At 43.7% G+C, this 72,089-nt stretch overlaps 1 long non-coding RNA gene across 3 annotated transcripts; it reads right to left on the minus strand.

The window, feature by feature from the left end:
• Window positions 1-23,500: 23,500 nt before the first annotated feature.
• LOC132591874 (uncharacterized) lies at window positions 23,501-36,925 on the minus strand. 3 transcript variants are annotated; one of them, XR_009557284.1, is made up of 4 exons: window positions 36,498-36,925; window positions 34,575-34,719; window positions 29,557-29,884; window positions 23,501-23,902 (listed from the first exon to the last, which is right to left on the minus strand). It is a non-coding gene; the product is annotated as an uncharacterized LOC132591874 (long non-coding RNA). The 3 variants fall into 3 exon arrangements; XR_009557283.1 differs by lacking the exon at window positions 34,575-34,719 and having other exon boundaries at window positions 29,557-29,725; XR_009557282.1 differs by lacking the exon at window positions 34,575-34,719.
• Window positions 36,926-72,089: the final 35,164 nt, after the last annotated feature.

The following is a 72,089-nucleotide window of genomic DNA, read 5'->3' on the forward strand; positions in this document are numbered from 1 at the left end:
ATTATACTTTTAAATTGCATTATTTTAAGATTTATTAGTACAAGAAAAACCCCTAAAGTTCTGAAGAAGCATTACCATACCATGCCTGTAACTCAAGTTGTGTTTAATGAGAGGTGCTGTTGCGTCTGCCATGAGGGTTCTTGTCCAATGAGTGATGGCTGCAAAAGAGGTCACATGCATATTCATCAAATTCAGCATGCACTTGTAAACTGGTCTTAATAGGCCATGACAGGAGAAGTTGTGTCAGGCAGATGCACATGGGCTCATTCCCTCAACTGGCATATATAGGTATTAATGCCCTGGTATCCACAGATGAAATATTAGCTTGCTAAAAACCATCAATTGCTGGCGCTTGGTGGCAACTAAACAAGAGCGACGACTCCCTCTGCAAAAGGTGTGCGGCCAGAAGTGACTTATTACGAGAGGAGAATAATATAAAATGATACAGTAAAGTTTCCACTTTGCACTGTTATTTATCGCAAATGAAAAAAATGAAGGAAAAATCAGGTTCGCTGATTCAGGATACATACCCAACCTTACCTGAAGATGACAGGGAGTGAACATGGAATCGTTGGCACGCAAAGCATGCACAGCCACACTCCTCCCCCCTGGGATGCTATCGCCTTTATATCATGTTTGAAAACTTCCCAGAGGCTTCTGGCTGGTCACTGTTAGACCCAGGATGTTCAGCTAGCTAGATTTGGAAAAAAACACAAAAGGTTCTTTTAATAATACCTGCTTAACACTTTAATTGATAAAAGCAGTAGGGTTGGTTCATACCTGATTTACTGATTTACTGATATATCGTAAAAGTGTATAATTATTCAGAAAATGTAAAAGAAAACCTTTCAAAATGCAAAAGGGGATTATGCAGGTGTTACTTGACTGAAAGGGACCCAGGTGGTGCTGTGGGTTAAACCACTGAGCCTAGGGCTTGCTGATCAGAAGGTTCGAATCCCTGTGACAGGGTGAGCTCCCGTTGCTTGGTCCCAGCTCCTGCCAACCTAGCAGTTCGAAAGCACATCAAAATGCAAGTAGATAGATAGGAACCGCTACAGCGGGAAGGTAAACGGCGTTTCCATGTGCTGCTCTGGTTTGCCAGAAGCGGCTTTGTCATGCTGGCCACATGACCTGGAAGCTGTACGCCGGCTCCCTCGGCCAATAATGCAAGAGATGAGCGTGCAACCCCAGAGTCAGTCATGACTGGACCTAATGGTCAGGAGCCCCTTTACCTTACTTGACTGAAAGCCTGCAAGTTATTTTTGACCAATAGGAGATGGGAGTGTTATTAATAAATTATTGTTGTTGTTATTATTAACTTTATTACAGTATTAGCATTTATTACCGGTATTAGCCTCAATCACCCACCCTTCACTTTATGATCCCAGGGCAAGATAAAAACAATTTAAAATACAATGTTAAAAACAAATTAAATATATACATGTCAAGTGTCAAAGGTCAGGGTAAAAAGTTGACTAGGGCATAACTAGAGCAGCAGAATGTTGCCAGGGTCAGATCCTGTCACATGACATGTCTTCTCAAGGGCAAACAGAAGTGTCGTCGTCGTCGTCGTCCCCCCAGCAAAAAAAAGTTAAGGATATTTATGTCAGCTTCTGTAATTTTCAGTAATGTGAGGTTTTCTGTACATAAGAGGATCTGTATTTGGTTCACCTTGCTTTATTGATTTTTTGAAGGGAAGTTGTTTTGTGTTACATGGCTTCAAAGGGGGGAAGAAAAGTCAAATTTACTTAGATGACATTGCGACTTGTTTAGGATTCAGGATTTAGTGATTTCATACTCAGAAAGGGCGCTAACAGCAACAGAATTTCCTATGGTTTAAAATAATATTTCCACATTCTTTCAAAGTTGCAAGAATATGTTCGAAGATGCATAACCACATAAAAACAGTAATTTAGTTTGAAAAGCTGGTAATAACAAAAAAAACCAGAAAACCAGATTGACAAAAATATATCATTTGTTACTTACATATGGTATAGAACAAGAACAAATTAAGGAATACATGGTTAGATGGGCTCAGGCTATCTGAGAAAATATACCAATGGGTGGATGGGAATAATTATGGCTGACAGCAGTATATTCTCTCTAAACTCGTGAGTTAAAGAAAATTGCTACAAAATAATGAGCAGGTTTTATATCACACCCACAAAGGTAAATAATATCAATTTTGAAAATGCTTTGTTCTTACTGGAACTGCCAAAAAGGAAAGGGCAGGTTTTATCCAATGTGGTGGAAATGTTCTATGGCAAAAAAAATACTGGGTGTTGGGGGATGAAAGCAGGTTCAAAGAATTTTGGGTGATGGTCTTCCATTTGTTGACCACTGCAAGAAATTTATATGCAGGGAAGTGGAAATCAACTACAGTACAATACATCAGGGGTCAGCAAACTTTTTCAGCAGGGGGCCAGTCCATTGTACCTCAGACCTTGTGGGGGGGCCAGGCTATATTTTGGGGGAAAAAACATATGAATGAATTCCTATGGCCCACAAATAACCCAGAGATAAATAAAAGCACACATTCTACTCATGTAAAAACACGCTGATTCCTGGACCGTCCGTGGGCCAGATTTAGAAGGCGATTGGCCCAGATCTGGCCCCCGGGGCCTTAGTTTGCCTACCCATGCAATACATCAAAGATTACTCACAAAATCTTCTTGATAAACTACAATTGCTGGGATAGCTCAGTCAGCAGAGCGTGTGACTCTGAATATCAGGGGTTCGAGATTAAGGGGTTCCAATCTCAGGGGTTTGAGATTAATGTGGGGTTCCAGCCCCACATTGGTCAAAAGCTTCCTGTAATGCAATGGGGTTGGGCTAGACGACCCTTGTGGTTCTTTCCAACTCTCTGATTCTAAGGTATGGATCATTGATTCAAATTTCCTCCCTCAGTTAATAGGTACTGATAAGTATGAACACCATAACTTAGAGCTTTCGTTGTTTTGAATCATCTTCCAATTTTCTTCTAGACATTTTGGAAACATTTGTCTTCCTCAAATGTCATATCCAGATCCTAGCTCAGGACAGTGTGTGTGTGTGTGTGTGTGTGTGTGTGTGTGTGTGTGTGTTGTGCAGTTTGCTATGCATTTAGCTCACTTAACAGAAAACATTACAGGGGGGGTCTCAAATGAAGTGTTGACTAGGATCTTAAAGCAGTATGTTTACATTATGTAAAAGAGTCTCCATAGCTTTCAGGCAAAGTGGACCTTATTGTAAAAATTAATCTAGCAAGTGAAAATATTTCTGTCAGAAGGAACAATAATATTTCATGGCGGAGGCAATTATGGGATGGGGAGGGAGGGGCAGCAGGAAAGAAACAAATGAAAGTGTTCTCAACTGTCATGCCTTGCTCCCCAGGAGGGCAAAACCATTGCTTGAAAGAGCCCTCGAGACGCCACCACTTAAAGGTCAAAAAAAGGAGTTCTTTTGAGGTGACATTCAAACCTTTAATAGCTGGCAGCCAGTTTTGACAATAATAATTTTTCCCTCATTGCAGTTTACTGATCAGTTACCTGTCCATGGCAGCCTGGCTGCGGCAGTAACCCAATCTAGTTTATTTTAGGGGTGGGAGTTGAGGGTGTGCCTTTAGCCTTCCATAGCCCTATCTATAATTATGCCAACAGCGCTTCAGGTTGCATGTTAGGCCCTTGCTGAGATTAGTCATTATAATATCAGTTTACTCCCAACAGGGCTAACAGAATGGCTTTGGTAGCAGAGGTGACTCAAAGTTTAGTCATTCTTAGGGGAGGTTTACTGTCCCCTGCTGCTTTCTGTTCCACAAATTTGGCCTCTGAAATAAAGGGCATTGCCCACAAACAGTAGGGAACCCCCATATAATTGCCATGTGCAGAACTTCATTTCTGTCATGCTCTACCCTGTAGAAGGTGGAGCCAGCGAAGGGGATTTCATTCCAGAAGAACTAGATTCGTCAGCTGGACACATTTACTTGGTGACAAATGACATTTTTAGGAGGCCTCTTCGAAGTGCTGAAAAGGGCTGTCCATCTTCACGGGATGATATTAGAAGGTCCTTGGGCTAAGGCTCAGGGATGAAAAGGAAAGGACTGAAGTATGCGACTGAGACTGAGAACTGAGCTGTACCACTTTGGCCTGCCAGTAGGGACATTAAGTGCCATGAAACTCCGTGGAAAAGGAGGAGCAGAAACCAGCTAGCATGCCACGGAGAATGGCAAACTAGTACCCTCCTCCTTGGCATGTTAATTGTCAATGTGGAGTGAGTTCTTTCTATGATCATTCAGTCCTGCGGGTCTCCACATGCAGGTGTTAATGCCAAAGGCCAAATACAGTGGTACCTCGGATTAGGAACTTAATTCGTTCCGGAAGTCCATTCTTAACCTGAAATTGTCCTTAACCTAAGCTACCACTTTAGCTAATGGGGCCTCCCGCTGCCGCCACCGCGCGATTTCTGTTCTCATCCTGAAGCAAAGTTCTTAACCTGAGGTACTATTTCTGGGTTAGCGGAGTTTGTAACCTGAAGCATTTGTAACCTGAGGTACCACTGTATAGGTTTACCAGCACTGCAAGAAGAACCAGCCCATGAACTTAGAGTAAGCACTACAAAAAGGAAGGCAAAGATTTGTCTTCTGCATCCTATATAATAATATGCAAGTGTCTCTGCGTCCAGTATTCCCTGTGTCCCTATGTCCGCGCTACTGCGCATGTGCCCCACGGACACAGGGATTGGACGCAGAGACACTTCGGAGATGGGAGCTTGGCTCGGCAGGGAGACGAGCCAGGCTGAGGCGGTGAGGCAGGCATGAGGACCGCCCCCCCCAAGCCAGCCGCTCCCCTTCAATCCCCTCACAGCCGGAGCGGCCGCCTCAAGCTCCGTGCTCCCTCCTCCTCCTCCTCCAGCAGCAGCAGGAGGAGGAGCGCGACACCTCTGGCCGGGACAATGGCGGGACCCCCTCCTCCCACCTCCCGGCAGCTCCAGCTGCCCCTCGCAGTTCCTCACAGGCGGAGGGTATGGCGATGCCCCGCTCCTCGCCACTGACCTCCCCGGCGGCCCCCTCAGCTTGACGCCTGCCGCCTCGGTCCGCGTCGCCCTCCTCAGCCCGCCGCTTCCTCAGGCGCCTCAGCTGGTGTGTCCCTGCTCGGCCCCACTCGCCATCCCTCCAGCCTCCTCAGGCGGAACTGGGATTGGCGCGCCCCTCTTGGGTGCATATGGGGAGCGGGAAGCAGGGAAGCGGGAAGCAGATCCAATATAGCTGGGCCCTCGCTCGCCAACAGGCCCGCCCCTCGGGCCCGGCCACTGGGAGCCTCCGTCCCTCAGGCACCATCCGCAGCCGCTGCGAGGTAACAACAAACTGCCCCCTTTGGCCAGTTCCCCTCCGGCTGCGGAGAAAAGAAGTTACCCCCCCCTCCTCGCAACCCTGAATCTCCGGCAGCAGCGGTGGCCCACCTGACCTCCTTCCCTCCACCCCACGCGCTGCTCTCGGGTCCCGGCCTCTCTGCTTTGCACACTAAAAATAAATAAAATATGTTCTAGCGCCCGTTTATTTTAACAGGCTGGATGATACTAGTTGGTAATAATTTGTACAGGTTCAAAAACATACAGGCTATTAAGCTGCAGTTCAGCAACCATCAGTCTTCGTCAGTACCCCTTCAGGTAGTCTCTACAAAAATTAAAGAGAGAAATGCTAATGAGCCAGCGAGTTGCACCACATATAGAACAGACAATCCACTTTTCCATTTCCATTTAAAGTTTAAATCAAGGGGTGTGGTATTTGCTTTAACTCTCAGTTTTAGTTGTGTGTCACAGGGTCAGCATGGTGGGGTATACATCTGAAAAATAAATTTTAAAATTTTCCAAGGGGAAAGACCCTGGTTTTGTTCAGTGGAGACTTCAAAAGACACACAACCCAGGCATGTGCACAATCCTCAAGTCAGCCACAGCGCTAAAGACATTTCCTAGACAATGAGTCCTACTGAACACCATGAGGTTTACTTCTGAGTAAACATGCAGAGGACAGTGAAGCTTCACTGGAGGGTTTTAATCCATAAATCTCCCAAGCATCTTGTCATCTGGTGGCCATAACCAAATGAAGAACATTCCAGAATACTGAACCACTGCTGTAGCACAATCGCACAGAAGCCCTCTATCTCCCAGGACCAAACTAGACCTGATGTTAAATGTAAGTAAACACTTAATGGGCTTTAAAGATATTAGAAAAGCCTGCTGGATCAGGCCAGTGGCCCATCTGGTCCAGCCTCTTATTCACACAGTGGCTGACCTATGGGAAACATTCAAGCAGGATTCGAGCACAAGAACCCTCCTGTGGTTTCTAGCAAATGGAAATTCAGAAGCATTGCTGCCTTCAGCTGTGGAGACAGAAGAAGAGGAGGAGTCTGGATTTGATATCCTGCTTTATCACTACCCTAAGGAGTCTCAAAGCGGCTAACATTCTCCTTTCCCTTCCTCCCCCACAACAAACACTCTGTGAGGTGAGTGAGGCTGAGGGACGTCAGAGAAGTTTGACTAGCCCAAGTTCACCCAGCAGCTGCATGTGGAGGAGCGCGGAAGCGAACCCGGTTCACCAGATCACGAGTCCACCACTCATAACCACTACACCACACCGACAGAGCATAGTCATCAAGGTAAGTAGCCATCAGTAGCCCTCTCCTCCTCCATGAATTTGTCTAATCCTCTTTTAAAGCCATCCAGATTGGTGGCCACCGCAGCCTCTTGTGAGACCAAGTTAACTATGTGCTGTAGAAAGAAGGACCTTCTCTTATCTTTCCTGAATTTTCCAGCATTCAGCTTCATTGGATGCCTAGGAGTTCTGAGACAGGAAGAAAAACCTTTCTCTATCCACTTTTCCCATGCCATGCATAATTTTATCAACATCTATCACCTCATCACCTATGTCACCTCATACCTGCATTTTCTCTAAACTCAGAAGTCCAAAATGCTACAACCTTTCCTCCTAGGAGAGCTTCCGTATTCTTTCAATGAGGATCATACAGCACTCGTTGCGGGAGGTGGGAGGTAAGCAGTATCTAGGATAAGAGGAGAATAGTTTTGTTTCTCTTTTCCGTAGGAGGCAGCATTGCATTATTTTGAATTTGCTAGACATGTTGCATTTCTACGGTTTGCATTTGTGCGAGAAAATGAGCATTCTAACACTTGGTGCTGACAGAGTTAATATTAATGTGGAGTTAGGGAAGGATGTGGGATATGCCAGTAGTAACGCTGAGGGCAGCAGAGGTGACTGAAAGTTTAGAAAGCTTTAAAGAGAGTTTACTGTCTCCTGTTGCTTTTGTGTTTCAACAAAACTGCCCAGTGTAAAACCAACATTGGCCAGCAGCAGTGGGAATACATTTCAGTCACTCTTTAGCAACACTTTTATTTCCATCATACTTGACCACAGCAGGCTGCAACCCAGCAAAGAGCATTCCTTTGAGAAAGCAAGCAGACAATTCCGCGGCGGCGGATTTACTGTGTGAAAATCGGTATTTTAAGGGCTTCGAGAAAATGGAGAAGTGAATGCTCTTTCTCCATTCTCTTTCACAGCTTGATTCTCATCTTGTAAAACTGTTAATGCTAAATAATTCAAGAGTTTTCTATGGAACTTGAAATTAGGCTGTTTCAAGTGCAGCTACTTTGTGGTTAGTCTGCATTTGCTTTTGGGTTGCCAAAGATAAGCATAGGCATGAACAAAATGGAGGGTTGTTGCCCTCCCCCAGCCCCCCCAGCCCCAGCGAACAAAGGGAATTTTGTACACATCTTCTTAATGGAAATTTAGACATACTGAAGAGTGGGATGGAAAAAGCACAATGTGGCTGTTCGTTTCTGCAGTGCACCTGTTACACCTCACAGAAGTGGGGACTTCTATTTCAGTGTATCTGAAGAAGTGTGCATGCACATGAAAGCTCATACCAAAATAAAAAAACTTAGTTGGTCTTTAAGGTGCTGCTGGAAGGAATTTTTTTTATTTTGTTTCGACTCACAGAAGTGTGTTTGCTAATTTTAATATCATACTTTCCTGTTCAGCATAGTGGCCAGTCTAGTCCCCTCCACATTTCCAAGGTATAGTCAATAATACTTTCAGTGCAATTACTCAAATAATAGGGCAATTAGATACAAAGCTTTATCAGTGGTGACGCAGAGAGAGATGATGTTCCCTAATGATATTAAGATTGTGCTGCTTGTAGGTCTGCCTATATACCCAAGAACAGAGATTTTAAAAATTATAACACCCAGTAAATAGGATCATAAATGAATAAGTAGATGTCCATATTGGCAGTGTCAAGTCTAATGATGCTTATGCATTTGGTCAGCTCAACACTGTGCTTTCAATGGGGCTGGAGTATTGCCAACGACTATAACCAGGAGCTTATGATTTTTTCAGATTCCCACTGTAAAGTTGTGCTTGCCTCAGTTTGAAGAACACAGACACGTTACTGAACATTTTTCTTTTTCCTTCTTCCTCCAGCTCTTCCCACTGCTAAACAAAAAGCCCACTGTGCAGATTTGAAAGTGGTGTCTGTTCGGCAGTAAAGAAAAATGGAAACACTACTCCAGCTCAGTGTTAGAAACTGAGATGTGAAAGCTAGGAGCTGAATGGCACCTTAAACCGAGGTTATGAGCACAACTGTGGAATGTCTAGGTGCGCTTTTTTTATAACAAGGATACAAAGCTGAAAATGAATGAACTGCAACTAAAATATTATGTTCCTTTTTCACATGGGGTATCCTTCCCCTGCCCACCCACCCCCCATATATTCTTAAGAGGGTCTCTCCTCCAGTCTTCAGAAAGTAGCTGGAAGTGGGGAGGCAGGGAAAGGTCCTCCTTTCCCTCCACTCTGCAGTTTTACGCTGAAATCTTAGGCATAGTACTGTGCACAGAGCTCAGAAACTGCTCGCGCTAATGAAATACCCTGTTGCAAAATGCGCCTAGAACAATGGGAGTTTCAAACACTGCTCCAGCTGCCTACACATGTGTTCTTTAGGACCTGGACATAGTTTCTGCCCAGTTTCTTTTCTCCTAATTTTTATCCAATGTTTTTTCCATATTGTTTCTTTAATTTATTGCATTCTTTCCACAGAAGAGTTTCGTAGGGTCTTACTGGGGCCGGCTTACCCATAGGCGCTAGGGGTGCCTGGGCACCGGGCTCTCAGGGGCGCCAGGCCGAGAGTCCGGGGCTGAGATTTGGAGTCCAGGGATTGGAAGAGCCAGGCCAGCTGATAGCTGCTGCTGAGCTGAGTAGAGCAGAGCCCATTAGGGGCGCTGGGCAGTTATTTGCACCTTGGCGCCGCATATACTAAAGACGGCCCTGGGTCTTACAGCAATAAAATACATGCAAATAGAATTCATAAAATCACAGGATTTAAAACCAATAATAGCATATTCAAAGTGGCCATGCATTAACAGTAATCAATAAAGGAACATACATTTTATGCATGCCACACAGGCATTATTGCCAGAAAAGTCTCTGAAATGAAAGCATGGTATATTTATTCTTGCACCTGTCTTCCATGTTTTTCTCCCCTCATATTCCCTCAGTTTCCATTATTTTGATCCATCCAACATCAAGCTCAAGGAATAACAGACATCCATATCTTTTTTATTTTAAAAAATTGAGTAAAATATATCCTGAGGACTGGAGTACAACTTTCCTGTCATTTGAGCAACATAGTTATCTCTGGAATTTCTTCTACCACATCTTTAATTTACCCCAGTGGTAATTACTGCTTTGCAGAGGAAAACCCGTTGTTTCTACTCTTCTGCCTTATCTTGCAGTAAAGAAGGCAGCAATAAATGTTTTGTCGCTTCCCTGTGACTCAGCAAAAAGTGGGAGTAAACTGACCTTTCGTTTCCTCCTTTCTCCTTCTACAAGCTCAGCTCTTAGTCTTTCATCCAGGAAATGAATGAGGGTTAGTCAGTTATTAAGCTAGTTTTCTGGGACCTCGTGGTTTTAATGGTAATACTCAGGGAGAAAGGCAGAGAATAAAAATATGTAAGGAAGAATGTAATTTTGTACACCTTCATTAGGTGAAAAGACAGCCTTGGGCTGTGCCTTTTTTGTGCAATGTACCAGCTATTTTGCACCCATGTCTTGACTCATACATCAGTCGAGACACTAGCTCAGAAATAAGATGAAGTTCTGGACTCCACCTTTGACTCACAGCTAAGCCCAGTGCCACATAATTACTAAATTATGATGCTATCCACATAATGTCCTGTGATCCACCAGTGGCCTTCACTGCAAGGTCAACCACTTGAAAACTTCCATTGTGGCAGGTCTCCCTGTGTTGAATGCTGACTCTTACAATGTTCCTGTGTCCTACATGTGTTACCCACTTGGCCAAGTCTGCATGTAGAAAAACCCCATGTTGTTTTTAAAGCTATGACTGTGATCAGCTGTTTCCAACCAAGAGACAAGGTGCACCAGATAACCACCACCAGACTGTGAGCTCATGAGATGCAGAGCGAATAGAACTACCATATATGGGATGCAAGAACATGGTGGTGAGTTAGGAAAATGAGTTGAAGAAGGGAGAAATGACATCAAGTAGGATAGTTAGTATACTTGCTGGATCATGTTCTGGATAGTGGCAACAAGGTTTTGCTTTGTTTTGACGAGAGAGAGAGAGAGAGAGGATGAAGATGATGAAGAAGTAGATGAAGATGATGATGATGATGATGATGAAGAAGAAGAAGATGAAGATGAAGACGAAGACGAAGATCAAGAAAGCACAGGATTTAGTATGAATAATTAGGAGTTTACTGTTGGCCATAAACTATTTCACATGCTAAAGAGATTATATCAGAGAGGGACAGGGAGAGATGAAGAACTGGCATGACAGATGGGGGGAGGCTGCCCATGGAAGTCTTCAGAAGGACGTTGTTATAAGTTATCTTCCTATTTGCTCCAGACCAAGCATGAGAGCAGTTGTGCCAATTATATTGCGTGACGAAGCTCCCAGAAATCCCAAAATAACTCACAACTGACACGATATTTTAGGTTTGGGTTTTTGGCATTATTTTGGCCACAACTTTATTCAAAATACATTTTAATTCTGAGTGTTGACTTAGGCTTTGGTTAATCCATCTGTCCACTCTAAGGGACAAGACCATTTCCATCTGACCCACGTTGGGTCAGGACCATACCATCTGCCCGGGTTGGGCAGGACCAAATCCATCTGACCCATTTGGGTCAGGACCATTTCAATCTGACCCCCTTTTGGGTCAGGATCAGCTCCGACTTACCTAATGGTAGGTAAGTCAAGTAAACACCCCAAGGGATTGGAGGTACTGTTCATAGGCACTCTCCTCCCCCAAGGAATGTTCCCCAAGGCTCGGCTCTGTAATGGCTGCAACATCCTTGCCTATGGCAGGATGAATGGACTAGACTCCCTGAGCCGCAGGATTCCTTTAATGGAATACTTCTATAAGGAGCAAGTTAGGGGGGTAGACATTTTTATGCCATGCCCCTCCTATACCAATTTTTAACCAAAGCCTAACGGTCAACCTAATAAGTTGTGACAATTTGCTAAGCAGTAGGCAAAAACCAAATGGCAACAGCCAATCAGCCAAGTGGCAAAATTCCTACTGGGCCCCTGAATACAGGCGACCCCTGAAAAGGCAAAGCAAAGTCAGCTAAAGCCTATAACACGGCGGCGGGCAGGCGGGAGATTCGAAGGCTTGCCGAGAGTGAGCTGAAAACGAAAGGTACCGTGCATTAAATAAAAGGCTGCTGTCAATCAAAGACTGCGGCACGCCCCATGACTCAGCCTAACTATAGCCCACCCCCTCCCAGATTTCTTTTGAGCTCGTCCGCAACCCCTACTACACTTTAGGAGTGTAATGGGCTTTGCCTAGTGTACCGTAATTGGTGCAACTTTCCTGTGTTTGTCGAAGAACAGGACAGGAGTGGCATTATGCTGAAAAGTGAAATTGCGCAAGTGTAATATATCTCTGTTCTTTGAGCAGATACTAATTGAATATGTGTATTAATAGTTATAGGGCTCTTCTTAATACATAAATCATATTTTATGGCACAAATTCATAGCAATGACAACGTGTCATAAATAAAGATTTACAAGTTTAATAATAGCAGTTTGATTGGCATAGGAAAGGAAATACTAAATTAGTTCTGTTCTCCAACAGTGTTTAGTTTTATAGCATGTTCTTCATTAAAAGGTATTTGAGTACATCCGAACTTTGTCAGTGTTTCTCCAAAAGTAGCAACTCCTGAGAACAGAGGTTTATATATTTATATATACCACATTACCTTTAGAGGCCCTTTTCCATGTGCCTGTTGGTGTATATATAAGCAGAGTAGCTATTGCGCAACAAAAAGCAGTTGGAGGAGACTTGCAGAGTATAAACAGGAGTGGATTTAATTAAAGAAAAATAACAACAAAAGTTACACTAATCGTAGTTACATAATTACAGAGACATGACCCCATTCAACAACCAGGGGTTAAGAATATCAGAGGGAGAGAGATGGATACTGAGCAAGGTACGTAGACCTGTATTTTTTTATTTTGCTCTTATACTGTATGCGATTGCTGACACGCCCCAATCAGTACAACTTGACATTAGCTGCTGTGCTGTCCCACAGCTGTGTAACTAGGCCAGTATATCTCTTTCTTTCTTTTAAAGCGATACACAGTTCTGTGTATTCAGAAGTTTCTGAATTGGAACTCATTGCCAAGCTTAAAACCATTGCCAAGCTTAAAACCATGGAGCCACCTGGGATGAACAAAGACATAGGATTCTTATCTCATTATGCATGATCAAGCTTTCTTTAGCGCCTCAGCCCTTGCCTTTTCCCCGCAGGACCTATTGCAGTCATCAGCAGTTGTTAACAGCCATCAACAGGTTTACCACTCCTATCAGCCCATCAACCATTCCCACCCACCCCCACCACCCTCTGAATATACATAAGGGTCTGGGTCTTCTGTTTCAGTGTATCTGAAGAAGTGTGCATGCACACGAAAGCTCATACCAAAATAAAAACTTAGTTGGTCTTTAAGGTGCTACTGAAGGAATTTTTTTATTTTGCTTCGACTCAGACCAACATGGCTACCTACCTGTAAACTGTTCTGTGGAACAATGATGAACCTAGATTGTAAAACGCTCATAAACTGAAGCGAACTTTCCCATTGAAAGTAATGGAAAGTGGATTAATCCGTTCCAGACGGGTCCGCGGAGTACTCAACCTGAAGCGTACTTAACCCGAAGCATGGGTGTAATTGGTTCCGGAAGTCTGTTCATAAACTGAAGTGTTCATAAACTGAAGCGAACTTTCCCATTGAAAGTAATGGAAAGTGAATTAATCCATTCCAGATGGGTCCGCGGCGTTCATAAACCGAAAATTCATAAACCGAGGTGTTCATAAACTGAGGTTCCACTGTACCAATAGGAACTTTTACTACCTTGCAACTAAGCTAAGTTTTGCTGCTTGTGCAACTTTACTGAAGCACATAAACCTGAACTTTGAAGAGTTTGTAAGTAACCCAGTTTTTAATTACCAAATATTCAGTCTTTCCCTTTTGTTGGGGAAGAGGGAAATTTTGGATCTCAATTGGAAGAGCATATTTTAAAGGTCTAACAGCCTATATTTCTATGCTTTACTATCCTGCATATTTTGTGACTTTAAATCTCTGCTGGGTTTCTTGAATCTTGCTATCCAGGAAAATGGCTATATTTCTATCTATGGCTGTCTGCTTAACAATAATTAGTCAGACAGGTCATGAGTCTCTTCAATTATTTTATCTTTCTTTTGCCTTCATTATTTGTAGGCATGCATACCCATCATAAGGATAACAGTGGACTTAGCTGCCACAATGTGCCGATTACTGAAAAGCTGTTCAGGAGCCCTCTATGCATGACCTCTACATATGAAGTCTGCAAAACAGTTTAGAAATATTTAACTGTAGATCCAGGCTGAGGAGGAAGACTGCGGTGGCAATGTGGAATAGGAGTTAGATTCCAGGAGATATGTTAATATTTCATGTTAGAGAGAGTTTCTACTTAATTGTATTTAGAGGAGCAAAGTTTGCTGCGGGGGGGGGGGGGCTCTCTGATTTGTCTCAGTTGGTACGTTTATTAACTTCAATCACCACCAGCAGCATTGTCACTCTTTTTCACAATGGCTCTGCTTGTGTACTTCCACTGGACATTTGGTTGGCCACTGTGAGTGCTGGGTTAGACGGAAAAGGCTCTGTGATTTGTACAAACAGTACAATTACTCAGAAATTAATGGGGATGCTAAAGGAAAAGATCTCAGCACCTGAGGTTTGCACAAACCCCTCTGCTTTCAGAAGAATTGTGTAATTTGAAAGCAGATTATATACACTCAATTAAAACTTAACATCCCCCCTGGCGTATTGGTTTAGAGAGTGTTGTAATGTTATTCCTCCGGTTTTCGAATTTTATGCTCCAAGTATAGATGGGGTTCTTTCCTAATAATCTTAAAATTATTCAGGCTCTCCTTTCCCAAATTTAATTAAAGCCAGCATCACTGCTCTCCAGAAGAAAAGCTGAGTTTGCATAATGGAAAGCAAAACAATTTTAAGAAAAGGCTGTATTAATCATGATTATTACAGCAAATCACAATAAATACTGTTCTTCTAGCCAAGAGACAGATTGATAATAGTACTGCACTCTAACTAAGCAGGTAGTAAGAGCCTCCCACATAAGCATTCATTAGATTTTGTTTCCTGAGTAAGGAGGCAGCAGTCTATTCTGGACTTGTAGCCATTTTCAGAGTGTTCAGCATATTCTTCTAAAAGCCTGCGGTTCTTTTGAGTCCGTACCGCGTTAGAATGCAAATGGATGAATCACCCAATAGTTGGGAATCCTCGGTATCAAAAGCCTTCCCTTTTTCTTTGAGCATCATGCCTTTTAGCTTGTGAACCTGAGGGCACAGGCTGCCTTAATACTAATCTTGTAGCCTTTGGGGTGGAATAAACAAAACAAAACATCTACCTTCTGAAATCGGATGTGTAGCTCTCACTATTGCCCAAGCAGGCACATTCTGTGACCCAGAAGAGCAGCAAGTGACCCAGCGGTACACCAGGTGTTGTAATAAAATCAGTCCAAATATTTATTTGCTGCAGCAGGCAGGTCAAGGGTTGACATGGCAGTAGGGTGAGGATCAATTCATCATTCCACTCGCCCATGGAGGTGGAATAGGATCTGCTGTGGCTGTAGAGTCAACAGGTTTCTCTGGCCAGGCAGAGACCCCCCAACCTGAGCTTGGGGGTGTAATCACCAATCCTCCCCTCAGGCCCTCTTTGACTGTATGTTGGTTCTGCCCAATGACATTTCTGCCCTTTATTCCGCCTGACCAAATAAAGTCACAAAATTCACTGAGACCTCTTCCCATGAGTCCATGCAGGATTCAAGATCTGGGTGAAATTCTGCCCCATTTGCATCTTGATTGGGCCAACCACCACCAAGCGATACGGTCTCCTGTAGACTAGGCCTGGAACACAGCTTCCGTTAGCTATGGGTGAGTGTCTCTCAAAGACTCACACAAGCTATCTTTGGAAAGGAGTTTTGGACTAAGTGTTCATTTGTGCTCCTTTCAGCTCTGCACATCTATAATCTAAATTAAAGACAGGGAAAGTCTACCCTGATTTAATCCTGATTAGCTTTGACTGGCATAGATAATTGAAGTCTCTGGATAAGCAGTTCAGTATCCATTTTTGGTTTGTGTCAATTTCAACTTCATTCAAAAAGTCCATTCCAACCCATTACCACACATTAATCTGTGGATCTTAAAATCTGTCTTTTAAGTACATATTTTATCTCAAGACGCACATTTCTAGAAGAATTTTATCCAAAAGTACACATTTTTAAAGTGGATTTTAGTACCTTTTTTAAGCCAAGAACTGTCAACATTTTGAAAAGTGCTACATCCCAAGAATAATTGTTGCAACCTGCACATAAGTTCAGGAGAAGTAGACAAATGAGGTTAGTTTTAATTGTATTTACAGAAATCAATTTTCTCAAACTTGCATCTTTGTTGCAAGGTGTGTGAAATACATTGGCCAGAGGGTTGAACTACATGTTATATACATTCAACGGAATGCAACTTTCCTCTAACTTTTTGGGGGTTCTTGAAAAAGAGTCACAGGAGGTTGCAATCAGGAGCAAAGAAAGAGTAAATGGGAAAAAGAATGTATCTCTTTCAACACCGGATATCTTTCTGCTTCAAATGACCCCAGGCAGCTTTTTCACCTGGTGCAGAAAAGATACAGATCCCAATACTTTTCCTCCATAGAGATAAAAGCAGCCTGAAGGAATAATTTGAACTACACAAAAAAAAATTAAGCAGGCCTCCCTACTGCCCATCTTCTGCTCAAGATTGATTATTCCACGATCATTTTTTTTGTTTTCTGTTTCACAAAAAAAGTTGAGGGAAAGTTACTTGGAACTACAGTGGTACCTCAGGTTACGAACTTAATTCGTTCCGGATGTCTGTTCTTAACGCGAAACTGTTCTTAACCTGAGGTGCGCTTTGGCTAATGGGGCCTCCCGCTGCCGCCGCACAATTTCCGTTCTCATCCTGGGGCAAAGTTCTCAACCCGAGGTACTACTTCTGGGTTAGCGGAGTTGGTAACCCGAAGCATTTGTAACCCGAGGTACCACTGTATGTGTAATGTGTAGCTTGCCCCAGACTGTCTTATCGTTTGATGGTCTGATTTCGGTGTCTTCTCTGCTGACAAAACCATGTCCCTTTTTTTAGTTGTAACAAACCCTGTTTGAGGCTACAGTTCTCTGTGTGCTTACTTTGGAGTAAAAGGTAAAGGGACCCCTGACCATTAGGTCCAGTCGTGACCGACTCTGGGGTTGCGCACTCATCTCGCATTATTGGCCGAGGGAGCCGGCGTATAGCTTCCAGGTCATGTGGCCAGCATGACAAAGCCACTTCTGGCAAACCAGAGCAGCACATGGAAACGCCATTTACCTTCCCGCTGTAGCGGTTCCTATTTATCTACTTGCATTTTGACGTGCTTTCGAACTGCTAGGTTGGCAGGAGCTGGGACCAAGCAACGGGAGCTCACCCCGTTGCAGGGATTCGAACCGCCGAACTTCTGATCAGCAAGCTCAGTGGTTTAACAGGTTTATTTTGGAGTAAACCTTATTAAATGCCAAAGGACTCGTTTCCAAATCACCACAAAATAGGAGTAGACTGCACATCAGTCAAGTTTTGCCCTGTCTTTTTCTCTTGAAGGAAAAAATAAATTACCCCATGCCTACATTTTTTTTACTCCTCTTTCAGAAGCAGCCATATTTAATACACCTTTCAGAATTCAGATGTGGCCACACGGGAAAGAAACTTCCACCTACATCTCTAGTATGTGTTGGAAGCTTGATCTCCTTTATCCACAAGCACAACTGTGTAAGAAAGTTATTAATACACAAAGGGCAATACTGTGTTCCCCCCCCCCACGCCATTTGCTGGTGGTATCCTCACTGGTTAATTCTCTCTGCTAGTATTTTGAAAGTGTGTGACTTCTTATGAGGCTACTCTTCCTGCAAAGGATACTGAAACTGCCCTGTTTCCCTGATGAAAGAGCTAGACTTCAGCCGCCCATATGAACCCCATCCATTCCAACATTGATTTTTGACTGGGATGCCCTTTAGAAGCTGTCATCCATCCATTCAAACAAGCAGGAGGAGGGGGAGGATGCTGCCATATTGAAGGGCCTCCTTGCCTTTATTCCTCAGAGGATGTTCCCTGTCATGTCTTTGCAGATGTTTTCGCCATATATTTGTGTCTCAAACAGTCTATTAATTCCCCATCCAGAGGCTCCATGCAATTAATGGTGAGCTAGACTACGGCTGTGGAAATCAGATGCTGCCAGTTTTCAACATACTTGCTGTCTTTTTTCCCCCTTGTCTTTTTTGCTAGAGGAGACCACATTCCCTAACACAGTCATGTCCCTGTGCAGCTTTTGATCCCGTTTTCAAAATGTGAATGTTTATAGATAATGGGCTCAGTTATCGCCAGTGAAAACAGATTTTGCTTTCACTTATCTGAAGCCAACAATTCTGGCTTGTTGTTGCACAACCAAACAATGTCTAAAAAGGCATTTGGTCTTGGATGAGATCACCAACATCTGTTGCTGAAAATTATTATATTTAATCCTTAAGTATAGCCAAGGCGGTTATATAAGGGCAAAGAACAGCTTTGCAGATAAGTTAGGGAGAGGGGAGTTTTACCAGCCTCTCTAACATTTTCACCCAGCCTGCCCACTTGCATGTTACAGGGTGGCTTGATCATTAGGTCTGGCAAATGCCTACAAAGACAATGCCATTCATAGGGGTGGCATACATTCTTTTAGTAATAAATAATAATAATTTATTATTTATACCCCACCCATCTGGCTGGGTTTCCCCAGCCACTCTGCGCAGCTTCCAACAGAAATATTAAAATACAGTAGTTTCTTAAAGATTAAAAGCTTCCCTAAACAGGGCTGCCTTAAGCTGTCCTCTAAAAGTCTGGTAGTTGTTTTTCTTTTTGACATCTGATGGGAGGGCGTTCCACAGGGCTGGTGCCACTACCGAGAAGGCCCTCTGCCTGGTTCCCTGCAACTTGGCTTCTCACAGCGAGGGAACCACCAGAAGGCCCTCGGTGCTGGATCTCAGTGTCCGGGCAGAACGATGGGGATGGAGACGCTCCTTCAGGTAAGAGAAAGGTTTCTGTTCAAATGCAGTATCAGTCTTCCCAGGGGAAATGTCAGGGGGTTTTGCATCTCTAATTGCATTGAAAATCACTAAGGTTAAAACTTCTGGCAACAAAATTGGAGGTGGGTGGAAATATGAATCTATGGTCGAAAGAACTCCTATAAATGCAAACATCGGAGTTTTCCTATTTCTTTTATTCTTCATCATTCAGTTTACAGTGCTGTATTGGAGACCATTTCTAAGGTTCCCTGAATTATTATTTTTTTTGGGGGGGGGGTGAACAGCTTGTCTGAAAAGAAGTTCAGAAGCCAAACGCATGTAGCTTCTCTCTTCAGCCCTTGGGATCTGATTCCTATAGGTTTTGATGTGAAAATGCCACAGGCTTTTTAATTGGCAAACTGAAACTGTTCGCTGCTAAATGTCACTTTGCTTCCAGTAAACTGAAACTGCTGGTAACAAAGTCTTGTTCTGACCAGCTAATCAAAGCGGTTCAATGAAATGCCATCGTTCAATTGGCAAGTTAAAAAATACAAATGGAACCACATGTCACATTGGCTAACAGGGGTAAAACAACAACAGGGGCAGGTGAGGCAGGATAAATCTGAAATAGTCCAAGCATTTAATTTCAACTTTGAAACTAGAATACAAGCCTGGTTGATATGAACCAGTTCAAGAATGTCCCATGGCTTGAGTCTTTTGTTGTACCAAGTCTCCTAAAGAAGTATACAAGGGAGAAAGGCCTTAACACTTCTGGCATCCAGATTATGGAACATTCTCCCAGCAGATATTTGCCTTTATTTGCCCATTTTAAGCCCTTACTAAAAACTGGTTTAATTCCAGGTGACATACAGCAATTAGGGCCTTTACCCGAGGGATTTTTCATTGCTTATCCTCATTGCTGGTAGCTGCTTTTCCTTTTTAGTCCATTTTTCTTATGGTAATGTGTACTGTATTGTAATATGCCAGCTTAAGTGTGTACAGACAAAAGGTCTCTAGATTTGTAAATGAATGAATGAATGAATGATGCATTTTCTTGCTAGCCACACTAGGACAGGTAAACGTGCCAACGCTGTTTCCATCAGCATGCCACCAAAATATAGGGGACTGGCAGAGAGAATCAGAGAACAAACATGGGCTTTGAGCCGAGCCAAAAATGAATGTCCACAGGGCCATAGAGAATTGAGTGAGCTAAATTCATAAGAAAATATTCATCCTCTGGTAGGAATGTGGCAGGTAGGAATTATATTTAGAAGCAGGGGACAGTGAGGTCAGAACTGGACAAGAACATGATCAACAACCTCCTATGCCGTTTGCTGGTATCATCAGTGCATGCTTGCATGGAAAACCGCTGGCAGCAGTGTGCCTGTAGGGCAGGGGGCGGCAAGGCTTACTGGGCGTGGGCCAGATCACTCCCACGGAGATCCTCTGTGGGCCAGACTGGCGCAGCGCGATGTCGGAAATCACTTCTGCGCATGCACAGACGTCAGAAATCGCGCCTGCGCAGAAGCGATTTTCGGCGTCTGGGCATGCACAGAAGCGATTTCCAGAGCCACGGAAGAGAGTCCCCACACCGCACCGTACCGCGCCGGTTTAGTGCAGCGCACGGGGACTACCAAGCAGGTGGCTCGGTTTGGGGGAGGCTCGTGGGCCAGTTAAACGGCCTCCGTGGGCCGCTTCCGGCCCATGGGCCTCAGGTTGCCGACCCCTGCTGCATGGTGCTGACCTCACCACTGCCTGTCTCTAGCGGTGAAATAATAATAATAATAATAATAATAATAATAATAATAATAATAGGGACCCAAATTTATTCCCCATAATCTAGGTTATGCATCTTGTACCGTTCTAAGAACAGGAAAAAAGCATACTCTTCTGTGTGAGAATCAGCTCTTCATACAGTATTGTGTCCTCAGCCCCCTGGAAAAAACCCCACACTCATGTGCAACTCGGTGAAGTTGTGTACAAGTACACTTTATAAGAGCCAAATGATAAAAGTGTAGAAGAGGAAATAGGCCAAAGCCTACAGCAAATTTAGTGCTATCCAAACAAACACTCGTTAATGAAGATTGGAATGTCACCCATCTTTTATTTAATAAGGCTTTCTGGGAACCAGGATTCTGCAACAACAGGATCTCCAAAAACCAGAACAAAAGCATCTAGATTGGTTGTTAAGTAAGAATAATGCGCAGCTGTACAGTTGTCTCTTCGGGGATAGTTGGGATTCAGTTCATGAAAAGACCTCAGCATTTTCTTAAGAGTTGCAGGTTTGTAAGTTATTTTTGTCTCTTGTTGCCTGTGTAACAGTTGGAATGTTAATTTAATTTTGCAGAATATCATTTATGTAAATGTAATTAGAAGGGAAACAAGATTGGGAGATGCACAGCACCAAAGAAAATTTATTACTCCAAGGGGTATTGCTCTAATCATTCAACTGCAATATTGAGTTTCCCCAGATTTAATCTAAAAGCAATAAATTACAAAAGGCTAATGTCCTACTCAACAAAAAGCTGTCATGAACCCAAGTTTCGGGGAGAGAGAGAGAAAAAAATCAACTTTATTTCAGCAACAGGCTCTCTGTCTTCACATTCCTTTTATGATTCAAGTCAAGTTGAACTAAAATGAATATAAATGTGCAGCTTCCAACACTTTTTCGTGAATATGGATGGATGGGTATGATGACAATTATAATAATCTACAATCCAGAATGTTGGGACTTCTTTATCCAAAGCCACAGTAATACTACAATCGCACACAGAGGCAACCTTTTTATTTTGAATGCATAGTGATTCGAGGATCTATATGAAAATATATCAGACTCTGGTTCATTTCAGGATCTATTTGAAAGACTGAAAGATGATCAACTTGCTGATTTGTAGAAAGAACGGAAAATGCCTACCGTCTATCTGGTGGTGAGGAAACAAGTAGAACTTCTGTGCCATCACATGCAATAGCATTTTTAAAAATCCAATTTGTTGTTGTTTAGTCATTTAGTCGTGTCCGACTCTTCGTGACCCCATGGACCAGAGCACACCAGGCACTCCTGTCTTCCACTGCCTCCCGCAGTTTGGTCAAACTCATGTTCGTAGCTTCGAGAACACTGTCCAACCATCTCGTCCTCTGTCGTCCCCTTCTCCTAGTGCCCTCAATCTTTCCCAACATCAGGGTCTTTTCCAAGGATTCTTCTCTTCTCATGAGGTGGCCAAAGTATTGGAGCCTCAGCTTCAGGATCTGTCCTTCCAGCAAGCACTCAGGGCTGATTTCCTTAAGAATGGATAGGTTTGATCTTCTTGCAGTCCATGGGACTCCAATAGGAGTCTATATTCCTAAACCCCAGTTCAATGGAGTGCATACAGAACAGCTGGGGTAAAAAGAATGGTATCCTGATAAATCAGCTAGCAGGAAAGGGACAACTGGTGTCAGGACCAGTTTGAAAGGATGGCAGCCCCAAGACCTTCAGGGGGCTCACTGCTCAACTTTTTCACTTTATCTGAAGCATGAAACATGAGGGAGAGCATATTCAGCCTCTGTCTGTTCCAGGTTAAGGCCAACCAGTAAGAGAGGCTTGCTTGAGGACCCCACAAATTCTGATCTCTCTCACATGGTCTGAGAAATTTCTTGCAGTATTGTTGCCCCAATACCATACAATTTCAGCACCTCTTTCAGACAATCAGAATGCATGTTTTAGTTCACTTCGTTTCTTCCTGAGTGTCTCACTTTTAGTTGGTCTCTAAGGTGCTACTGGAAGGGGGCGGGGAATTTATTTTGTTTCGACTACACCAGACCAACATGGCTACCTACCTGTAACTTTGCCTAGTTTTGCGATTGATGCAGATGAATTGTCCTGTAATACAGTCCTTCCCAAGCTTTGTTGAACTTTTCCCAATCATGATGCCATTTTCTGAGGATTTTTCTTTTCGAGTGAACTATTTTTATTAGTACCACAGAAGTCAAAGATGTTACAATAGATAAAAACATGCCCAAGTGGATGGACGAGCACTACAAAAAGTCACTTTTAAAGTTTTAGGTGTTAGGTAATTGACTGTGCAAACCTAAATTTCTATTGTGCACTTGACTTGCTCCTACAAAATAGTGTCAGAATGGAGGCACCCTTAGTTAATATTGGCAGGCACCCTTAATTGCTGGATGGCAATATTAATGAAGAAGGGCAAATGAGAATGGGCAGATCTAAGAGGTTTTTTTTTTTCATTTGGTCTATTTGGAATCCTTTAGGTGACTTGAGAAAGAATGTGACAATTGTGCCAAGATAACAGCTTTTGGTTAAATCAGGCTTCCTCAGCCTTGGCCCTCCAGATGGTCCTGCTAGCTAGGGATCATGAGAGTTGTAGGCAAAAAACAGGGCTGAGGTTGAGGAAGCCTGGGTTAAATAAATAAAAAACTTTATGTCCAGTAGCACCTTAGAGGCCAACTAAGTTGGTCTCTAAGGTGCTACTGGACATAAAGTTTTTTTATTTATTTCGACTATATCAGACCAACACAGCTACCTACCTGAAGTTTTTGGTTTAAGAAGGCGTCTATATTGAAGTTTAGGTAATATGTTATTCATTTAATTTTGTTGTTGTTGTTGTTGTTGTTGTTTAGTCTTTTAGTCGTGTCCGACTCTTTGTGACCCCATGGACCAGAGCACACCAGGTACTCGTGTCTTCCACTGCCTCCCGCAGTTTGGTCAAACTCATGTTGGTAGCCATTTAATTATAGTTATTTAATTGATTGATCTGTTAAAAGCATAATAATAATAATAATAATAATAATAATAATAATAATAATAAAAAATATTATTATTATTATTATTATTATTATTATTATTATTATTACCCCGCCCATCTGGCTGGCTTACAACAGAAAAATGAAATAAAATAATTAAACATTAAAAGCCTCCCTAAACAAGGCTGCATACAATTCTAATTATTTTATAGGTTATCCAACATGCTACATGCTCCATGCTCCATCCAAGTATGAAAGAGACATTGCAGCTCAAAGACACAGTTAGGTGAACTCACTCAAGGCAGGGGCACAGCAGGCCAGGTAAGGCAGGGTCTGGCTAGAGTCCTGAGGCCAGGTGACATTTGGGTCCCAGGCCTGAGGTTTCCAACTCCTGCCTTTGTAGACTTCTTGCTGCGCTTCGCATGGGGTTTTGTTCCTGTGGCTTCATATTCTTAAAAGGATTCTTCTTGCTTTCTAGTGATCAACATTTAACTTGCTGGAATGTATAATAGGAAATGCAACATGAAAACTGCAATTCAACCAAAATCAAGTACTTCCTTCCTAAAACAATGTTGACAATCAATCAATCATCAAATACATTTTAGAAAATGAAAGCCTGGTGTGTTTCCTACACCACGGATGTCCACGATTGTAATTATTTATTGCAATTCCTTCCCACTGTAATTAATTCCAGAAATATTTATTATTATAAACTAGTAATTCATTAAGTTGATGCCAATATGGAATTCTTTGGGAGCATTGTTGTGATCTGATGGGAACATATACGGTGGGGTCACTTCTCACAGTATGATTTTTCACAAGCCCCTTTAGTAGACCTGTGCTGCGTGCTGATTAAAATGGTAAGGTTTGAAATGCATGTGCATTTTTAAAGGTTTGCATTCATCATGAAAACATGGTGGAACTGGAAACTGGTCTGAGCTCCATAACAGATGGTTCCTTGATGTACACAAGGAATGCAAAATGTCATAGTTTAAGACAATCCCTTTTCTGGGTTTTTTTTTGGGGGGGGGTGTTGGTTTTTTGTTTTAAAATGAGGTACTGGTGTACATAACTTGACAGCGGTGCTGTGGGTGCCAGAACAACATGACTGTCCTGAAAAGCACTGGTTTAGGAGTGGGTCTGTAACAATACTCATTGAAATATTTCCTTGTGAAAGAGACCTTATTGATTACAACATAGCTTTGAAAATTGTGTGATTGTGTAGATCATTTTAAATCAGGGCTAAGCAAACTTTTTCAGCAGGGGGGTCAGTCATAGCTGCCAAGTCTCCCGTTTTCCCCGGGAAACCCCCATTTTTCCAGCTGTCCCCAGCCGAAAAAACAGATTTTTTTTTTGTTTTTTCCCGGTTTATTCTGGCATGGCAGCCATTTTGGAACTGGGCGGAGCATGCTCAGAAGTGACTTTTGATGCTGCTCTGCCCAGTTCCAAAATGGCTGCAGCGCGACTTCTGGTGCGGCGACCATTTTGGAACTGGGCAGAGCAGCATCAAAAGTCACTTCTGAGCATGCTCCGCCCAGTTCCAAAATGGCTGTCGCGCGACTTCCGGTATGCTACTTCCGGTCCGGTCCCTTATTTTTCAGAGAGGAACTTGGCAGGTATGGGGCCGGTCCACTGTCTTTCAGACCTTAGGGGGGCTATATTGGGGTGTGTGTGTGTGAATGAATTCTATGCTCCACAAATAACCCTGAGATGCATTTTAAATAAAAGCACGCATTCTACTCATGTAAAAACATGCTGATTCCCAGACCGTCTGCGGGCCAGATTGAGAAGGTGATTGGGGCAGATCCGGCCCCCGGGCCTTAGTTTGCCTACCCACATTTTAAATAGGCTCAAATCTGAAAATAACTCTTTGAGAGATTTTGGCTTTAATTCTATGCACTCTTTCTTACCTGGAAGTAAGTCCCAGTGAACTCTGAGGGGCTTATCTGTAAGTATACAAATCCAGGACTGTGCTGTTTATTTAATTTTCAGTAGGGATTGGGGGGTGGGGGTTGATTCAGTTCATATTTAAAGGTGAATCTGTAAAATTCACACTTTCTGAAACAAAAAGTGAAGCAAACACGCTATCCTTTGAATGTTGCACTAAATGCTGAATTTTCAAGAGGATTCGTTTTTCTTTTTTTTAAGTATGAAATCGCTGCAGAAATGTGGAATTTAAGGTTGGATGAAAGAGCTGAGAGGACCAAGATTGACAATACCTCCATCCCACGTTTATTTTTTAATAATCACATATTTGTTTATAAAACAGAATCAAAACTTGCGTTTCCACTTTGCTTTGGGAAGAATTTTTTACTCTTTATTTATTTTTTTTATTTGCTCCATTTTCTGGAGTTTCTGTGTCACCCTGTGTATAGCTAATAAAATCTCCTCACACGAGCTGGCTCCGCACCCTTTCGGATTCTCTCTGTCACTGTGTCTCAATAAGGTGGTGGGGAAAAACATTTTGAAACATGTCGAGTATTTCACAAAGTTTAAGACCTTCAGATAAAAGAAATTGTAAAAACTATGTACAAGGGTTTCATGGAGTGTCTAGTACTTCTAAATTTGATTTGCTCTTTAAAATGTGTTTATTGTTTCTTCAAATATGCAGCCCACAAACCTGGATTCTGTAGAAGCACTAAAGTGAGGAAGACAGTCTCCTCTGATGCAATGACTTCCAGAGGAACTGGGAGGCAGGTATAGTATTTCCAAGGGTGAACAGTTATTAAAAGTTATTAAAGTTATTAAAAATCTAGCTTTAATCCAAAATAGATTTTACTGTTAATAATAAATATTAGACAAATGCCTTGTGGGGGGATTAACCTACCTCCAACCACATTGGTTCAGAACTAATGCAGTTTCTGAAGGAATAATTGATATTATATAATCATAACATCCACTTTATGTCATCCAAGTGACACTTACATTCTCCCACTAACCAGCTTAACATCATTGGTTAATACACCACTTGGTTAATAACATTTTAGTAACAGGAATATATAATGAAATAGAACATCAGATTTTTATGAGAAAGGCCTAGAAGGAAGGGTGGGGGGCATAGCTGCCAAGTTTTCCCTTTTTGCGCGAGGAAGCCTATTCAGCATAAGGGAATTTCCCTTAAAAAAAGGGAGAACTTGGCAGCTATGGTGGGGGGTTTGACAGTGATAGTGGTGTTAGAAGACTCAAAAGTCAGCATTTCCCATCATATGCTCATACAAAAAACATTTAGGTTGCAGTCCTATAACAACCTAACTCTGTATCTGCTTTCTAGTTGGTAGTTCTTGGGGTTCTAGTAAAAAACCATGTGCATTTGATAAGCTGCATCTGATATACAGCCTGATCCTATGGACAGACTTTAGCTGCTGGAGTTGGACTTTAGCCCAACAACTAGGCTGCTGCAGCTGAATCCTGTGCCTGATAAATGCTTCAAGTGCATTATTCCCATAAAGGTAAAGGTACCCCTGACCCAGGTGGCGCTGTGGGTTAAACCACTGAGCCTGGGGCTTGCTGATCAGAAGGTTGGCAGTTCGAATCCCTGCAACGGGGTGAGCTCCCGTTGCTCGGTCCCAGCTCCTGCCCACCTAGCAGTTCGAAAGCACATCAAGGTGCAAGTAGATGAATAGGGACCGCTCTGGCGGGAAGGTAAACGGCGTTTCCGTGCGCTGCTCTGGTTCGCCAGAAGCAGCTTTGTCATGCTGGCCACATGACCCGGAAGCTGTCTGCGGGCAAACGCCGGCTCCCTCAGCCTATAGAGCGAGATGAGCGCCGCAACCCCAGAGTTGGACACGACTGGACCTGATGGTCAGGGGCCCCTTTAGCTTTACCCCTGACCTAGGTCCAGTCGTGGATGACTCTGGGGTTGCACACTCATCTCACTCTATAGGCCGAGGGAGCCGGTGTTTGTCCACAGACAGCTTCCGGGTCATGTGGCCAGCATGACTAAACCTCTTCTGGCAAACCAGAGCAGCACACAGAAATGCCATTTACCTTCCCACCGGAGCAGTACCTATTTATCTACTTGCACTTTGACATGCTTTCAAACTGCTAGGTGGGCAGGAGCTGGGACCGAACAACGGGAGCTCACCCCGTTGCAGGGATTCGAACCGCCGACCTTCTGATCGGCAAGCCCTAGGCTCAGTGGTTTAACCCACAGCACCACCTGATGACATAAATAGGGCCCACCCCTTTTGTGCTAGCATCCTACACTTTTAGAAAAGCCCTTGGAGTGTTGTGCAAGAAGTAAAAGACGGTGCAGGGGACCAACTTCTGGACTTAACCTTCTGGTGGTGTTTGTGTGTGTGTGATAAATTGCCCTTGTGCTGCACTTTTATTAATTCATTTGACTCCGAATCGTCAATAGCTCATTTTTAAACTGACTTCCCCCCCCACAAGTGTTGACATGTGTGTTGTATTTCCCATAAGGAAGGCAATGCAGCGCTCTTATGTCTATTTACATCTATGGACTTATTTACTGTGGATTTTTTTCAAGGGAATTGTAAATGTTAAAGGTGCTCAACATGATGATGCTTAGAATTGTATTTCCTCGGTGATAAAGCTTTCACTAAACAGGTTATGCATGCCATCTTCCATGCAGACAAGAGATGATTCACTCTGGAAGATATGGCCTGAATTCTCGATGATTTATATCTCAAAACTGCAGGAATTAACTCCACAGTTGCTTCGCGCCCCCCCCCCCCCAAATGTGTCATTTTAGCAAATGCAGTACACACTTTAATGTACCGCACAAACAGTGCACTTTTAAAACATGGCCTTGCTTCATTCCCCTCACTCCTGCTGTTGCACAAAACACCCTGAAATCACAGACTGACTTTTCTTTTCTTTCATTCTGAAATTTCAGCAGGTAATTTTTTATTTAAAAAAAGTTAAGAAGTTATTGCTGCTTTTTTTAAGAATCAGCAGTGAATGCTCTCTAAATTAAAACAGAGCAGTGTATCGCAGCAATAATTTTGTAACAAAGAATGTTGGTGTTTATTCTGGGTAAAAGTGTTCTTTTTAATTACAGTAGAGTGAATTTATCACCACAGAGTGAGTTTATCTGTAATGTTATATTACACTCACAAATGTTTGGGAACCCTACAGTATGTGCACACAAGTCTTAATTCAGAGGGGAACTATGCTAGTGATGGAGAAATAGGCCAGTTCCCGTTTCATCTCTGTTTCTCATTTTTCCTGTCTTCGGTTCTTCACATTTATAGGCCTCATATTAGCAATGTTATACAAAACATCTCTGGATATAGCTGCTTCCTTATATGTGCAAGGGGAGAAATGAAGCACTTGAAGCACCCTTATATGATAGAGAAATAGATCTGAAACGTGCTCCATAACAATAAGCCTGGCAAAAGACGTAGGCCCTGATCTATCTGTGTTGGTCAACAGTTCGTTGTGAAAAGATCTATCTGTGTTGGTCAACAGTTCGTTGTGAAAAGAGGAATAGGAAGAAAAGCCAAATTGTGTCCTCCCTAACCATAGGGCACATGTTGCGGTGCGACCTGGCAATCAGACCCTGTGTTGTGGGTGGGAACATTGGGATGGCCACAACACCCTATTGGAGGTCCCTCAATCCTGGGTGCAGTTTGACCATTGGGATGTCAGTCAAGTCGATCGAGGGACCTCCATTTAAGCCCATGCACGTGTCCCTGAGCTTCCTCTTTGGGGCTCAGTGCATTGGAACACCTGCCCACCTCTCCCTATATTTAGGGCTTGCGCTTGACCTTGCTATGCCGTCGTGTGTGTCGTCTGTCATTGGGACAGGGGCACAGCGGGAATTTCCCCCACTTGGCTGATTGGCTGGTGCCACTTGGGTTTCGCCTGCCGCGTAGCAAATCATCACAACTTGTAAGGTTGTGGATATGCTCTGGTTCAGGTGGTAGGGTTAGCAGAGCGCTCTGGCCATCCCTATGTAATGAGTAGTCTGCTAAAGGAATCCATGGACTCACTGGTTGGTCTTCCCTGTGGGGGTTGTGCCCTGAGCCTGTGTCCAGGGGACATCTGGGTGGAGGACTAGCAGGGCTCCTGCTTTCCACTGTCCCAGGTGTTCACCTGGGGCTGACCTACGGTTGATGCCCTGGGTCAGTGATACCTGCAAGGGTGCAGGGAGCTATTCAAACCAGAGCCTATGCAATCACTCACTTGATTGTAATCAATGAAGTTGTGTCCTAACTTCTGCCAAAAACCAAACCAAAAATTTGAGTCTGTCTGCGTAGGTTTCCAGTTCATCTTCCTCAAGCCTCCTTTCACATGTGCAGGACCCCCTGGCTAGATGGTTTTGGGGGTGTTTTTTTGTTGTTTTTTGTTCTTCCTGCAATTAGAAACAGGGATGATTTCATTGGGGATGATTTCATATCCATCTGCATAGGTCTTCTAGTGCTATAATTGACTGAGAAATCATCACAGAAAATCCCATTAGCCATCATTCCATCGCAGGATACAGTCACTTGGCTGGAAAACAAACACTCACCTAAAATGAAAGGAAAACAATGAAAGTGGAATTTGAAATCTCAAAAGGCATCTCTGTGTTTCCTGACAATTTTCTTGCTGAGTTTCGAATATTAAAACCCTCCCAGTTGTTAAATAAAGAATGATGAGAAAAAGCATGCATTTTAATTTCCACTGGGAATATGTGTGGGGTGAGACAATTGCGTTATTACTTTCGTTTTGAAATGCGCACTCGGTGCTGTAATGTGTGGGAGACAGGTGGCGGCGAACAAATAAGCTGGAACAATGAAGTATACCTTGAAAAACAGTGCTGTTTGGGGTTTCACATAACTTACTTAAAAAGACAAGCCCTTTACTAAGTGCAAAAATCTCAGTGATCCTGGTTCTGAATGTATTTGCTTTTCTTTAGGAAAGCTTTCCAGAAAATATTGCATCCAGATTGGTAACAATACTTTGAGCCATGCAACACACTTCTAAGAATTTTGAAACAAAACTAACACAGCAACCCTAACCCCACATATGTGGTAGTAAGCCCCATTAAATTCAGTGGGGGTTAGTTCTTAGTAGAAATGGTTAGCGGGCACGGTGAGTCCCACTGAGTTCAATGGACATTACTACTAGAATCATAGAATCATAGAGTTGGAAGAGACCACAAGGGCCATCCAGTCCAACCCCCTGCCAAGCAGGAAACACCATCAAAGCATTCTTGACATATGCCTGTCAAGCCTCTGCTTAAAGACCTCCAAAGAAGGAGACTCCACCACACTCCTTGGTAGCAAATTCCACTGCCGAACAGCTCTTACTGTCAGGAAGTTCTTCCTAATGTTTAGGTGGAATCTTCTTTCTTGAAGTTTGAATCCATTGCTCCATGTCCGCTTCTCTGGAGCAGCAGAAAACAACCTTTCTCCCTCCTCCATATGACATCCTTTCATATATTTGAACATGGCTATCATATCACCCCTTAACCTTCTCTTCTCCAGGCTAAACATACCCAGCTCCCTAAGCTGTTCCTCATAAGGCATCGTTTCCAGGCCTTTGACCATTTTGGTTGCCCTCTTCTGGAAACGTTCCAGCTTGTACTACTACTACTACTACTACTACTACTACTACAATGAGCCAAGATTCAAATGGCTGGACAGCTAGTTTCACACATCCAATGGGGTTTTAAGCTTATGTTCATATTTTTTTTTAAAAAAAAAAGCAGCTTTCTGTACCACATAGCACACCTGTTTTGAAACTGAGTGGGCTTTCGAAATGACCCTGTCTGTTTTGGTGTGCTCCTGCAGAAAATGTTTCCCAATATTTTTACAATTTTATTATTATTAAGCATTAAAAGTTTTCACTTGGTAGTTTCCTCATAGCACATTCACGTAATATCCACCTGTGCAGCTATTGTTTTATTCTGTTTGTCTTTTGAATGCAGCTGTTATTGATCCTGGTTTTTTTCAGATTTTTGGAAACACTCTGTGATATGGCATAGGAGCTTGTTGCGAGAAAAGGTTTTTAAAATGCCCTTGGGCACACCTAAAATAGTTCTTTAGATCCCTGGCCATTGTAAAATGTTGTCAACTTAATTGATATCCCTTTGAAAACTTGAACAATGGGGCAGTCCACTGACCTGGGCTTTAAAACCAGCTGGTGCTTGTTAAATATGTAGGAAAACTAGCTAGATCTCAAAGCTTCAGCATAGAAATATTGGACATAAAATGGAACTCAAACACTGTCAGCTCTTATACCCTATTGAAATTTTCATGGTTGATTGAGAATGAAAATATGGAATTGTGAAAGGTGGGACCATTCCTCTTTAGGCAAATGTGGTTCTGATCATCATTATCAAATACTAGTCATGAAGCCCGTTAAATTAACGGGTGCTAGAACAGACGTGTTGCTCTAGCAACCTCGGGGACATGCGCAGAGCTGACATTGCTCGCCCGCCGCCACTTGTAACGGCCGCTGCCGCTTAGAAGTAAGTCCACACAAGAAGTAAACGGCCTTGCGAGTGCGCCTGCGTGGAGACAGAGCGCGCTCGCTCGTGAGCATGGGGCTATCTCGCACGTCCTCTGGATTCTCTCGCGAGAGCTGCTCCGAATGCCGAGAGGCTGAGCTCCCTTACACGCCGGCCAACGCGCTCCGTCTCTGCGCTCCAAGTCCCAACGGCTGTCCGTGGGGCACATGCGCAGTAGCGCAATCCCACGGACACAGGGACTGGACGCAGAGACTCTTGGACTTTATTATAGAGGATGAAATTGATATGAAATTATTCCAAATTGGGTCTACTGGAGACATCAGATATCCTCAAAGGGCCAAAATATGTGATTATTTTCTTTGGTGTATTAATTTGTTCCGTTCAAAATGCTTGACTAAGCATTCTTATAACTAACTTAGTTTGGGAACACAGCAGAAAATGGCCGCCGTCTCAGCTCTTGGCATGGGATGCAATGCCCCTTCCCCCCAAATATTAAAAAAAAAATATCTAGAGCCAGGATCACTGGCACTGTTTGTTGAAGTGCTGGTTGCGGTCCCAGCTGCGCCTGCCATCTTCACTGTGCGCCTGGAACTTTGACTGATGCTTCAAATGGCCTTGCACTTGGCTGCTTGACCCCAGCCATTAATTCTTTCTAAAGGGAGGGGGAGCATCCCTTCCTGCTGCTGCCTCAAAATATGGGATGGGGAGCAGCATGACCAGGGTGGCAGCAGGGGTGGCCAAAATTCTGTGGCAGCTATATACGCTGCACAATGTGTTCACCTCACTCACGCGCCTGAACTCTCCACATATGATATTGGGAGGAATGTACACACCATGGGCAACTGTGTCTAGCATACTATTCAACGCAAAATTTATATCCTGCCTTCCCGGGGGAAATCAGACTTGTCTACATGGGGTTCCCAGGCAGTCTTCCATCCAGGCACTAACCAGACACAGACCTGCTTAGCTTTAGCAGAGTTGACGCCTGCTGTGCCTTTCAACCATGCCCTGGGCCCATATTTACTTTCAGCTCTCATCTGTCTCTTGCCCCCATCTCCATTTTAACTGCTCACTGGCTATGTTTCATGTTAACACTGAACTGTTTAATGTTGAACTGTTGGAATTGATGTGGCTTTTTCTTCTTCTTCTTCTCTGCACTGGGGCTGCTTCTTCAGCAAAGTAAAAGGAGTTTCAGTGTGAGTCAGTCATTCAGTCATTCAGGTTTTTTTTCACCCCTTAAAAACCAAAAGGCTAAAAGGGTTACTCAGATTTGGAAGAAAACCCCGCCAGAAGCACTTCTTTGTTATTTGGACTGAGAAGAAAGTGGAGCCCTACCCTCCTGGCTACCTTAAGCCAATTTCTTGGCTCCTACCAAAGACAGTTTGCAGTGGCATGTCCCTCTTTCTTCCAACTCTCTCAGGGGATTTTTGCTTTAATGCAGGCATCCCCAAACTGCGGCCCTCCAGATGTTTTGGCCTACAACTCCCATGATCCCTAGCTAACAGGATCAGTGATCGGGGAAGGTGGGAATTGTAGTCCAAAACATCTGGAGGGCCAAAGTTTGGGGGTGCCTGCTTTAATGCCTGTGTTGTCTGTCCATAGCTGCCAAGTCTCCCGTATCCCCCGGGAAATCCCTGTTTTTCCAGCTGTTCCTAGCTGAAAAAATGGATTTTTTTTGTTTTCCCCCGGTTTATTCTGGCGCGGCGGCCATTTTGAAACTGGGCGGAGCATGCTCAGAAGTGACCTTTGATGCTGCTCTGCCCAGTTCCAAAATGGCAGCAGCGCTACTTCCGGTCTGCTACTTCCGGCCCGGTCCCTTATTTCTCGGACAGCAACTTGGCAGGTATGTGTCTGTCATGTGAGAATACATTTTTTTGTAGAGTCCAAAATGTGTGGACTCTTACCAGTTGCAAATCCCTGGGGTTGTTAATGGTTAGAAATGTGTGACTATGCGTGTGGATGCTCTGAAGTACATCTTATGAACTGTACCAAACCAAAAGCTCTAAGGTAAAGTTGAAAAGAAGTTTGAAGAGAGAGTTCAAGAGGACGCAAAACAGTGAAGAGGTGCTCACGGATGCTGTGAGGCTGGCAGAAGCTTCTGGAATGCTGGGACCAGGTCTTCTCGGAGTTGAGTTGCTTGGGAATGAAGCCCAGAGCAGATGGTTGACTCTATCAAAGGCTAAATACTGGCACAAGACCTGATCTGTACCAAACCAAACGTACTACAAAGCAGATGTATAACGTATAAACAAACTCTATCCTGCTAGGGAGTATTCTGAGATGCTGAATGCATGTGCAAGTATACATAATGCTGTGAAAGATTATTTACAATGGCCAGCAGTATCTCTTCCACTTATCTCTTATTGTTTTTCATAACTAAGTATAACCAGTTCATTTTTAGAGCCCCTCAGAAATAAATACACAGAGAAACCCAGTTAACCTTTGTTAAATTTAACTTTTAAAATATTCATTTGAAACATTGAATGTGTTTTGTATAAAACTCTGTGCTTCAGAGACCTAATGTAAACTCTGTTGCAGCAAGTATGATATCTTTTGAGGCATTTATGATGCCTCCTGAGTCCTCATCATGTTGTTGACTTAAACCCTTTTTCTTTTCTTTTTTTGGTCTGGGGTCCTTTCCTTTCAGCTATTTCCTGAAGTGAAAAAGGATTTTTAAGCTTACTTTAAAAGTCCTTAGTTTAGCAAAATAAACAGTCAGTCAACTCAATTCTTGATACTTTCCTACCTCCTTGAAGTATTTGGGGGGTAATAAATCTTCTCTCTGACAAGTCTCTGATGATCCATTACATTCATGCATCATTGTGACAATGCTGGTGACGTAACAGAGCATTGTCTACTGAATAAGCTGCTCTTCTTCTTCTTATACTTAACTTTAAAAAAAAGAGGGTTGGAAGAATGTTATATCCCAGTAAGGAATCTCTCTGCGTGTATATACCAGCAAACTTTACACGCACACAAATATTTGTTTCTTAAGTCTTTCAGATTTTGCTTTATAATTCTTAAAACTTTGGTGCCTGCTAATGTTGAAAGCAGGTTTCCTCATGAGAAGAGAAGACTCCCTGGAAAAGACCCTGATGTTGGGAAAGATTGAGGGCACTAGGAGAAGGGGACGACAGAGGATGAGGTGGTTGGACAGTGTTCTCGAAGCCACCAACATGAGTCTGACCAAACCGCGGGAGGCAGTGGAAGACAGGAGTGCCTGGCGTGCTATGGTCCATGGGGTCATGAAGAGTCGGACATGACTAAATGACTAAACAACAACAATGTTGAAAGCAGCCTTCTGCCCTGCATTCTACAGCAATCCCTAGATCAAATAGGATAACAATTATTTGACAGAACACCCCGTGCATCAGATGCAAACAGTAAAAATATATGAAAGCCTTCCTGACAACTTCACAAACCATACTTGGCTTGTTCCTTTCAGTAGGCTATGGTTAAGACTGACCAGTTTGTTACATTGCCATTGCTACATCGCCATTAGTCATCTCCTCACAGGTGCACATGAGCCCAAAGGTCACCTAGGCTCATTCTCATAATGATAACCCTCCACAGTCTGGAGGACATCTTAGTTATCACCAGATAGTGGCCACCATTTTCACCATAGAAAAACTGTTTTCAGTGGAGCCCAGCAATGGAAGCGTACAGCTGTGTTGAGGCAGCACCGAGTGTTGAGTGTTTGCGCCCCTAACAATATTGAGCCCGGGGCAACCACCACTGTGGTCTCTCCACAAGTTGTGCCACTGAGATTCAGAAAACATTGGTGAAATGTATCCCCATGAAATTTGCAGTGTGGTTTTGACTCACCTTTCATCTATCCAAAATTTGACCCCAAAATTCTCATAGGATACCTTTCAGTTCAGCAAAACTATATAGTTTCCAAAAAAATCAGTATGGTGTTTTTCTCAAAGTGACACAGGAAGTATTGCCAGACTGTGCTGTATTCCTTCAGGGTGGAAGCTTTTTGAGAACTCTTTGAATTTATTTACTACTAAGCCCATATTTAGCCATCATGTTGATATACAAATGCCACCTATTTCATATACACAGTTTCATGTAATTAACATATTAATAACACATGTAGATTGGCAATAATATGCTTCTCCGACAATAGAAGAGATCCTTTCGGAGCACATTTTGAAATTGTTTCCATCAATTAAGAATTTGATGTAGCCTGTGAAATACCTGTAGCAATGTGTTTGCACAATCATTACCAATCATTATTAATATTTAGTTTGGACTTTGGTTTTAACATGCTTTCTTTTTTCTGATTCCTCTACCCTGTGCCAGAATAAACCAGGGGGAAACAAAAAAATCCATTTTTTCGGCTGGGAACAGCTGGAAAAACGGGGATTTCCCGGGGAATACGGGAGACTTGGCAGCTATGCTGCAAACACGCAGCATGATGCTATAATGTTTATTCAAAAGTGAATCCCCAAAGAAGTGGCTATGAAATTACATGAGAAGTGCTAGGAACATGCTTTAAAAATAAAACAAAATTGGGGAGTCTTATGTGGGCCATATAAGTATCCTAATGTTTGCATGTAACTCTCAAGCCACTTGCTACGAACTCCTGCCTTTCTTAAGCTAATAAATCAGTATCCCAACAGTCACCAGAGTAAATTGTAAAAAAAAAAAAAAGTAAACTTACATCTGACCATTTGCTTTCATGCAGCAGGACAAAGCACCAAACTGGGTTACATTCCAAAGGCATCCTTTGCAATCAGTAGTTTACTTGAAGTTACTTGTTTAAATCCTCAACGAAATCCCAGTTATGATCAACTGTGTGAGGTCTGAGAACTGCTTTTGAATAGACCTTAGAAAGATTGCAGAATATGTCTTCTGAAAAGCCTAACAGTTCTGCGTATCACACTGATCCTAATTATTTTGATTGAGGGTCACAAAAGTACATACAGTTACCAGGGCACATGAACATTTTGTTCTTGCTAGAGAAACAATGTGATCTACAGTTTTCTGGCAAACCAGATTGTTTCGTTGTAGTAGCTGTTTGGAACTTTGATACTGTTTAGAACAAAATTATCTTGAGTTTAAGTCTGTACCCAACAGAAAATGAACAAGGGTGGGGGTTTTTTTTGTTAATTTTTTTTTAAAAAACCCATTGTAGATGAATACTATAAAAAAAAACTATTTTCAAATTAGCACACTTCAAAATAACTTGGATAGAAATTGCTCCTTTAAGACTTTTCCTGCAAGGTACAGAAAACTTGTTAAGATCTCCCTATCTGTACACTACTGCTGGGGTTACTACTCTTAACTACGTTGGTTCAAAAACTACCACATCCCAAACAACAGGAGAGTGTTAGGTAGCCCATTTTTGTAGGCTGTCTAGCAGGATAGTCTGCTAGAAATTTTCAGGAACAGGGTGGGGGTTAAAAAAATGTAAGACCCTGCTACGAGGTTGAGATAAATGGATTGTGACAATGCAATCAGCTCACAACACAATTGAGACTAAATGCAAACTATTTGTAATTATCAGGAGCCTTAAAGTAATAAACAGAACAAAAAAACAAAAACCATACTCAATTATGAGTAGGATCAGTTTGTGTCAACTTTACGATGATTTAAAAGTCTGCTGTCTGGATCTGCAACTTACTCATCTGTAAAACTATTTAAAGAGGTCTTTGACAACCAGTTGAGCTTGTGGGTTTCTCCCACACACACACACACACCCATTTTCTCAATATTTATTGTAAAAACGAAGCCCTTGTCTGGACTGAGAGATGATCTATCTCAGACAGAAGCTTAACAAACCCTCCCAGATGAAGCAGGCCAAAGATGGAGTTGCCTCATTTAACTAAAATGAGACATTTCCTTGAACCTAGCCTCTCCTTAGGAATTTCTAGCTAGGTTTGGCCATTTTGATATAGGGGGCACTGCAACCTAATCCTCATTACCCGAAAGAGGGTACCCAAAAGTTACCCAAAAGTTTGGCTATGCCAAACTTGGAAACATTATCTGTATTTGATGTGGAAATGATCTACAGTCAGCCAACATAGAGGAAGGAGCAATAAGAATGCTTCTTCTATTACCTGGATCCCAGCATCATTACATGCGACCACAGCTCATTATCTTCCTTATTATACCTGTGATATAAAATGACCCTGGATGACACCAAGGTGGCACACAACTGGAAATGCCAGTTCTCTAATGCCAAATATGGCAACCGTCCTGGACTAGAATTTTTGGATTAGTTCCTGATCCTCTTCGCAAAATGTTTCCTTCCCTGTAGAGGGCAAGCTGGAAAGATCAATTCAACATGCTGTGTGTATGTTTGTGTGCGTGTGTGTGTGCTGTTTGGGGAGGGCAAAAAATAATAATGAGAGGCCAGTACTCATATCTTGATAAATGTGCCATAGATGCCAGCACAAAACCTAGGCAGCAAAAACAGAGATGCCTGTACTACATAACAGTGAGTACCATGATGAGTGCTTTGTGGGGACTGTAGTAGGAGGTGGGGATTTCGACCTTTACCTTGTGCCTGATGATTCCTACTCACCTTTTGTTAATTACTCTTCGTACTTTGAGTTAATTATGGGTATGCTTTTGTCGAGGAGGTATGCTGTTTGTGGAATGCTCCCCCAGGGAGGTTTGCCTGGCGCCTTCATTATAATTTTTTTATATATAATGCTGATTAATATTCTACAGGCTTCTAAATGTGTCTGTGGGAAGGGGGTGGGGTTATTGTTTTGCTGTTTTGTCATAGTTATTTACTTGTTTTTTATCCTGTGTTTGATGCTGTAAACCGCCCTGAGATCTTATGATGAAGAACGGTATACCACTCTCACACACATAGATATGGAGGTGTTGACAAGAACCTGTGAAGTTCATCTGTTAGCTTACTTGCCCCATCAAACGTTCCTTTTTTAAAATAAAAAGTGTGCTTTTAATTTATACACACATATATATGTAAGTACAATCAACTGTTTGACCGTTAGAGCTTTGTACAAGGTTCTTTTCAACCACTTGACTAGATACTTCTCAGTTTCTTCCCTTCCTGGCTTCCAACAGGCATGTTTGCTTTGTTTTTCAGTATAATTCAGTAATAGGCCCAAGCCATTTTTCTGCCTGAGGCAAGGCTTGGCACCACTGCACCCTGCAGAGTCTGGTTCATTTTTTTCAAACACATCACATGCAGACCCTCCAAGTGTCCCCATATTCCATGGATGTCCCTGATTTAGAGAAGCCATCCTGGTTTCTGATTTGATCCTAGAATGTCCCACTTTTCCTTAGGGTTTCCCTATTTTCATTGGAGAAATGTTGGAAGGTATGGAGTTATCTGACCCCTGAACCATCTGAAGGCATTCCTGTATAGGGAAGTTTTTTTAATGTTTCATGTTTTATTATGTTTTTATATTTGCGTGTTCAGACCCGGAGAGCTCCCCCCTAAATAAATTCACACTTGATTCAAATTTTGGTTTGGTTTTTGGCAGACTTTAGGCCACAACTTTATTGATTACAGAAAGTGAGTGGTTGCATAGGCTCTGGTTCGACTCGCTCCCTGCACCCTTGCAGGTAGCGCTGACCCAGGGCACACCATAGGTCAGCCAAGGGTGAACACCTGGACAGGCAGAAAGCTGGGAACAGGCTATGTCCACCACCCAGATGCCCCCCTGGACTCAGGCACGGGCACAACCCCCTCACAGGGGTTGACCAAACCATTTGAGTCCCTGGATTCCTTTAACGGAATATTCTTCACATAGGCATGGCAAGAGCGTTCCCCCATCCCTATCACCAGAACCAGAGCCTATCTGCAACCTTACAAGTTGTGACGATTTGCTACGCAGCAGGCAAAACCCAAATGGCAACAGCCAATCAGCCAAGTGGGGGAAATTCATGCCGTGCCCCTGTCCCAATGACAGACGACACACAATGGCATAGCAAGGTCAAGCACAACAAATCCCTAAAAGTAGGGAGAGGTGGGCGGGCGTTCCGAATGCATGCACCGAAAGAGGAAGCTCTGGGTCACATGCATGGGCATATATAGGTCCCTCGATCTGTTTGGACTGCACCCCATTGGCCAGATTGAACCCAACATCGAGGGACCTATCAATCGGGTGTTGTGGCTGACCAATCTTACCCACCCACAACACAGGAGGTCAGTCTCCAGGTCTCACCGCAACACGTGCCCTCTTTGAGGGAGGACACGATGTCACGGTCCGGGGTGTTTACGAGCAAAGTCCCAGCAAGGAGCGTCGGGACCGGGCACAAACGTCCAAAGAGCAGAGGTCCAAGGGTCAAGAAGCACAAGGGAAGAAGTCACAGTCCAAAGGTCAAAGCACAAAGTCACAGTCCGAGGGTCTAAGCACAAAGTCACAGTCCGAGGGTAAAGGCACGAAATCACAGTCAAAAGGTAAGGAGGCACACAGCGAGGCAGAGTGTGTGTTGCTGTGGCAAAGAGCTGAGGGGAAATGCTGGCCTTATATCCCCTGCCGACTCTTGCCACCAGGTGCAGTGAATACCAAGTGGCCTCACCTGTGCGGCCACGCCCTGCCTCTCCCGAACAAGCCAAAGAAGATCCCAGTCCTGCAAAGCCCTGCTGGTCCCAGAGCCCGGCTCCTGCACAAACTCCTAACACACAATATGTTGGAAGCTGCCCAGAGTGGCTAGGGCAACCCAGTAAAATGTGTGAGGTATAAATAGTAAAAATATCATTCTGGAATGGGGCGGCCCTATTTTCATCAGAGAATGCTAGAGGATATACACAAGTAGCAATCCACAAACAAATATCAGTTACCACTCATGGTTTGTTTGGAGCCAATGAACCACAAATCCAGGTCTTGGCAAGGCACAGTAAGGGAAGCGGGGAACAATATGGGAACTTTTGAGCAGTAGGAACCAGTATTATGGTGCTTTTTCACATTAAACAACAGCAACAGTTTGCTTTAAACTATGGTTTAATATTTGTGAATCACATCCCTGTGTTCCTCTGCTGGTGTGGTGAAACGAATCAAATCTACATACACAGAACCCCTAAAGGCTTGAGGCTCAAGCCCAGCTTTGCTCATATGCAGATTTATTAACAGAACTTCTGGATTTTGCTTCTATAAAACAGATCTGGAAACATTTCTGAGTTTACACAATAGACTGTTTTTATTCACTTAAATTATGCTTTGTTTGGTGGCTTTTAAAAAGAAATTTATTCTACTTAACTCAAGCCAAGAACACTTCAGCTGAACAGCATGGGTTCCTTTGAACATGCACATGCAGGAAGACAAGAACAAAACAAAACAAAAATCCTGTACCTTCCCACTCTGGTTGCGTTTACATCAATATTCGCTGCATTTCCAGTGCACTCCGTCCACTAGAGTTTGAAGCTGGCTTCACATTATATTAGCCACAATTTATCTGTGGCTTGAGAACTGCTCCCCATTGATGTGTTTAACCTCAAATGAGCTTCCAGAAAATGGAAGGTGTGATTAAACTGTGGTGTGAACAGTTTAGGAGGCTTTTGCGTATGTGCAGGTGATTACCACTTCACTGAGTTGGAGTTTGGCATGGGGCAGCGAATCATCAGGTGAAGGCAGTCGTGAACAGAAACAGAAGAAAGCAATTTGGAAATGCAACAGATGCAAAATGGCCCCACAGCATTCCAAGACTCACGTGAACATACCCTTAGATTCCTGTGACTGTGCCAATATAACAGTACAGTGGTACTTCTACTTACGAATTTACTGCGTTCCGAACACACATTTGTAAGTCGAAAAAAAAAATTTTGTAAGTCGAATCCCATAGGAATGCGTAGGGAGAAAAAATTCGTAAGTAGAAGCAACCCTATCTAAAAATTCGTAAGTAGAAAAAATCCTATCTAAACTGCATCCAAGATGGCGGACGGAGCTCCATTCGTAAGTAGAAACATTCGTAAGTAAGTAGAGGTACCACTGTAATAGGTAAAGGTAAAGGGGCCCCTGACCATCAGGTCCAGTCGTGTCCGACTCTGGGGTTGCGGCGCTCATCTCGCTCTATAGGCCAAGGGAGCCGGCGTTTGTCCGCAGACAGCTTCCGGGTCATGTGGCCAGCATGACAAAGCTGCTTCTGGCAAACCAGAGCAGCGCACGGAAACACCATTTACCTTCCCGCCGGAGCGATCCCTATTTATCTACTTGCACTTTGATGTGCTTTCGAACTGCTAGGTGGGCAGGAGCTGGGACCGAGCAATGGGAGCTCACCCCGTTGCAGGGATTCGAACCGCCGACCTTCTGATCAGCAAGCCCTAGACTCTGTGGTTTAACCCACAGCGCCACAATAGGCTTTGGTAAATGGAAGTTGGGGGGGAACACGCACCCCCCCTTTCCTCAGAGTTGAGCTGAATTCTGTATAGAAGAGCTGTGAACAAAAAGCACTGGGACATCATTAAGTGTAGAAACATAGGACGCCAATAACCAGAGCACAGCTAGTGGAGCCACATCTGAAGCTGCAAAGTACGCTAGCACCTTGTGAGCATTGTTTAAGAAAGAGTTAATCTGCCAATTTTGTTTCCTTCTTGCTTGCTTGCTTGCTCCCTCCCTACACACACACACACACACACACACACACACACACACACACACACTTTCTGGCTCTAATTTAAACAAGTTGCAAATGCGTAAGTTATGATATATGCATAGGGTTTTGCATTAAGTTTGCAATGTCAGGTTTGTTTATAAAAATCGTATTTTTAACCACTTGCCTGGAGGCACTGTTCTGGGGAGCCGTGAGCAGCAAGCTGATTTTTAAAGAGGCCGTTTTCTTTCTCCATGAACTTAGAATGGAGATTTCAGAGTTCTGGATGGCGTGCTTACTTTAAAACGTCTCAGTACGCCACAAATTTGCAATTACGTTTATTTACTTAGCAGCAGGGAATTGACTTGCTTTAGATGATTGGCGCATGACCCCTCACATACCTCAGAGAAGTTGGCAAGGTCCCCTTTACCTCTCATGGGGAAAATTGCTTTCCAACAGTTTGGAGGCCTGTTTACAATAGGGTTCCCCCCCCCTCTCTCCTCCTATTGTGCAATGTTAACATCCTCCATAAACCTAATAGTCACACAGTAGTTAATAAAGGGCAGAAAGTTTTATGGTCTCTCCCATAGTTGTTAAATTATTGCTACTGTAATTTACTCCAGCCAGGTAATTTTGGGGAAATAAGGGGCATTGTATTCTTGCAAACTGAAGAAAGACAGACCCTTGGTAACTGTAAGTTTATAGTGTCATTGCACCGTGCTCTGTTGAGCTGAGTTATAAATGCTTTACCATCTCAACAAATTGAAGGGACATATTTTGAGATGATTTGGCTAGGATTGCCCTTCCGCAAGTTCAGTGTTACGATTACTGAAGAAACTCCCAGACCAAAATTGCTACCTTTCTCCCGACCCTGCTTCTGTACCGGCAGCCGGATGAATTGAAACAATTAAGCAGGAGAAACTTCTCCTGGCACAGAAATAAGGCGTTGGGGAGTATGTGTCACCTGTGACATAATGTGGTGTCACATGGCTGGTAAAGACTGACAGATCAGTACTAGTGTAAAAAGATAGGGATTCTGTAAAACATTCATCTCTGTGTTCATCTGAAAGCAAAATGAAATAGCTTTGGTGTTGGTGTTGTTTAGTCGTTTAGTCATGTCCGACTCTTCGTGACCCCATGGACCATAGCACGCCAGGCACTCCTGTCTTGCACTGCCTCCCGCAGTTTGGTCAAACTCATGTTGGTAGCTTCGAGAACACTGTCCAACCATCTCGTCCTCTGTCGTCCCCTTCTCCTAGTGCCCTCAATCTCTCCCAACATCAGGGTCTTTTCCAAGGATTCTTCTCTTCTCATGAGGTGGCCAAAGTATTGGAGCCTCAGCTTCAGGATCTGTCCTTCCAGTGAGCACTCAGGGCTGATTTCCTTAAGAATGGATAGGTTTGATCTTCTTGCAGTCCATGGGACTCTCAAGAGTCTCCTGCAGCACCATAATAGCTTTGGTGTACAGTCCGGTAAATTTCCAAAACAAAACAGAAATCAAAGTTGATAGAACCAATTTTGGCTACACACACACACACACACGGCTATCACCAGCACAATCCTATGTATGTTTACTCAGATATAAACCTCAGGGAAATGTGTATAGGATTGCAGTCTAAAAAATGTTTTTGTCTACAGCGACTACTTAAAACATCATATTTAGCATTCAACAAACAATTGGGGGGGGGCAAACATTTTCTGGGGAATACCTATTTCCTTAACAAGCATACTTTTTAAACAAATGCTATAGCTGTGGAACCTTCAATTCAGAAAGGGGATGGATAGGGTAGACATGATTTTCCCTGCAGAAACAGAACTATTAATATGTAGAAAGAGCAGAAGAGTTTTCTTCTTCTTTTGAATTCTCTGCTATTCTTTTGATTCTCCAAAGAGCTATTAGTCGATGCTTTCCCCATAACACAATATTTGTCTTCTATTTCGCAAAGAACTTACCATTATAAATGTTGTTCATTTGAATCTAAGGTGCTGGGAGAAAGGTTTCACCAGTCAGAGCAGTTAGCATCAAGCCCCAACTGCGCTGCACTCCTGTCTGTTAGAAAAGACTTGAGTGGCAGTCCTAATAACCTGTTTCTACATATAGTTCTCATGGGAAAGTACAAGCTGTCATAATTCCTGGCCACTTGTAAGGAGAATGACCTACCGAGAACAACCACTAAAGCTGAACATCCAATAAATTAAGGCTCCGTTGCCTTCGTTTATTTTTATGAGTGTCCTAGAAAGAAATCTCGCCAAACTTTCCACCTTGTATGCAACACGCAGGGTGACAAATAGGCATGCATGCCCTCTGAGGACTGCCTGAGACTTTACAAATATCCTGTACATAAAGCACTTCTGTGTTGGGAGGGGGGGAAGCACGATGAGCGCATGCAGATTGCATGTGGTGGCTTGACATACGTGCACCCAACAGACATGCTTCGCCTTGAGAACCTGTTAGCAACTGCTCCCTTTCAATGCATGTACACACAGCAGAAGAGAGATGTGGGTGATAATCAAAAGTGATGGCCAACAACCACTCAGAACTGCACAGAGGGCTGAGGGTTTCCCCTGGCATTGCACAGTGGCACTGGGGCTTGTGGTTGCGTGCCGAGGCACCAAGATATCCCCCCAATAACTCACACCAAACGCGTAATTTTAGTTTAAGGTTTTTGGCATTGAATTTGGCCACAACTTTATTAAAATACAAATAATAATGTGAGTGGTTGCTTAGGCATTGGTTCCCCAGCCATCTGTCCACTGCCTGGGACAGATCTGACTCCCTCTAACCTAGTAGGGGAGCCACTAAGTAAGCACCCCCTGAGAGAGGACGGGGCAGGGGGCACAAGCCCTTCTTCTCGTCCTCCCCCCAGATGCTCCCCGAGGCTCATGCACGGCCTGTCCCCTAGCGGGGTTAAACAGACAAACATGTGGAACCCCAGGATTCCTTTAACGGAATACTTCTATATGGCAGCAGCAATCAATGAGGGTCAGGCCCAGCCAAAATCCGTACCCCTCGTCCATTTTATTTGAACCAATGCCTAACCTCAACCTTACGAGTTGTGACTAATTGCAGCGTAGTAGGCAAAAACCACCTGGCACCAGCCAATCAGCCAAGTGGCAAAATTCCTACCAGGCCCCTGAATACCGGCGACCCCATGACAGGCGCCACAAGGTCAGTGCAAAGGGCCTAAACATAGCGGAGGGCGGGCAGGAGATTTGATGTGAGCAGCAAAGAGGTGGCACAAACCGCTCAGTATGCATATATATATTGCCAGAGCTGTCAATCAAGCAATTGCAACATGCTAAATTCCCCAGCAACAACCATTCCAGATTACCAGAGGTCATCCAAACTGACCCGCCCACCCAGGCCCTGGGATATCTTGTTAGCCCTTCCGCAACCCATGTTCTATCCTATGGACAGAACCTGCTCGAGAGACAATGGAGTGTGCCTCCTGGGGTGAACTCAAACCACTGCATTAGCAGCCCCAAAGTGACATCCCCACCCCCCACCCCGCTCACTGATGCAGTCCAAAGGAAAGCAGAGCAATACGTTTGGCACCCGCTGGGCTGCAGAGTTGCCAGAAGGAGGCATACAAGGAACTACCCAACCATCTTAGGGACTCCACACCGGATCTGTGTAGGGTTCACTCCTTGTTTTTTTTTTTTCTCCCGACGCTGTTGCACAAGGCAGCAGTGGTTTAGGACCAGAGTTTTCCTTCTGCTAGATCAGGGGTAGGCAACCTAAGTCCCGGGGGCCAGATGCGGCCCAATGGCCTTCTAAATCCGGCCCATGGACAGTCCAGGAATCAGCGTGTTTTGACATGAGTAGAATGTGTCCTTTTGTTTAAAATGCATCTCTGGGTTATTTGTGGGGCATAGGAATTCGTTCATTCCCCCCAAAATATATATATACAGTATATAGTTCGGCCCCCCACAAGGTCTGAGGGACAGTGGACCGGCCCCCTGCTGAAAATGTTTGCTGACCCCTGCTTGAAACACTATACTGCTACTTGACTCTGACTGTTTCAAACTTTGTTGGGTGCTTTCTCCCGCTGGAGAGTGTGCAAAATCCTTGGAATTTGTTCATTATTTTTTTCAAAATATAGTCCAGCCCACCACATGGTCTGAGAGACGGTGGACCAGCCCACGGCTGAAAAAGGTTACTGACCCCTGTGCTTTATGGCTGGTTGAGTGAGCTTCACAGCTCAGTGGGAATTTGGAGGCAAATTTCCCCTCTAGCACCCCATACATTGTCAAAGAGGGACACAGGTGGCGCTGCGGTCTAAACCACTGAGCCTCTTGGGCTTGCTGATCTGAAGGTTGGCAGTTTGAATCCCCATGACGGGATGAGCTCCCATTGCTCTGTCCCAGCCAACCTAGCAGTTCGAAAGCAAGTAGATAAATAGGTCTTCTTCTTCTTTGGTGATCACTCATAGCTGAGTAAGATTGTCTTCCATAAACATGATTTTAACAATGGGTCCATAAGTGACTGTGGAGGCCAATTCTGGATCCACACATCCTTCCACAGTGGGGACATTGGTTTCCAGGCGGGAATTGATCACGGTGTGCCTTCCTCTTAGCACGTTTCTCCCTTGTATCCTGAGATCAAGTTTCTTCAAAGCCCATGACACCTTTGGTAAAGGCTGTTCTCCAACTGGAGCGCTCACAGGCCAGTGTTTCCCAGTTGTCAGTGTTTATACTACATTTTTTAAGATTTGCCTTGAGACAGTCTTTAAATCTCTTTTGTTGACCACCAGCATTACGCTTTCCATTTTTAAGTTCAGAGTAGAGTAGTTGCCTTGGAAGATGATAATCAGGCATCCGCACAACATGACCAGTCCAATGAAGTTGATGTTGAAGAATCATTGCTTCAACACTGGTGATCTTTGCTTCTTCCAGTACACTGATATTAGTTCGCCTGTCTTCCCAAGTGATGTTTAAAAATTTTCGGAGACACCGTTGATGGAATCTTGTGAGGAGTTGGAGATGGTGTTTATAAGTGGTCCATGTTTCACAAGCATATAGTAAGGTTGGTAGTACAATAGCTTTGTAAACAAGCACTTTGGTTTCCTTGCAAATGTCCCAGTCCTCAAACACTCTGTACTTCAATCGGGAGAAAGCCGCACTCGCAGAGCTCAGGCGACGCTGGATTTCGGCATCAATGTTGGCCCTTGTGGAAAGGTAACTGCCTAGGTAGGAGAAGTGGTCAACATTTTCCAACGTTAAACCACTGAGTTGGATTTGTGGTGCTGCAGAGGGGTTATTTTGTACTTGTTGGCGCAGCACTCTGGTTTTTTGGATGTTGAGTGACAGGCCAAGCTTTTCGTAAGCTTCTGCAAAGATATTTAGGATGGTTTGGAGGTATTGCTGCAGTGGGAAGGTAAACAGCGTTTCCGTGTCTGGCTTACATCGGTGTTCTATTGCGCCTATTCAGGCCGGAACTGCATGCTAGCATGATGCTGAGTGCTAGCATGACTGAATGTCAACTCCCAGTGCTTAGAGGTAAGGACTTCCTGCAATGTGCACTGCAGTGCTGGCCAGTGGTTCCAACCGGCAACCTGGTTCACTATATGCTGCTGGATCTACACCAGGCATCCCCAAACTTCAGCCCTCCAGATGTTTTGGACTACAATTCCCATCTTCCCCGACCACTGTTCCTGTTAGCTAGGGATCATGGGAGTTGTAGGCCAAAACATCCGGAGGGCCGCAGTTTGGGGATGCCTGATCTACACATTACGCCTTTTTTTTTTTTTACATAGAAGTGCTTCTCATCCAGGGATACAGACACACACACACACGGACACACACACTCCTGTAAGACATGCTGGTTCCCCCCTCAAATCTTTGTCTATTGGTTTCATTAAGAACCTCTTTGTGCACCGCTTGCAAGGAAGAAAGCAACCAGGAAAGCAAACTAACTAGACAGGTAGCCCGTGATGAACATAGCAGCCTATCCCAAGAACAATAATTGAGTTAGGCATATGGGTTTTAAGTGCTTCCTAAAGAGGACAGTTATGAAGCCGACCACACACTCAGAGACCCTTCTGGAAGAAAGCAGCATGTTGAAAAGTGGAGCCTCAGTCTTGCAGCTGCCGGTTTTGCTCTGTCAGTAGCCACAGCTGCTTGCCTTTCTCTTCTAAAGTTAGTCGGGCATGAATGAAACTAGAGAGAAGCACATTAGCGGGGCATTTCTCTCAACAAGAAGATGCTGGTCCAAGTTCTCAGCTCATTTGTCATTTTTTTAACCAAACCTCAATTGGATTAAAGTCAAAAGCATAAAAGTGTTTTATTATTGGGGATAGAGAATCAGTTTGTAATAGGCATAGACTGAGCGTCTAGTTGAATGAGCCATTTCTCCATTGCCCCCTTTACCCAACTATTATCTTGTGCATGTTTATTTGATTTGGTCCTTTGTCTCCTCACCAAGAAGCTATTCTTTGTAAAGAGTCAACTGATTGGAAACTTTGGGACAGAATGCATGGGATGGGATGGGATTCTTTGCTTTAGGGTACTTCAAGCAACCCTCCTCACAGATTAAAAAGCACATATGAAAAGGTTGGAGTTTCAGGCTGCCTAGCCCTGCCTCCCAGCCAATAACATGCATGTCTAGGGCTCCTCCAGGCAAGGAGGAATCTGTGGGCCAATTAGGATTCCTCCTCATGTAAGATCCTTGGCATGGTTGCTGAACAAGGTGTCTGTGTGTGTGTGTGTGTGTGTGTGTGTGTGTGTGTGTGTGTGTGTGTGTGGCTGGTTCAACTGGCACTCATGCAAGTTGGCATTGCCTCATGAGCCCTCACATCTTGAAACCAAGCGTGCAAAAAGGTGTATATAACCCTTTTGTGTTGATCAAATGCCAGGCATAGTTTGTCTTTCTTCAGACAAGACTAGTTAGGTGTCTCCAGGGTTGGAGTTGGTCAACATTAAGGCTGCAAAGGATCAAGGAGCCTTGATCACTGCAGATGATGGGCTCCTTGATTACTGCAGATAGTGACAGCAGTCACGAAATTAAGAGACGCCTGCTTCTTGGGAGAAAAGCAATGACAAACCTAGACAGCATCTTAAAAAGCAGAGACATCACCTTGCCTACAAAGGTCCGTATAGTTAAAGCTATGGTTTTCCCAGTAGTGATGTATGGAAGTGGGAGCTGGACCATAAAGAAGGCTGATCGCTGAAGAATGGATGCTTTTGAATTATGGTGCTGGAGGAGACTCTTGAGACTCTCATGAGAAGAGAAGAATCCTTGGAAAAGACCCTGATGTTGGGAAAGATGGAGGGCACTAGGAGAAGGGGACGGCAGAGGACGAGATGGTTGGACAGTGTTCTCGAAGCTACGAACATGAGTTTGACCAAACTGCGGGAGGCAGTGAAAGACAGGAGTGCCTGGCGTGCTATTCTCCATGGGGTCACGAAGAGTCGGACACGACTAAACGACTAAACAACAGCAAAAGGCTGCAAAGGAATAAGAAGAGGTGCAAAGTCACATGAGGTTAAGTCTTTAGTCCTATTTATGAAGCATTCGCCTGCTGGCTGCTTCTGAACTGCAACATACTGTCATTATTTACAGACAGTGCTCTGCTTTTCCTTGCACATGGTGATGCCACGTTACACGTTTGACTGCTTGGCTTTTAATAATGCAGAAACCCTCAAACTCCTGCTGTAACAGATAGCTTTTTCAGTCATTCCTGGTCACTGTAACCCCCATAACTCACGGGGTTTGTTTTTCCTCTCTCAAATTTGTGATTGGGAACGTCTGACGGTTGGCAGTAGCGTGTAGCGAAGCTGCCAAGAGGGTCTGTCGATCCAGCGCAGGATGCTTACAGCTTCCTTCACAGAGATCTTCCAATAACCTTGCCTTGTATGGCATCAAGACAATTGAATTCCCCTTGATGTTATACATTCATATAATCTAATTATTGTGTCTCAAGTATCCCCCAACCGAAAAAGAAAGAAAGATTAAAACTACTGCTACAATGAAACGGAGCCTTAAGCAGCCTCCCTCCCATGCATATGAATTATTTTAAGATTCGGATGGTTGTGATTAGAACTTTTCCGTTGTTTCAAGATTTTTCTATTTGTGATGGCTCTCCCTTTGAACTAAGAGGTCCACTGATACTTCTTCCCAAACCCCAACAGGCTCAGTAAATAGGATCAGGCAAGAAGTGATGGAAAAGCCCTCTGCTCAAGACTCTGGGGGTGTTGCCCAATGCTGGGCTTGATGGACAAATAGTCCGATGTGGGACAAGGCGGCTTCCTGTATTTGACAGGAGGGAAGTAGGTCACACAGAGCAATCAGTTTGCGTATAGAGGAACTGTTTTCTGTAAGTAATACTAGCCTGATGTATTCTCATTTGGATATTTTAGGAAGGAGGGTAATGAGAACAATCAAAATACCTGTCCATGATAAAGCAGGGATGGGGAAACAGTGGTCCTCTTAGACTACAACTCCCATCATCCGCCTTGGGCAGATGGGAGCTGGTGAGCCTTAGGCTTCTTCTCTTTGTTTTAAAGCAACATGTGTTCCAGTTTTTCTCAATGTTGGGACTCCAGATGTTGTTGGACTGCAACTCCCAACATTCCTAGCCAGCATGACCAGTGATCAGGGATTACTGGAGTTGTAGTTCAAGTGATGCCTACATCACCCTGCCTACAAAGGTCCGTATAGTTAAAGCTATGGTTTTCCCAGTAGTGATGCATGGAAGTGAGAGCTGGACCATAAAGAAGGCTGATCGCTGAAGAATTGATGCTTTTGAATTATGGTGCTGGAGGAGACTCTTGAGAGTCCCATGGACTGCAAAAAGATCAAACTTATCCATTTTGAAGGAAATCAGCCCTGAGTGCTCACTGGAAGGACAGATCCTGAAGCTGAGGCTCCAATACTTTGGCCACCTCATGAGAAGAGAAGACTCCCTGGAAAAGACCCTGATGTTGGGAAAGATTGAGGGCACTAGGAGAAGGGGACGACAGAGGATGAGATGGTTGGACAGTGTTCTCGAAGTTACGAGCATGAGTTTGACCAAACTGCAGGAGGCAGTGCAAGACAGGAGTGCCTGGCGTGCTATGGTCCATGGGGTCACGAAGAGTCGGACACGACTAAACGACTAAACAACAACAACAGTTCAAGAACATCTGCCAACCCAAGTTTGAGGAAGGCTGGGTGTTGCAAGAGAAGGCTATCCTTTAGTTATACAAAGCAATTTGGTATGCCACCAAGTTTAAACTGTGACGTCAGTTGCTGTTGTTTTTCATTATTCATTGCAACTGGTAGGTTTTTCCGACAGAATCTTTGCTTTCAAGAAACAGGATCTGTGCTGACTTGTCACTGGAGAGGCCATACATAATAAAGGAGAGCAGCTGTGACAATAGGACAGCAGAAGGTGACAATTTTGTTGTTGTTGTTGTTGTGTTGCAAGGGGTGGTGTGTGCCTGAGTGTTCGTGCCCATACAAAACAGAAAAGAAACAGACTTAATTTTGTTTACAAGTTTCATTCACAGCACAGCAGGCAGTGTTCACACTGTAATAGTCACTGTAACAGATAATTTGATTTTCAACCTGGTTATCATGCATTCAGACATAGCAATACAGGAAAATGTGCATTTTAGCAGTGCATTTTAAACAAGGTTGCACACTTAAAGTCAGAATATATTAGGGGTGAGTGTTAAAGTTAGCGATTGGAGAGGGCCTCGAAAGTCTCATTCACCATACAGTGTGTTACAAAATTGCTACTTGGAGGCAAGACTTATTTTTACACCTCCAGCTGATAGTGCAACTTGCAAATGCTGAATTTTCTGGAATTTACACGTTTCAAGTCTGGAGTACTATGGAAATTCTGTAAATGAACTTTGTCACACTGGACCTGACTGAAGTATATTTTTAGTCTGAGAACTCATGGAAAATACTGCTTTGAGGGGGGAATGACTTTGGTCTGGACAAGCTGATGTACTTTATACGGAGTCAAGCATGTACTTGATGTACTTTATATGTTCTCAAGCAAAAAGCTGTCAGGGAAGGCACCTGCACAGTTAGATAGCAAAAAATGAAAGGTTGGTTACAATCATAGAATTGTAGAGTTGGAAGGTACCTTGAGGGTCATCCAGTCTGACCCGATGCAACACAGGAATCTCAACTAACACATCCATGACAGGTGACCATCCAACTTCTGCTTTAAAATCTCAAATGAATGAGAGTACACCAAGTGAGTCCATTCTATTGTTGAACAGCACTTACCATCAGAAAGTTCTTTCTGATGTTTAGTCAAAATCTCACTTCTTATAACTTGAAGTCATTGGGTCAGGTCCTATCCTCTTACTTCCCATAATGCACCAGCCACCAATTAGTGAAGACGGAACCATGAGTGATAAGTTATTTATTTGGACACCAGGTTATTGGATCCCTGCAGTCCTAAAGAGTTGCTGTTTCTCCCTCTCCTTTAGTGCATTTTTCCTTTTTGTTTCATTTTGTAATCTTTGGGATTTCCGTAGCTTGAAAACATGCTAGATACTCGCTTTGTCCTTCATTTCCTCCTAACAACCAAGATGCATGTTTCCTCAGGTGATTCCTCTGAGATCAAGAACCCCCTGCAAGATATTTCCTGGAAATGCTATTACAGTGGTACCTCGGTTTATGAACACAATTGGTTCCAGAAGTCTGTTCATAAACTGAAGCGTTCATAAACTGAAGCGAACTTTCCCATTGAAAGTAATGGAAAGTGGATTAATCCGTTCCAGACGGTCCGCGGAGTAACCGTTCATAAACTGAAGCGAACTTTCCCATTGAAAGTAATGGAAAGTGGATTAATCCGTTCCAGACGGGTCTGCGGAGTACTTAAACTGAAGCGTTCATAAACTGAAACATGGGTGTAATTGGTTCCGGAAGTCTGTTCATAAACTGAAGCGTTCATAAACTGAAGCAAACTTTCCCATTAAAAGTAATGGAAAGTGAATTAATCCGTTCCAGATGGGTCCGCGGCGTTCATAAACCGAAAATTCATAAACCGAGGTGTTCATAAACCGAGGTTCCACTGTACACAAAAAGTTTCTGAAGTCCAAGCAGTCATTATGGGGGCAACATCATGGGAGGTGTGTTTCTAGGACCGTTGTGCAATTGTCAAGCTCCCTTGTTACTTTTCCTGTTGGGTGTCATTATTGTAATCTTGCTATATTTATAGTAGTGAAATGTTGATTTTCCTAAAGTAAGGGACCCCTGACAGTTAAGTCCAGCCGCAAACGACTCTGGGGTTGTGGCTCATCTCGCTTTACAGACCAAGGGAGCCAACATTTGTCCGCAGACAGTTTTTCTGGGTCATGTGGCCGGCATGACTAAGCCACTTCTGGCAAAACCAAAGCAGTGCACAGAAACACCGTTTACCTTTCCGCCGGAGTGGTACCTATTTATCTACTTGCACTGCGTGCTTTCAAACTGCTAGGTTGGCAGGAGCTGGGACCAAGCAACGAGAGCTCACCCCGTCGTGGGGATTCGAACCGTTGACCTTCTGATCGGCAAGCCCAAGCGGCACAGTGGTTTAACCCGCAGCGCCACCCGCGTCCCTGTTGGTTTTCCTGTATTGAAAGCAAAGAAAACCGTACAGTGCAAAAACAATTCCATAAAACTAGAGCAAATATAACAATGTTGGTTTTCCTATGCTGTGGCATTTGCTCTAGTTTTATGGAGTTGTTTTTGCACTGTATGGTTTTCTTTGCTTCAAGCATGATTTGGGGGCTTTTTGTGGGGGGGGGGTTGTAGAATGGTGGCCTGCAAATAAAATAATGAATGAATTATAAATCTGAGGGGAAAACTGCATTCTTCATTTTGAGCAGAAGAATGTGCTTTGAATGTGCTTTAAAAGTATAGTGTTTTTTTATGGTAACCAATCTAGGAAAGTGTATTAATGGGCTAGGTCTTCTATTAAAAGCACCTGTGTTGAATCACAGTATGATTGTACCTTAGGTGGGGGTTTGGTTCCAAGGATTCCACATTTGCACAAAGATTGTGTATAACCCTTGGGGAGCAGTTAGCATATGACAGGGAGGGGAAGTCCCCACTTCTCAAACATCCCACATACCGAGCAAGCCTTGCCCAGCAAGAAAGTAGGAGAGCTCAAACTTTCTCTTTGTGCCGGATAATCCAAGTGGAGCTTCCACAAAAAGGGCTTTTAAGCTCCCTGTCTTGCTTGGGGAGCAAGGCCCACTTCTGCATCATCTCATCAAGGCAGAGGGTTGTTTTTTAGGGGTTTTCTGAGCAGTGTTGGGAAGGGGCCATCTAGAAAGAACTGCAATCAGGGGAAGAATTTGGATGAGGAGAAATTCAGAATCATCCTTACTGCCAAGCAGCATTTCACACAGGAGAAGCAGCTTCCTGCTGCCCCCTTAAAGAGCACATCAGCAGTGTTTGGAATATTTAACTGAGGCTGTGCTCCCAGTACGTTTCCGAGCACAGTTCAAAGTATTGGTGCTGACCTTTAAAGCCCTAAATGGCCTCGGTCCAGTATACCTGAAGGAGCGTCTCCACCCCCATCGTTCTGAGGTCCAGTACCGAGAGCCTTCTGCCGGTTCCCTCGTTGCGAGAAGCCAAGTTGCAGGGAACCAGGCAGAGGGCCTTCTCGGTGGTGGCGCCCGCCCTGTGGAATGCCCTCCCATCAGATGTCAAAGAGAAAAACAGCTACCAGATTTTTAGAAGACATCTGAAGGCAGCCCTGTTTAGGGAGGCTTTTAATGTTTAATAGATTATTTTATTTCATTTCTCTGTTGGAAGCCGCCCAGAGTGGCTGGGGAAACCCAGCCAGATGGGCAGGGTATAAATTATTATTATTATTATTATTATTATTATTATTATTATTATTATTATTATTACATAGCTTCAGCTGCTGGGTCTGGCAGGCAAATAGCATCCACAATGCCCATCTGAACATGTTATTCCCTACCCAGCTAAAGATAGTTCATGGAAGCCTGCTTCTGTATGTATATATGACCCCAAGGTGGGCTGGCGCACGGGTGTTTTGATTGGTGCTAACTGATATCCATAATATTGTCACTCCTGTCGTCACATTCTCTGTGTTTCTGACTTTTAGAATAGTTGTTAGGAGCCCAAAGCAGGACAGATGAACAGTGGAGGTGAGGGAGATGCAGAGAGAATGAAGGGAGAAAATGTCAGACGATACTGCAGCTTAGTGCTGTTAATGGAAGTCTGCCAGTTCATGCCATCATAAAGGACTCTCCTATTATTATTGTTGTTGTTGGAGTACAATGTTGATGTACCCTGTAATGGACTCCAGTGCCACCCCATGCTATGAGAAGCAGCTGATGAAAGTTATGTATATGCTCTCCAGATGGATCAGTGGTGTCAGACGCAGAGCTCTCAATATCTGGCAAACAGGTGTTTGGTTTTTGCGTTTTCCAACAAGCCAGCAGCTGCCAGATTATTATTTCTTTTTTTTCTTTCGGTAGGTTGTAGTGCATGGGGAAAAGATATCAGTTCAGTTGTTGACAAGGAACAGAGAGTTATTATGAGTTCCATTTGAGAGTGGTGGGGATTCGGGGTGGGAAAAAGAGGGAAGCAGAGCAAAGCAGATTGCTGGTGTTAAATGCGCCTCGGCAAAATATCAGGACCAGATTGCCCATTCATTGTTGGAAACTGAATGTTGAGAAAAGCTGTCAGAGAAACAAGCTTCCAGGAACAGAAACAAAAACTAAATCTATACATATTTTAAAATAACTAGTTATTTACAGTGGTACCTCTACTTACGAATTTAATGCGTTCCGAACACACATTTGTAAGTCGAAAAAAATTGTAAGTCGATTCCCATAGGAATGCATTGGGAGAAAAAATTCGTAAGTCGAAGCAACCCTGTCTAAAAATCCATAAGTAGAAAAAATCCTATCTAAACTGCATCCAAGATGGCGGACGGAGCTCCGTTCGTAAGTAGAAACATTCGTAAGTAGAGTTATTTGTAAGTAGAGGTACCACTGTAAATGCAATTTATTTACATTTCTTATGTGTCGTGGTGTGCTTCCAAATGACCTTTGAGCATGCATCCCGATTTGTTTGCACTGCAACAAAGAAGGGGTCTCCAGTGCATTTCCCCATTACTTTCCTTATTGCAAAAAGTGTGGGAGGAAAATAATGAGATCTGTGGCGTAGGTTATTTAACAAAAGAACTGGTTAGATACCTGGATTCAAAACATAGGATTTTGCACCCTCTCCAGTGGAAGAAAGCACCCAGCAAAGTTTTAAACAGTCAGAGTTAAGCAGCAGTATAGTGTGGGATATGGGTTGTTAGGCCCCTTTGCATATCCCTTTTGATCTGCCTACAGCATTTGTCCCTCTCTCTACCCCTCTGGCAATGAACAGACCACACTCTCAAGTAAATTTAAAAGCTTTACTTACAAAATCCAAAGGTGTTAGTCCATGCAGCAGTAAGGAGAACACAATTAGACTACTTTTGGTTACCAAATATAAAAAGACTGTTTCAAGCAGGGATCAGAAAACTTTTTCAGCAGGGAGCCGGTCCACTGTCCCTCAGACCTTGTGGGGGGCTGGACTATATTTTGGGGAAAAATAATGAACGAATTCTTATGCCCCACAAATAACCCAGAGATGCATTTTAAATCAAAGCACACATTCTACTCATGTAAAAACACCAGACAGGCCCCACAAATAACCCAGAGATGCATTTTAAATCAAAGCACACATTCTACTCATGTAAAAACACCAGACAGGCCCCACAAATAACCCAGAGATGCATTTTAAATAAAAAGGACACATTCTACTCATGTAAAAACATGCTGATTCCCGCACTGTCCACGGGCTGGATTTAGAAGGCATTTGGGCCAGATCCGGCTGCAGTGCCTTAGTCTGCCTACCCATGGTTTCAAGCATGCTTTCTGAACTTGGAACAAGCTCAGACATGTCCTTTCTAGTCAATTACATGACACAAAAAGAGAGTGAGTAAAGGGGAATGAAACAGCTTCAATTCCTCTCTTACCAGAGGTGAGGGGGCAAGACCTGAGTCTAGGTGATACAATGCTGTAGTCTTAACCCCTTCATGCACTAACTAGCACTTCTGTATAGTTATGTTTGACTGCTAATTCCCACCCCCACAAAAAAATCAATCTTTTGGGGAAGCTGGTTTATTGCACAAGACCTTCCAGTCAACCTGAATTTGCCAGCTTGTGACTGAATCCAACCCCAAAATAATGAAAACCATCTGCACTATATATTTTAAACAGTATCATCCCACTTTAAGCAGTCATGGTTCCCCCAAAGAATCCTGAGATTCTATATTCCCTTAGAGAGCTACACTTCCCAGAGTTCCCTGGGCAGAAAGACTAGGCAGAGTGTAAAACCACTCTGACAATTGTAACACCATGGGGTCTCCTAATAACTCTGCAGCACCCTTAACAAACTACAGTTCCCAGGATTCTTTGGGGACAGCTAAGACTGTTTGAAATGGTATGATACTACTGGAGCCTGGGAGTGTCCACATTCTATATCCTGAGGGAAGGCTATAAAAGAATGCTTGGTGCAACCTAGAGAAAGATGTGTCTCATACTGTTGACATTTTTTTACCTTTGAGCTTTAGCCACTTCCATATCATAGGGAAATTGAGACATTTGTTTCTCTCTTTAAAATGCAACAGCTCAACCAGTTGTAGAACATCACAGGAACCCTGGTGTGTCATCCAGGAACTCTTGAAGGCAATGCTTAAGAACTCGAAAAATAGGCCATTGGCCAAAGCTTCCCTATATTTCAAATCTACTCCCTAATAAGCCTGACTTCACAGTCAAAGGTTATGTCACAGGATCGCTGGCGGCTACTCTAGAGTAATGACTCTCAGACTCGCTGCCTTTTCATGCTTTTATTCTGTGCAGACTATTTACAGTGCAGAAGCTGTACAATGTACATGTTCTCAGTCTGGGTCAGTACCCCGGAATGGGGATTCCCGCGTCTTTTTCCAACAAAGTAGTCTGGGAATCCCCAATCTCCGCCCCCGTTTCTTCTTGCGCAGCTCCGGAACTGGAGGGAGGGGTCTTCTAACCGTGTTTTCCTGCCTCCCCTTTTCCCTCTCCCTTCCTTCCTCTCCCGGGCGGAGCAGGGGCTCTGTAACCCTGTCAGAGCCCTGCCCTCTACTTCCTACTTCCCCGCTAGACTCATCTCCCTCCCTGCTCCCGCTTGTGCTCGGGGAGGAGCTGGTTGTCAAGATGGGAGGGGGTAGTCTATAGCTCCTGTCCCTCACAGGTTATATGGTCAATGGAGGTTGCTAGTTATTAAGATAAATGCACTTTGCTTGTGTTCAGAAGCACTCTCCTCTTTGTTCTAGGGCAGAGCTTAGATATAGGACGTAGATCCTAGAGCTCTCCTCTGGTTAGCAGGGCTTCAAATCAAGCCCTGCTTGATGAGTTTAATGACACAGAGCCAAATGAAGGGTTGCCACGAGATATGAATATAATATAACCCAGAAGGGGTCAGTCACCTATGCATGTTTTAAAAAAATGGTGGAAATCACAGGCACCTCTCTGCATAAAAGTATCTTTAAAAAGGTAAAGGACCCCTGACAGTTACGTCCAGTCGTGAATGACTCTGGACTTGCGGCGCTCATCTCGCTTTACTGGCCGAGGGAGCCGGCATTTGTCCGCAGACAGTTTTTCCGGGTCATGTAGCCAGCATGACTAAGCAGCTTCTGGCGAACCAGAGCAGTGCACGGAAACACCGTTTACCTTCCCGCCAGAGCGGTACCTATTTATCTACTTGCACTTTTGACATGTTTTCGAACTGCTAGGTTGGCAGGAGCTGGGACCGAGCAACAGGAGCTCACCCCATCGCGGGGATTCAAACCACTGACCTTCTGATCAGCAAGCCCTAGGCTCTGTGGTTTAGACCACAGCACTTATATGTATATAAATTAACTTGGTTTGCACAGAATTTCTTTCCTACAGTTTGTGGAAACCCTGCTTCAGTCCTGACGAATGGAAACAATGGTATGAGAATGTGAGCATTTCTTTCTCCTTCCCATTGCATTCCAAATTTATCTCTCCAGTCATGAGGGCTAGATGCTTGCTTTTATTTCAATTAAAGCTGACATTCTTGAGATTTTAACAGGGGAAAAGTGCCTTGAGAGAGAGAGTGAGAGAGGTTCTTCAATGAGGGGGTAACTAATAATGCCTGTGGCCTCTTTTTGTTCTCCTCCTTTTAAGTGAAATGGGTAAGGTGTGTTCTTTTCAAGCATACCGTAGTTTTTGGGATGTGCATTTTAGGTCAAATTTTATCAGTGTTTTTTATATTTGGTTTTAAGGCTTTTTGCTATTTCAATGTTTATTATACAAGTTGCTTTGCGATGCTATGGTGTAAAAAGCAACAACAATAATAAAAATAGCAGTACCGTATTAGTGTTGTTATTACACTAGGTTGCTTCCACGATAGGAATTATTTTTACGGAGAGATGCAGGAGGTCAGAAGTTGACATTTGGTTTGGGGCCCACTTGTTACATTAATCTTCTCTAAATTCCTGCCCATATAGAGACAGGCCAGGATGAAGCATATATTGCATGACAGAAGATGACTGGTATTTTCTGTGGAACCTGAAATTGGTATGCAGAAGGAAAACATGCAGTTCTGGTTTGAAACAAAAGCAGGCTGTACGGAATGAACAAGAAGAATCCCACCCCACAGGTTAGCTTCCACTGGAAACCTCCCTGGTCAATCGGAGATGAATGGAGGTACCCGCTGAATAACCTCACTTTGCAACTTTTATGTGAAGGGTTGATAAATGAATGCAGGGAGAGGTACAAGAAAGTGATTAAAACCAGCCTGCACAAAAGGAAATAATAACCTCCCTGATCTCTCAAGATTCCCCCCCCCCCTCTGCCTCAGTTGGTTGGAGTGTTAACCCTTTTTTGCTGTATACATTAGCGAGTGTGTGCATGCATGTTGTGCAAGAGTAATAAAGAAATAATCCTATACATCATCTTGGTACTATGCCTTACACAACACACAACCAGGTATAATTTCCCAGGATGTCATGCTAAATTTCTATTGCTTTCCATTTTCATTGTCAAGGTGCCATTTGGGGGAGAGGGGTGAAATTTATTTATTTATTTACTTGACTATTTATTTATTACATTTGTATACAACCCTTCATCTGAAGAAGGGGAGGGGCAGGATTCACAACATAAAAATATAAAATGAGAACGCAAAATACATAATGAAACAAAAAACGTTACTTTTATTTACTTATCAAGTGAGTGTAGCTGGTTTTGTACCATCGCTACTGGGTTATAGATTAAGATTCAAGGCTGTGGCAGACAACACGTTATAGATATATTGTGGCAGCAGTTAGAAGCTTTTGAAACAGAATTACAAATGGTGGGAGTAAAATAGGAACCCTTCCACACACTTGGTGAATCAGTAGTGGTACAGAGAAGATGATTCTCCACATATAAAGTGGAGTGACTCTCCACACACCCACAAACCAAATACATTTTCCCGGGACACTGCAAGGCTATCATTTTCCCTCAGAAAAATGAGGGGATGTATACATTGCATCTCTGTACTTTGTTCCTCTCTGTGGATTGCACAAAAATCTTTGTATTTTTGTCTCTCATTTGGTACATTCACAATTATCTTGACTCCTGCTAGTTGGAGCATATTCATCTGAGTTGAGAGGGATGAGTGGTTGTGGTGGACTGCCAGTATTCCTGAAGCATGAACTAAGAACCAGCCTTCACTTCCATTCTGATCACACAATAATCTCATAATGAATTGGGGGGGAAGGGGGGACACTCACATAAGTGAACCTCAAAACATGTGTGGTAAAGGATGGATACTGGCGATTCTGAGCCACAGTGGTTCTGAAAATAGTACTGGTGTCAGAGATTAATTTGAACATGTCCTGGCATGGGATTTGTTAAGCATGTGATGTAAGTGGCACTGATCCATGCAAGCTAAAATAAGGTGTGTCTTCCTCCATAATGAATAACTCCAGCACCCTCCCATAAATCTAAGACTTGGAGGACAGAATTTGCAGAGCAGAAGATGTGTCCAAGCAGGCTTTAGTCCCAGAACCAGAAGCTCCATTTTTAGTACTTAATTGTTGAACCGTTGCTACGTGCCATGTTTTAAGCAGTCCAGAAAACATTTAAGAAACACCCCCTCCACCCCAAATCAAAAACACACTTTTATTTTCACTAAGAACCTGTGAAGTAGGTTAGACTGAGAAGCAACAGCTAGCCCAAGCTCATGCACTAAGCTTTGAGATGAACACTGATTTGAGCCCAGTCTAACAGCACAATCCTGTGCATGCTTGAGAGCAAATCTCACTATGTTCCTTGCAGCTACTTCTAGGTAAGTGTGTATAGGATTTCAGCCTAAGACTTTCTGTATAGAGATAAAAGCTCCATTGAAGATAGTAGGCATGATCTTAGTAAACGTAAATAGGAATGCATTGTCAAACCAAATCAAAACATGATATGTTGGCTCTTTCAAAATAGTCCAGCCATCAGTTTCAAAGGGAGCTTGTGGTGTTGGATCCTGAATGTTCCAATTGCCAAGGTTTTTGCATGTCACAGTGCCTATGGTCCTCAGACTATTTAATCTTCTAGACAAGCCATCTGTCTCACTAACCTCAGCTTTGCTACTTCAGTTTGGAAAACGCAGCATGAAATTTCCATACCAGATCAGCCTGAGTCAGTCCTGAGAGAGGAAATGGGTGTTCCAAACGAGAATTAGCTTGTTTAAGAAATAGCCAGCGCTAGCTTTAAATCAAGTGTCTGATTACAGAACAGATTTCAGAATTTTTGCTAACCTTCCAGCTCATGAGAGAGAATACAATGGAAATGGATTTTGACTCAACTGGACTTTCAAAGGTGTCGTTGTATGTTTGTTGAAATGCGTGAATTAAAACTTTGCAAGGAATCAAAACTCCTGTTAGGAAATGTCAAAAGGTTTTCCTGGCACGCAGAAAATTCATGAGTTTCAGAAATGGCAATCTTCATTAATCCCTTTTGTATCACTCACTGAGCTGTTGTTACAAAGAAACACACTTCCTCCCTGCTAGCAGCCGTTTTTTTGTAGGCCTTCACCACACCCACTAAAAGGAAAGCGATCACATAAATCGCTATTTCTGGGCATGCTCAAACTGGTCTCTTATTGTCAGACTAATTTATGGTACGGTGTTTGGTTGGTAATCTTGAAAAGGAACGGGATGTTGTTTGAAGGTCTGCAATTACAGGTGACCTGGATGCAAGCAAAGTGTGTGTGTGTGTGTGTGTAGAGGGAGGGAGACTAGACAGAAGCAAGGTTTTCCCTGTGTAGTTTATGATCTTCCTTCCTTATCCCCTCCACACACAAAAACCAGCTTGTCCTTCGTAACAGGATGAAAAACAATTTTCATTTGATGGCTCTAAATATCTGTTTATCCCACCAACATGTTTCTGAGCATGCCCAGTTAGAATGATTTAACACTCAGTTGATGACTATCAACAGAAGAACTTCATGCGAAAAGGTAGTCTGTCAAAGCTAATGGGCTCTTGTTTCAAAGGGATGTTGTGCGTACATTACTAGTGTGTGGAGAAGGTGCAGAAAGGCCTCAGCAGACATTAGGGATGGAGTGTTGTTGATGATGAAAAGGCACTTTGCTGGTGAGGGAATGGTGGGAGAGAAAGGGCTTATCTGTCTTTTTGATTAGAAATGCATGCTTCCTTTCATCATCTGAGCTGAAAAATTGGCTCCCGCTCTTGGTTTATGAAACCATTTTTCTTTTTCCTTTCTTCTCAGGTTTGCAAACCCTTTAATAAATTAGTTGCTCTGAGGTGCCAAGGTGTCACAGCAACCTTAGAGGCTTTTCCCAAATGCATCTTTAATATTTTATAAGTATTTTAAATAGATTCATTTGGCTTGAACAATCTGATTTATTAATGCCAGTGGTCTGCCACAAAAAGCAAAGGGGGGCGGGGAGGAGAAGCCTTGCTACAAATTGGATTGTGTCACAAATTTCTAAGAGTCAAATATCAACTTAAGAATGGATGCTCAGAAAGAGGAGGGGACAACCCATTCATATTACAGCATAGCTAAGTTTTTGGTGTGGGATGATGGAAACATGGGAGAAAACTACCCAAGATGTGGAAGAATCCTGAGTCAAATTAAAGCATGGCTTTTTATTGGTGCTTCTAGGGATGTTCTGGGGATGAATGACTTCAAAGTTCAGGAACAAACCTGAAGGTCTGTTAAAGTAAGACAAGTACAAAATGTAAGTGGAAAGCATATTATACTCTTATGAAAAGCTTAAGGCGTTCTTTCTACACCAGTTCACCTTTCTGTCACATTTGCACATCAAGCCCCAATCCCAAAGAATGAATATGACATACTGCTGTGTACCACCACTGAAGCAAAGAAGAGAACAGCCCAAAATTGACAAATTGACTTGAAATGCTTATTTTATTTGATAAAGCATGACAACCAGATATTCATGTTTTGCTTTGATCTTTGGTGCATTACATAGGCGACTTTTGCAGCCTGTACCTCACTGAATTTTCTTGGCACCTTTGATTAAAACAGAAAACAGCCAACTTAGTCACTGTGCAACCCTTGTCACTGTCCTTTTAGTGTGGATAACGGATATTGCCCACTGACTCAAGTAAGGACCTCAAGTCAGTGGAAGATTGGACCAGCAGTTCCCCTAATACAGGGCCAGGGAACATGTGACCCCCCCCCTCCAGAGGCTGTTAGACTATAACTCCTTTCATCCCTTCCCATTAGCCATGCTGGCTGAGGCTGAAGGAACCTGATTCTCCACCCCTGTACTAATACCAATTCTGCAGTTCTGGATTTGCCATAATGAGGCAAAAGAGGGAGGAGTCACATGCTTCATAGGATCCCCTAAATGAGAGTGGGAACAGCTCCTCCCTCAAGAAGAAGCAGAGCTACAAGTGGAGATATCTTAAAATATTCACTCTGATTCTGATTCTGCTGATCCCACTAGGGCGGGTGGCACTGTGGTCTAAACCACTGAGCCTCTAGGGCTTGCTGATTGGAAGGTCAGCAGTTCGAAACCCCCCAACGGGGTGAGCTCCTGTTGCTCTGTCCCAGCTCCTGCCAACCTAGCAGTTTGAAACATGCCAGTGCAAGTAGATAAATAGGTACTGCTGCGGTGGGAAGGTAAACGGCATTTCCGCGCGCTCTGGTTTCCATCACAGTGTCCCGTTGCGCCAGAAGCGGTTTAGTCACGCTGGCCGCATAACCTAGAAAGCTGTCTGTGGACAAACGCTGGCTCCCTCGGCCTGAAAGTGAGATGAGCACCACAACACCATAGTCGACTTTGACTGGACTTAACCGTCCAGAGGTCCTTTACCTTTTACCGTGCTGTGGTAAATGGAACCCGTTAGTAGCCTCCACATGGACCACTCCCACATCAAATGCAATGAATGCTAAGATGGTGACAACCTGGGTAAGATAAAAAGGTAAAGGACTCCTGGATGGTTAAGTTCATTCAAAGGCAATTATGGGGTGCGGCGCTCATCTCGCTTCAGGCCGAGGGAACCAGCGTTTGTCCACAGACAGCTTTCGGGGTTATGTGGCCAGCATGACTAAACCGCTTCTGGCGCACGGAGGACCGCACGGAAACACCATGTACCTTCAGGAATGAAAGGGAAGAAGAAGAAGAAGAAGAAGAAGAAGAAGAAGAAGAAGAAGAAGAAGAAGAAGAAGAAGAAGAAGAAGAAGAAGAAGAAGAAGAAGAAGAGTTTGGATTTGATATCCCGCTTTATCAAGGGCGTACCCACCACGGGGCAAGTTAGGGCAGCTGCCCTACTCTAGAAGCCAGCTGCCCCCCCCCACAAGGGCGTACCCACCGCGGGGCAAGTGGGGGCCGCAGGCTGCCCCTCCCTAGAAGCAGGGCTGGTGGGCAGAGGCAGAGCACAGCCCGGCGGAGCGCGAGTTCGACATTCCCGCCATGCCGCACCCTCCCTTCAGCTCCCCGGCGCGCCCTCAGGCAAGGCCAAGCACGGCGGGGAACCAGGGAGCGCAGCGCGGCGGGTGGGAACGCCAAACTCGCGCTCCGCTGGGCTGGGCTGGGCTCTGTCTTCGCCCACCAGCCCTGCTTCTAGGGAGGGTCACAGCCCAGCGGAGCGCGAGTTCGCCGTTCCCGCCCGTCGCGCCGCGCTCTCCCTCCAGCTCCCCGTCACGCCCTCAGGCAAAGCCATGCACAGCGGGGAACCAGGGAGTGCGGCAGCGGGGCCTTCCTGCCCTGGCGAACTCCTGCCTTGCTGCCCCCTTTCCTGGCGCAGCGGCGGCTGCACTATTGCCGGCGCCTCCCCAGCTTTCCTCTCTGTGACAAAGGCGCCCGCCTTTGGCCAGGGTCTTTTCGATTGGGCCATCGCGAGGCAGCGGGAGGAGCTTGGCTCCGTCACCTGCCCGCATGCAAAACCGTGCAGGGGTCGGCAGTTGCTGAGAACAGGGTCGCAAGGAGAGAGGGGCGTCTGCGCGGTTCCAGATCTCTCTTTCTCTCTCTCTCTCAATCTCCCAGCTGGAGGGAGGTCGCGCCACGGTGCGCTCTGTCGGGCTGTGCTCCGCTTCTGCCCATCAGCCCGGCGCCTCTGACTGCACTTTCCCCGCCCACTTTGTGGCCCCTCCCCTTCCGTGCCTTGGCCCCTCCCCTTGCCCCCCCTAGTTTTGATCCTGGGTACGCCCATGCGCTTTATCACTACTCGAAGGAGTCTCAAAGCGGCTAACAATCTCCTTTCCCCTCCTCCCCCACAACAGACACCCTGTGAGGTGGGTGGGGCTGAGAGACTTCAGAGAAGTGTGACTTGCCCAAGGTCACCCAGCAGCTGCATGTGGAGGAGCGGAGACACGAACCCGGTTCCCCAGATTAGGAGTCTACCGCTCTTAACCACTACACCACACTGGCACCAAGCCAGCATCTAGTCCTGCTATGTTAGAGCACACTCACAATCTCTAGATGTTAAAAACTTGTGAGCTAGGCTCTGCAAAAGAATTGGAAATGGCATCAATATATTCTTTTTTAAACGATATAGTTGCAAAATGGATTGTATAGGCAGTTTGGTCTTTATGGTAATTCAAGGCTGAGTACATTTGCTTGCTTGTTTGCAGCTGCCGTCTTCATGTTACCCCGAGCCTGCAGTTGCATACTGCCTTCGCTTCCTTAGCTGATGAGATTTGGCAATAAAATTTCAATGGTCAACAATGATATCTTAACTGCCCCAGTATGTTATCTAAACTACTCTGGGATATGATCTTAACTACAGCTTGGACCATTACAAAAGCTATAAGCAAACTTCCAGTAGTCAATTAGCTGTGCAGTTCCTTCAACAAAGATAGTTTAATGTAGGGCAATTGCAGTCCTTTCATAACTTTGATGGAGCCTGCAATCATAGCCATGCCTCGCTAAATTCTCAGCCTGAAGATCAACAGGAATGGAAAATAACATTCAGGTTTAAGTTTATAACAATGTAGTTAAGCACCCTTGTTGATATGTATCTCAAAAATTTTAAAAGCAAGAAAATGAAGGGTGATGCAAGATTACATTTAATAGTGTTCTCAGAGCAAACTAAATTCACAAAAGCTACATTTTTTTTGCATATTTTAATATGCTTGTCCACACAGTCCTACAAGATCCACTCCAGTTTCCACTGCCTGCATCAGCTGTTACGTGCCTTGTGTGTTTCATTGCTCTGCAAGCAAACAATTAACAACTGCTGAACCCATTGCTGGAGTTCTAAACAAAAGCTGAAAAGAATAGTCTTGAATATATTTGGCCACACATTATATGTGCGGGGTGTTCTTTAGCTGCAAATAACAATTGGTAACAATAGTTTAGGGTTTGATTTTCTTGTTTCACAAGTGAACTAATTTGGGCTTGTGTAATTAGTGTGTCACTCTTCTAATGAACCAGATTTCTGTTGGAAATCATAGCTATGGCATTGACAGCTTGAAATTCTGGCTTACATTTTTGAAAGGCCCCAAATTCCGTTGTAAAAAGTCAGCCAAGCTAAGATGCTTTGTTAGTTTTCTGCGTCTGTCAGACTCAACCCAGAGTCTGTCACACCTTTATCCCTGACTAGGCCTTTCCAGGAAATGTTTTCTTTATTATTCCTGTCTGTCACTTTGCTAACCCAAAAACCTGACATACTGTATTTCCCATATCTAAATGCTAACCCCACATATTTATATAATAAAAAACCCTTAAATTGATAATTCAGTTTTCTGGAACCTGGCTTTCCGGTTACTTCTTCTTATCTTTTTTTCCCCATTTTCCCCAGGGCAAAAGTGAAGTCTGTCCATTTGGGTGGGGGAGGGCACCCAAGGATTTTAGCTCACTTATAATTATGTAATAGTGTATCATCACCTTTTCTCCTCCCCCCCCAAAAAAAAACCCAAAATGTTTTTCTATCCCATGATTTATTTCAAGCAGATGTTGCAGATTTCTTTTGTAAAAAATAAACAATGAACATTTAAGAATTGCTCTATGAATAACAATCTAAGTATATTATTTGTATATTTCTCAATAAGCAGCTGTGGTTGAGTCATTATACTACACAGCAAGCAACTGCAACACTTACTGGCTTTGTAATATGTGGAGAAAACATATGATTTCTTATTATCTGAAGCAAAATAAAGCTACCAGTTGCTGAAAGTGGTTTGGGTCTGGTCAGTGCCCAAACTGGAAAACTCTTGTGTATACCACTTGAAGAGTTCTAAAACTGAAGAAAGTTAGGTTATAAATATCATGCTGAAAAATAAAATAAAAATATAGTGCAGTGTTAATACTGGATGTGAGGCTGAGAGAGAGAAGATCCTGTGATCTAGATCAGGCATCCTCAAACTTCGGCCCTCCAGATGTTTTGGACTACAATTCCCATCTTCCCCGACCACTGGTCCTGTTAGCTAGGGATCATGGGATTTGTAGGCCAAAACATCTGGAGGGCCACAGTTTGGGGATGCCTGATCTAGATTCATTTTATTACTCTCATACTGCAGGGCTGGGAATGATTTAGTGGGCCAAAACCCAAAGTATAGCCCAGTGTTACCCTCCTTTCTCAGGCAGTTTTTCCCCCAACTTACTTTGTAAAACATATACAGGTATTGGCAAGAAAACTCGATTTTTAAATAGAAACACCTCTCTTCCTCCTTGTGTTCACTTTTAACAATGACCAGACACAGGGCAGATTTACAGCCCAATCCTATATGTTTCTTCTCAAAAGTAAATCTCATTTGAGCTCAGCTCAACCCAGGCAGGTGGGTACAGGACTGCAGCCTGAATACAATTTAGGCCACCCATATAAAAACACTCAACGAGCAAAGAGGCTTGAATTACCTTTATTGGGCAATGCTTATTGAGTCTCTTCCCTCAGTTCTCTGACAAGGGGCTTCCTACATAGCTGCCAAGTTTTCCCTTTTCTCGTGAGGAAGCCTATTCAGCATAAGGGAAAATCTCTTTTAAAAAGGGATAACTTGGCAGCTATGGCTTCCTATCTGCTTCCTTTTTGCCTTTCTAAAGATGTGTTTTGGCTAGGGATGGGAGGAAAGTCAATTCAGCTTTCATTTAAAGGTGTATCTTTCAAGTTTGCACTTTCTGGAACACTATGAGAAATGAAACATAGCCAGCCTTCAGAATTCGTACTTATTAGAATTTTGCAAAACAGTAATATAGCCAAAGAAATGCAGGTGAAAGTGTGCATAAAAAGGTATATATTGGGGAAAATGACATACAAAAACACATTTTATTAGGAAAAATCACCTGCAAATGTATACAATAGTCAAATGTGCTTATTGGGAGAAATTCACACGGAAATGCTGCATAATATTTGTGATGATTTATTGCAAAAAATCGTAAATTGGTGCATAAATATGCAGACCGGAATTTAAGGCTAGAAAACTGAGGAACAGAGAACTGAGACAGGTGGATCCTTCTATCCCTAGTTTCTGTTAGGCCACATCCAGCTCTCTTTCTAGATAGGAGGGTAGCTATCATAATTGTCTCTTTGTGCAGCCAGGTTTGCATATGCAACTAAACTGCCCAGGGTCATTGAAAGAAAAAAAGGGGCTGTGGGGAGCCCCAAAAGGACCTCCCCAAACTGAGTGAATGGACAGTAAAATTCTGCATGACTGGGAGAAAGGGGACTGAGGAGAAGAAGAAGTTCTCCCTCTCATAGCACGTGAACTTATGGATGTCCCAAGAAGCTGATTCAAGGCAGATAAAAGAAAGTAGTTCTTCATACAGCACATGGTTCAACCATGATATTGACTCCCACAAGAGACAGCAGCCAGGGGCAGCCTATCCCGTTTCACCAGCTGAGGCAATGAGGGAGCTACTGCTTCCTGTCCCCACCACTGCCACACCCCCACCACAACTTCCATCACCGCTGCATCCCAACTATTGCCGAACTCAGCGGGAACCAGGGCACTCCTCCAAGTGTTGTTGTTGCTCAGCTCCTCTGCCTGGGGGCAGAAGCTGTGGGTCAAGAAGAGCACCGCCTCTTGCGCTTCCACTGCCTGAGGTGGGCAGGCTGGCTCTGGTGATAGCAGCTAAGTTGGGTGGCTTTAAGAGGATTAGATGAATCTAATCAATGATGGCTCTGCTCCTCCTGCGTGGTTAGAGGCAATGTGCTTCTACAGTGCTACCTTGGTTCTCAAACTTAATCCTTTCCGGAAATCCGTTCCAAAACCAAAGTGTTCTAAACTAAGGCGCGCTTTGCCATGGAAAGTGATGCAAAATGGATTAATCCGTTCCAGACTTTTTAAAGCAACCCCTAAACCAGCAATTTAACATGAATTTTATGATCTAATGAGACCATTGATCCATAAAATGAAAGCAATAAACAATGTACTGCAGTCACACAATCAATCAGTAGCTGAACTGGGTCCCACACGGTCACAAAAACAAACAAAAAAAGAGTCGCAAAAATGCAAAATAAATAGCACAAACAGACCACAGCATAACGCTCAAAACAGAAGTGTGGCACTCAAAACGGAGCACATTCGGATTCAGAATAAAGTTCACAGACCAGAACACTTACTTCTGAGTTTGCAGTGTTTCGGTTCCAAGTTGTTTGAGTACCAAGGCATTTGAGAACCAAGGTACCAACCAAGGTACCACTGTGTATACTAGTTGCTGGAAAATGCAGGAGGGAAAGGTACTATTGCACTCAGGTCCTGCTTGCCTGCTTTCCATAGGCATCCAGTTGACCCCCGCAGGGTCAATAGCAATGTGTAGCACTGCAAGAAGATCAAACCTATCCATTCAGAGGATGAGATGGTTGGACAGTGTTCTCGAAGCTACCAACATGAGTTTGACCAAACTGTGGGAGGCAGTGGAAGACAGGAGTGCCTGGCGTGCTCTGGTCCATGGGGTCACGAAGAGTTGGACATGACTAAACAACTAAACAACAATAACAGCACTTCTAGGCTGTTTCTAATTTTGGATGGGATTCGCATACATTCCAGCAAATTGACATTTCCACAATCATGGCAAGCTGCACAATTGAAGCTGATGCAACAAATCCACTTCTCCAAAAGACTGGACTTTTTGCAATAAGGAAAGGGATGTGGAAACACACTGGGAGGGGGGGGGGTGATACTTGCTTCGAGGCAGCGTCGTCTATCCTCCCCACAAACAGAGCAGAATGAATGCTTAAAAACTATGATGGCTGGCATGACCCAACCTTTCTGAAAACAACCCAGGATGAATGCTCAATAAACAGGCCATCTGGCAGTGATGTTGGCCCTGCAAAGATCTGTCTAGATAAGCTGATCTATCAAGAAGGAGCTCTTTCTATGAGACAGTATTTTCCCTTCTGTTAAAGTAGAGCGAATATTCATGTGTGCATGTATTTCAACAAATTTCAACTGCAAGGAAAGGCCAGATAAACACACACACACACACACACACACACACACACACACACACACACACCTGGACAGATGGTGAGGGTCACGGATGTCTGTTAAACAATTATTTAAAAATACAATCCCACAATATTTTTATTCAATGATCTCTGTTTTCCTTTACTGGGATGTATAATTTAAATAGCCTTGCTCTGTATAAAGTGCTGTCTAGGCCTGAAAATCTTTGCTGGAAGTCTTTTAGGAAACAAATGAACTGGCAAGGCACAGTATCTTAAAGGAAGCTAAAAATGGGATAGGTCAAGGACTAGGCATGTAAGCGACAGGGGAAAAAATCTTCCTTTTAGTTTATACAACTTTAGTTTCCACGTCTGTATGGACTCCAAATAAGGCATAGTAGCTTTTCCAAGCCGTGGGCCTGTACATTTTGCCTGACCTTCTAATTCTCACAGTTCTAGACATTCCAAGGTAGAGAGCGGGTCATTCGGACAGAGCCGTAATTTCTAGTGCATATTTGCCTCCAAAGTATCTTCTGCATAGTTTCCCAGTGAGGTCATGTAACAGGCTTAGGGAATTTTAAATAGGTTATTTTTCAAGCCTGCGTACAAAGGACCTGTCAAACTTGACCACTTTGGACTTATCAAGTAAAAAGTGTGAGAACAAAAATGGTACACTGTAGTATATTAGCTTCCCAAAGCTACTGGTAGCTGTCCCGAAACTGGCAGCGTGTTTGATTATAATGACCTACACGTCACCAGGTTATTGTGAAGCTTATGTAACACTTTGCACATTTTCAATAACTGCACCGGTTCTTTTTATTATTAATTGTAAGAGGGCTCATTATTTCCACAGGTTATTGTGCGGCCTCAAGAATTTCAGCAGTATTGTTCCGTGCCT

The sequence above is a fragment of the Zootoca vivipara genome, chromosome 3 (genome assembly GCF_963506605.1).
Source record: "Zootoca vivipara chromosome 3, rZooViv1.1, whole genome shotgun sequence".
Lineage (NCBI taxonomy): Eukaryota > Metazoa > Chordata > Lepidosauria > Squamata > Lacertidae > Zootoca > Zootoca vivipara.